The 72,089-nt window shown below is 34.6% G+C and overlaps 1 protein-coding gene across 2 annotated transcripts; it reads right to left on the bottom strand.

The window, feature by feature from the left end:
* Positions 1 to 12,468: 12,468 nt before the first annotated feature.
* On the bottom strand, positions 12,469 to 56,167 carry LOC149551667 (uncharacterized). Of its 2 annotated transcripts, XR_016353323.1 has the most exons (5): positions 55,720 to 56,167; positions 53,971 to 54,252; positions 53,761 to 53,851; positions 13,590 to 13,674; positions 12,469 to 13,036 (listed from the first exon to the last, which is right to left on the bottom strand). XR_016353323.1 is itself a non-coding variant. In XM_089789722.1 (4 exons), exons 1-4 carry the CDS (start codon positions 56,088 to 56,090, stop codon positions 12,905 to 12,907), a joined length of 870 nt encoding a protein of 289 aa, XP_089645848.1. In that variant the 5' UTR covers positions 56,091 to 56,167; the 3' UTR covers positions 12,469 to 12,904. The 2 variants fall into 2 exon arrangements, 1 of the variants encoding a protein (XP_089645848.1); XM_089789722.1 differs by lacking the exon at positions 53,761 to 53,851.
* Positions 56,168 to 72,089: the final 15,922 nt, after the last annotated feature.

The following is a 72,089-nucleotide window of genomic DNA, read 5'->3' as shown; positions in this document are numbered from 1 at the left end:
AAAGTATGGTCTAGCCAAAAGAAGCTAAGTATATTGCGAAGTGAGTTTGAGCTTTAGTGAATCTAATTAGGCAAAGGTAGTGTTGTATTGTAGTTAATAATTTCTTTTGTTTCCTAAGAGTTATGTCAGTAAAAATCCCTTAACCACTTGGATCCTAAGATGTCCTTTGTTGTAAATCCTTTAACATGGTGGCACTTTAATTAGCATTCATTTTTCTTCTAACAAGGCTACCCCTAATAGGACAAATCCTCTAACATGGCTAGAGCTAAATCATCTAACAATGTATTTGTAACTCCTAAGAAGGTTAAGCTCCTCACAAGATGTACTTCAAACTAGTACACAATTTTTGGGCAGTAATCCCCACCGTGGTTTTGATCCAAGTTGGGTTTCCACAATACCAAAATCTGTGTCAACTTTTTGAATGTTTTCTTGTGTTGAACTCTTTTATGTACTTCAATAAAAAAATCATGAGATAAAAGCTTAAATTGAAAAGTTGATTATTTGGTTGATTATTGATTCAACCCTCGTCCCCCAGTAATACGATCCCTTAGAACTAACAATTTCCCCTTCAATTCAACCATGTCATATTATTCCATTTGTTGTCAAAAAGGGACAAAGGTCTTTCTCTAAAGAAATCTTTAAGAACCTAGGCATCATATTCTTTTAAATCCAAATCTATTATATATTTTTAGCATCATTGACCCTCCCTCATCCCCTCTATGCGTATGAAAAAATAACTTACCTTCAAACACCATTTACTCTTCATTATATTCTTAAGTATTTACTTGTTTACTTTGTTTTCAATTACCTCCATGTTATCCCATGAGTTTGTCTATAACTTGGCACTCTTTCCATCACCTAACTACTATGATATATGATCTTTGATAGCTAGGTTATAGCTAACAAAAAAAATCCAAAGGGAAGAACCTCTTGGAGGATCTAAAATTTTCAATGTCCTTAACAATCATAGTTATCCAAATAATTAGCCTTAAAAAATTTACCCAATTATGATATTGATGCTTATACATATGCTAAATTAGCTTAGCTCTTAATGCTTCATTTAATATATTCCAATTCCTCGATCAAAAACTTGTGGTCTTTCTCAATTAACATATTTGATCCCAAGCTAGAAGAGTAATTTTATCCTCATTTTGATTTCCATTCCAAAAAGTCTCCTCATTCTTTGTTCCACTAAATATATAACTTTTTTTCAAAATTCTTAGACATGTCATAGAGAATAAAGGTCTTGCATAAATAATTGTGCTCAACATGAAAATTCTCCCTTTAAGAATTCCCCGCCAACTTGTCCAACCTTCCATTTTATTATGCAACCATCAACCAAACCTTTCCAAAGAGAAGATTTATAGAACCCAGAAAAGAGTGGGATGCAAAGAAACTTACCTGGTGACTTTCCTTGTCACACATTAAAAAAATTCAATATCTCTCTTTGAACATTTGCTTCGCTATTGAAGAAAAAAATTCTATAACTTCCGCTAGTTAATCAATTACCCCCAATACCTTACAATAGCATTTCAATACCCTCTTCATAATTCTAGCCTCTCTCAAGTTGGCTTCCTCCATCAATGGAGTGCTAGTTGAAAATTGAAGATGAGACATAGGATCCACTCCTCTTGCTATGGGGACTCCCATCCATTGACATTGACTCCTTTGCTTTGAGATTGACCTCCCTAAAACTTCAGCCATCTAGATAGACAAGAAAGAAAATATAGGATCTCCCTATCAAAATCCATGAGAATAGAAAAAAAATCTTGAGGACTTCCATTCACCTAAATTGAAGCTCTATATTTTTTTTACACCCCCTTAACCCACTCAAACCAACTCTTATTGAAGCCAAATTTCATAAAAATTTGAACACGAATTCTATATCTAGTATATCATATACTTTTTGGTGTCCAACTTAGCAAATATTTTCTTATACTTACTTAATATAGTCAAATGTATAGCCTCCTGCACAATGACAATTCCTTCCACTATTGATCTATCTAGGGTGAACTCTCTTTGATCTTCATTTATTAGTTTTACCAATAATTTCTTCAATCTAATTGTTGCCACTGTTGAAAAGATTTTGTATACTACATTACAAAGAGAAATAGGACAGAAATGCTCAAATGATCTAGCCTCCATTTTAGGGAATAAGAGCTACCATAGTATAGTTAAAATCCTTAAGTATGAAGCCTTTCTACCAGAACTCCTTAACAATGCCTCGAAGGTCCATCTTGACCACTTCCCAATATTTTTAGTAGAGGAATGCTTAAAATCCATATGACCCTAGAGCCTTGTTTCCTAAGTTAAAAAACTACCTTTTGAACTTCCTTAAGTTGGATTGGGTGCATTAACAATTTATTATCAAAGTTGTTTTCATAGAGGGAATCAAATCTAGGATCTCTCTATACTCTTCATCATTGACATCATTATACTCGTCATCCATAATAAGGGAAGAAAAGATACCACCTCTCTATTGATATCCTCGGCATTAAAATAAAAAATTTCATCACCTCAAATAATTAATGATATAATATTGAGAGACCTTATAGTCTTGACTGAGTATTAGTTTCCCCATCCTTCAACCAATTTTCTCAAGATTTATAGCATCATAAATCTCTTAGCGCACTAAAATCTCCTCCTACTAGGACTTCGACGCTTTCTAAATAATAAAATCAACTCAATATAATCCTTATGAAATACTTTATTATTTACTGCCTCTAATTTCCCTCCTAAGTTCTTTCTAAACAAAGATATCTCTAAACTTAGTTTTACTCCAGAGCTTTAAGTTCATTTTAATGAACTGAAGTTTCTTAAAAAACTAAAAGCTCTTGTTACTTTCACAAGCAGGAGTATTATTCCACTAGTTTGATACCATCCCTATGAAACCATCTTCTTTTAGCCACCTCTGTTTAAACCTAAAAGAGCACCTTAATAACACTGCATGTCTCTACAACAACAATGCTACTAGGAAGTGATGTAACCCAATGACTGGAAGAATTGAAGCCTCAAATATTAAGGGCAAGGAGTCTTGATGACCTTCCAAGAAGAATCTATCCAACATTTTAGACCAACCTTCAGTTCATTTCATGTAAACACTCTATTACTAGTCTCTACCTGTCACATCTTATTCCCTTTTACAAAATTTTTGATATCAGATTGAACATTACTTACCACCCCCTTCCCACCTCTCTTCTATGTCAGTTCTAATGTGATGTTGTAGTATCCCCCTTAGATAAATAGTTCCTTTTCCATATTGTTCATAATGTTTGAAATGGCTTTCCATACATCCTTTTCCTCCCCTATCTCAGTCAGCCCATAGATGTTGAATAAGAAGAGAGAACTGTGTAACTGCAACATGTTAGTTTTGACTAATTGCTAATTTTTTTGACTAAGATATACATCCTACCTTCATTGTTCTTGGGTTCGATAAAATTCCCAAGTCTCTCCATGCACCCTTAGAGTCAAAAATGGTTCCAGAATAAACTTCCTAATCCTCAAAAAAATTTCCACCTCCTCCTGCTTAGTTGTGTTTCATGTAAGATAATAACATTCAATTTTTCATGATCAAAGCCGCTTTTGATCCTACATAAGGACCTTTCTTGTTTCCCAAGAGAGGATAAGTCTCTCTCGAATCTCAACTTTTTTTCATCTATCATGTTTCCTATCATTACCAAAAGCTCCTGATTACAATTAAGCACCACCATGTGAGCCAATTAGAAAATTACATTTTATTTGTGGACCAACAAGAAAAATACATTAGACTCAACCACTAGATAAGATGTAACTACCTAGTTACAAATACTAAATGCATTCCACAAACTTCTAAAATGTCACCTATGCATCTTGATAAATGAAATGGCCCCTTTTTATATTTTTTCTTTTTATTTGCAACATATGCACCTTAATAAAGGAAATAACCTTTTTCTCCTTTTCTTTTCTTTTTATCTTGCATTTTCGTCACTTTCTCTCCCCTCAAAATTTTTTTAATAATGTTCTTTTTCTTTTTATGCAAGATCTTCCTACATCAAGCACCCAAGGTAGGAAAATCTTTGTGAATATGTATTCACAAAATTGAAGTATCTTCTATTGATATATTTATTTATTTTGTTCTCTTCGAATACCTATCTAGAACAAGTATCTATTGGTGACAATACTGCGTCTCTGTAATTAACTTTGTCCAAGTGTAACTTTCATTCTCCTCCAATCTTGTGGTATATAATGTTCTTATAATAAAGTTTGCAAGAACATATAAATCTTTCTTTGCATAACACACTCCTCTCGTAGCACTCAGCCTCACCACAGGGCCTCTGGTAGTTGCCAACCTTATTAGTCATTGTTTGACTTTTTCCCTTTAAGGATGGATACCTAATCTTTTATGTGATGTCTCCCACTTTCTTCTTCATTGATTGTACTTATTCTTTTGTGGACATTGTCTGGTGCTCTGTTTGTCAACTATCTTCTTGGTGTAAGCTTCCAGTCTCATAGACGCAAGTTGTGGTCATTTGTTGGACATTAATAAAATTATCTTATCTTATCTATAAGATCCTCATATAAATTTTCATTATTATATTTCAAGTCCATCCCAAATTTAGCACCCCATGATTCATATAAATTTACCTAATCCACACCTTCATCTTTGTTTGCTTATTTTATGACTTTGCTTCACTTCTTTGATCTCCAACCAAGGTATTTCACTTTGCCTCTATTGTTGCAATCTTCATTAATAAATCATCTTCGTCAACTTCAAGTTCATAAATCTCTTCATATCCATCATCTTCCTCTTCTTTTGTACTACATGTGTGACACTCCATTGCATCTTCTTTCTTTCCTACATACAAAGAATTACCATCTCTTTGTAGATGAAGGGTTCTTCTCTTTTGCACCTTTTCTTCTATTTCATTCACTTTCTTCTTTAAATCTTGTACTCCAACTCTTATTTCTTCTTTCTTGCACTCTTTGATTTTCTCAAGTCTAAAAATCCCAAGAAGCCATCCAATCACAAAAAAATGTATTCTTTCTCTTCTCCATACTCAATTTCTCATAAGAAAAGTTCACCCAACCCAAGGTCCTAGTGAAAATTGACTCACAGTCGGTGATGTGTCTACACACTATGGAACTCCTGCTATAATACCACTAATGAAGGGCCAAACCACCCTTACCAACTCATAACCAAAGCTATAACAACATAGAGATGAAGAGAAGACAAAATACTTCATAAAGCATACATTCATAATACTTGTAAGTCCCTCCAACATCAATAAGATGATATAATTGCTATAACTTCCTCAAGAAGCGAGCTTACAAACTAAGATCTTGTACCTAAGAGCTTTCCAAATAAGAGATTGCACATTGAGAGCTTTGACACCAAGAGCTTGCTTACAAATGCTCATATGTCTTGCTTATATAGGGACTCACCACCCAAGATATTACAAACACAACCAATGTGGGATACAGGGTGGATTGTCATGTCCCCTTTTCAAATAATTAAAAAATAATAAACTTTGCTAAGGCAAGCAGGCTCCAAAAAGGTGAAGTTTCGGAAAAAGGGGCTAATCTTTGGAAACCAATGGACTAATAAATAAAAATTATTATTAAATTATATTTTATTAACCCCTCTTGGACGTGAGTTAGGGTTATGCCCTCTTTTAAGGGGTTTGGAGGCATTTTGGGCTCATTCTACAACTTGATTCTTGCTAATTTTTTTGTTGTTCTTCAGAGGCTGCCAAACCTGTGGAGAAGGAGACCCAAGAACGGGAGTTTACAGGTTTCCAAGAAGGCTAAGGACGGGAGTTTGAAGCCATTCCATGTGCATGCTCATACAGAGTTTGCCTTTGTGCTGAATAGTGCCGATTTGGGTGTTTTCAGGGTTGTTTTTTGTTTGAGTTTGGGTTTTCAAGGCTGCCAAACCTATGGAGAAGGAGACTCAAGAACGGGAGTTTGCAGGTTTCCAAGAAGGCTAAGGACGGGAATTTGAAGCCATTCCATGTGCATGCTCATACAGAGTTTGCCTTTGTGCTGAATAGTGCCGATTTGGGTGTTTTCGGGGTTGTTTTTGGTTTGAGTTTGGGTTTTCAGTTGAGTGTTTCATATCAGTTTGGTTTGCTGCTGTATTTCAGACTTTATGATGTTAAAATAGAGCTGAATATATGTATTGGGTCGTGATTAAACTTTTGAGATAGTTTATGAGTGTTTTTGTGGTGTTTTCGGGCATTTTTGTGTTAATTTCGGGAGCCCGATTGAGCATAGTTTTGCCCTACATTTGTGAGCTGTTGTGTAAAGGCTATACAAATCTGGAAATGTCATTTTGTAGGCTGTTATGCTGCTGAAATTTCTATAAAAATGTCCATTCTCAGATTTATAAAAAAATCGTAAAGTTGTGAAGTTTTTGGCACTAATTTGGACATACCCAATTTGGGTTTTATTGGGAAATTGGCAGATCTTTGTAATATTGGTTGTTTGATTTTAAAGTTCTGATTTGAGGCTGGAAATATCATACAAAATCAGTAAAGGGACATTTCATGGATGCAACTACCTTACTACAAATATTAAATGCCCATCCAATTACAATTAATTGCCACCATGTGAGCCAATTAGAAAATTACATTGTCCTTGTGAGCCATTAAGAAAAATTAATTAGATTCAACCACTAGATAAGGTGTAATTATCTAGCTACAAATATTAAATGCATTCCACAAACTTCTAAAATGTCACCTATGCATCTCGATAAATGAAATGACCATTTTTTATATTTTTTCGTTTTATGCCACCTATTTGTCTTGATAAAGGAAATGACTTTTTTCTCCTTTTTTAGTTTTCTTTTCTTTTTCTTTTTCTTTTTCTTCTTGCATTTTCCTCACTTTCTCTCTTCTTGATACTTTATTTATCTCAATTGCACTCCTTTTTCTTCTCCTTGTAAACATTATTTAAAGGATCATCTTTGGGGGGAACAATTTCACCTGGTGATTTGTTAAGATAGTGCAAACCACTTCCTCTTCCTCCACTCTACACATTCCTAAATCCTCATTATTAATGTGGTTTTCTTCTAGGTTCAACCTTATAGCCACTTCCCCTTCACTGCATTCATCTAGATGGATTTGTTTTGGCTCTAAATTCTTCTCTTCAATATCTCCCTATATCACATCGAAATCAAGAATCAAAAAATGTGTCTTTGTTTCCCCTTCTAGATCAAGATTTGGACAAACCTCATTGTGGTTCTCTTCTCTACTCCTAGGGTAGTTGTTGGATTGTGTCTGTGTTTGTTGTCAAGATTCCTTGTTTTGCTGGGCTCCACGACACATCCTATACTCTCTCTCTCTCTCTCCATCCATTTCATTTATGCCATGTCTTTTGAACATTGTTGCTAATTTTGACTCCAAATAATCTTGTTATAATCCATTTCCTTTATTTTCTATTGTACACTTCTCTAATTAAATGGCATGTATGGCATTTCTTTAATTTCTCTATTATTTCTTCCACCTCTCTTCTGACACTAAATCCCTTCACTTATTCATATTTCTAGAGCATGGGGCAATAAAGGGTGAGGCCTCTAGGGGACACATATTCAAGCATGCATACTAAAGTCCTTCTCAATAGCTTCATTTGGCTTATAAAAAAACCCAAACTTGTTACCTATAATTTTAGGATTTCTTCATTTCAATATTTATAAGGCAAATTATATTTAACATTAGCCAAATGAAGCTATTGAGAAGGACTTTAGTATGCATGTTTGAATATGTGTCACACAGAAGCCTCACCCTTTGTTGCCCCATGCTCTAGAAATATGAATAAGTGAGGGGATTTGGTGTAAGAAGAGAGGTGGAAGAAATCATAGAGAAATTAAAGAAATACCATGCATGTCATTTTATCAGAGAGTGTACAATAGAAAACAAAGGAAATGGAATATAACAAGATTATTTGGAGTCAAAATTAGCATTTGAATAACATATTTGAAGAAACAACATTCTAGCTCTAGAATCTAATAACATTATGGCTCTAGAATCCTAATGTCGCCCATGCCCACATCTCCATATGCGACTCTGTATGTTGTGCCTGCTCTCGCATTTGTTGTTTTCATCATTGCGTCGGCATATGTGCAGGTCTCTTCCTTGGGCATGGGGGTGGTTGGGTTTGGCTCGACACCTTCAATTTTTGCTTCCACTACTATAGATTCTATCTTTTGCGATGCCCTAGATGGGGTTCAACTCTCGTCTTCTCCCGCCATTGCTTCTAGATTAGGTTTTGGCGGCCCCTCTGCATTTGTTCTTGCTGGGAAGGCTTCTCTGCCTCATGGTGTTGTGGGCAAATTAGCTATCTCTTATGTTGATGTTGCAACTTATGAGACCAGCATTGGCGGTAGCTTTGGCTACCAGGTTTTGTGTTTGAGGCTTCATGATGTTGTGTCTGTCGCGATTATGATTGATTTAGAGTATGATATTGTTGATGAGATCTCCACTTATGTAGATAACTTCTCTTCCACCACTGCTATATTATGTTTTAAGGGTTTCTGGCCCTCTCTATTGAATCTGCACGCTTGGATGACTTGAGCCCCTTGATGGCCAAACCTTGGTCTAAGGATTTTGACCTGTTGACAGAATCCTTCAATAAAATCTTGCTATGGGTTAGGTTGTCGAATATCCCCCTTCACCTATGGTTGGATTCAGTCCTAGAGGCGATGGGGGAGGCCCTCGAGGATTTCTTACTGGTTTATACGACGTTGTCCAATGTGTTTTGGATGATGTATGCTTGCAGTCTTATGGAGATTGACGTCTCCAAGGGACTCCCTTAAAAGATTAAGTTGGTTTCCCCTCTTGGCTCTTGGATTCAGATGCTTGATTATGAGGGTATCCCCTTTCATTGCAGGAAATGCCACAAGACTAGCCACCTTGTTGCCCACTACTCTTCTGAAAAATCTAGACCAAAGAAGTCTCCCTCTTGGTGGAAGGGGGTTCAGACGATCACTACACGGTTCAGAAAGCCCCCCTGTTGGGGATTGTGGCTCGTCTCAGGACACTTTGGTGGCAGATTCAATTATCAATGATGGTTCAAATGTTGCCCCAATGGTGGTGACCTCTCTTGTTCTCCCTCCTTCAAATTCTGTGGTGGTGACCTCTCCTATACTCCCTCCTTTAGATTCTATCACTGGTGATTCGATTGTTGCCCCTCTTGTGGCTCTGTCTCTACATGTTGTTGTTGTTTCTGCTGTAGTCCAAAGTCCTTCCCAAGTCGCGGGGGTTTTGGGGGTTGGTTGTGGTGTTGCTAACTTTGCATGGCAGAAGGCTACTAGTTTGGTGGAGGATGGATGGACAACTGTAAAAGGAAAAAAGGTCAAGCCCTCCACTCCAACTTTTGATATGGCATTAAGTTCTCAAAAGATGGGACTAAAAGGGAAGTCTTGAGTCCCTATCTCGTTTGGGTTCTCATGGCTTTTTTGGCTACTTGTCTGTTGCAATTTTACATAGTTAGGGACTTATTGTATATCTTTTTTTAACCATGGGGTTTAAGGCGCCCGGTCAAAACCTATTTTTGTGGCTGAGTTGTACTGTGTTATCTGTGTTGCCACCCTGGTCACCTTGTTCTAGTTGGTGACCTGTTTCACCTTTGGTCTGTAGTTTAGTTTGAGTTGGAATTCATTGAAAATTATTCGATTTGTATAAGGGTTTCAGGCTCCCTTCAAAACTTGTTTTCCTTAATCAAAAACATTACCTATATCGGGATTTCCTCAACAGTAGTTGGCTTAGGGTTAAATTTTGGAGTCTAGTCCTTAATATAAAACCCTATACCCCCATCATGAATAACCCATTGTACATAATGCTTTAATTTTTCCCTAGTATTACTAGTTATCACAAAGAAAAAACCTTTTGGAAGGGTTTTCAAAGGGAGATACCCCACCCCAATTTCATCACACCATTTAGAGATTGTCCAATTCTAGTTTTTCCTTCATTACTTAAGATTGTCCAACTATTTAAACCCATCATCGTTTCCCTTTAAAATCCTTGAGAATCATTTGAGAATCCCCAAACAATTGCAGTCATCCTTCCTTTGAAAATCCTTCACCACTAGCTTCACCCGCACTCTTTGCCAACAAATCTTTATGAATCCTCCCAAACACTATGAGGATTCCATGTTGGAGGCCCTCTCTCATTCTTGTTATCCTCTACACATCTTAATTGACAACCATTGAAGACCACATCTCCATGAAACCCTACTTTTTGTCACTTCACTGTTTTTTCTTTAGAGAATAGAGCGTATTTGTATTTGAAGTATTAAAAATATTATTTTTTCAATTAAAGATTTTATTACAATAGAAAAAATATTACAACAATAGTAATTATATACTAATACAATATTTTAACCTTGATATTATTTTAAATAATAATAAATAGTCGTACTTTATTGTATATAGTCTAATTAGACCCAAACCATAAATAAATATTATCCTTAAGTTTTATTTTAATTAGACAAACATTTTATAAACCCTAACAAAAGTCATCCTAAACCTAAATAAGAGTAAAACAACTATTACCCCTAGACAAATTTTGATTATAAACTATATCCTTGGAAAAACAAAAAAAATTGCAATGAATAGTGTCACTGATGATGTTGGATGTTATGGCTATAAGGACACAAATAGAGTTGTTCAAAATGCAAAAGCATAAAGAGACACTCTGTAGTATATGATAAAGTAATACAACTAGAAAATATTAATTGCTATCAAAGAAAATACAAAACAAAATCTTAATCATACCAATTGATTCCTGATTATCGTGATGTATTAAGGAAGATTCACCACTAGTTTTTTCTCCACACCACTCCAATGTTAAATTTAAATGCCATATAATAAATAATTAAATCAAAAGTGAGGTAATTATGTTTTTGTTTGCTCCTCAACCTATTAATTTTTCTAGTGACAAATGCAAAATATGCTAAGGTTTGGAAGGTCATATTTTATAAATCAATTATGACTTGCTATTTCCTTATCTCTTATTGGCTTAGACTGAATTTGTTGGGTTATTGCTTATTTTCACAAATAGAAAAACTAGAACAATATTTATTATTATAGCATGCCTTATCTTGGCCAACAGTGCTATCTTATATGTCATGTCGTCACATAATATTACTATCACATCATTTTTCATTAGACCAGACATGACTTCAACAATGGAAGTAAAGCTCTGGATTGGATGTTGCTCTTCACCAGTGCGGCAATATCCGTCCATCTTCTCCCTTGCAATATTCAAAGCCACCTTATTATTATTTTTACTATTTTCCACTACTCCAACATAACTACACTTGAGTGTTCATAGATTTTATTAATGCTGCAATATATTTTTGATAATTTTAGTTTTTATTAATATAACAACTTTTATTGTAAACTTTATATATATATATATATATATATAGAGAGAGAGAGAGAGAGAGAGAGAGAGAGAGAGAGAGAGAGAGAGAGAGAGATTTATATAGTTAAATAATATATATTAGATATTTACATGAGATTTTTTTTTTTAATTCAAAATATTTTTATTGTACTTAAGTTTTATATTTTCATTATAAAATAATAAATTTATATACTAAAATGTACATACTTAATTTCATAACACAATACTATAATGCATTATATGATAAAAATATTATTCAAATTCTAACTTCTAATTATAATTATTATATAATGATATATATTCAATATCTAAATATATCTTTTTCTTCATATATAATTGGAACATATACAATAAGAAATAAAATTCATAAATAATTTAGTATAGATTGAAAGAAGTATTGAGTGAGTTAGAAAACATAATTAGCAATGTAAATTACATTTTATTACTTTTTAAAATAATTTTCACTTTGTTGTCCTCTTTTCTTATAAAAGATATCAATGATCTTCTCATTTTTTTAATATTTTTCTTTTGTTGAAAATTTAGATTTAAACTTGAATTTTTTCAAAATTTTAATATAAATTTTATTATAGTTTATTTATGCATTTCATATTTCTTTTAAGTTTAGTAACTATTTGTGATTGAAATGTTGGATAAAATATCTTTCCCTTTTTACTACAATATCTATCAGAATGCCTTCAATTTTATGTTTCCAACTTCAAATACAAATGCTATTGGATCTCATGCTATTGGATCCCTCTCTTGCATACAATATATTATGCCTGACTCATTATTCACAATCCTTCATAACACAGGGACTCCAGCTCTACAAGAGCTCTTGTTAATTAATGATATTGTAATGTGAAATATTATGTTTACCAAACGATTACTGCTTTCTTAATTAAAGATGACCGGTGAGGGCTATGGAATCTGAGATGCATTTACTTTTTCTCCAGCCTCTCAACTTGCCCAGTCCTATTTCAATTATGCAATTCAATTCTCTAAAATATTGGCATCTAAGCTCACACAGCCAGCAAGAATGAATATTGCAAGCAAACCATTTGTATAACCAATGCCATGGTAGTACAAGTTGAGTCCACCAATCTAAGACAATGACATTATAACTAAATTAGTATACAGCACCTCTTGCATAAAGCTGGCATATTACATGTGTTATGCATACAGTTCGGCGTATCAAACCCATTGATTGATACAATCAATTACAACCATATTGGAGGGAGTGAGACACATTCATAACCCAACTGCATTTACATACAAGCAAAATACAAGGGTATAGACAGAAAATACATTCATACTAAGTATTTATCAGGGAACAGCTGAATGACAACTCATTGTAAGCTACAACACCGGATGATAAGTTTTGTATATGCAACCCCGGAAATCATAGACATAAATAATGTCTGCAAAATATACAAGCTACAAAAAGGAGGATCGTGGTGGATAAGCTGCAAAAGTTTCTATTGGTAATATGCAGTAAGTCATGTTCCAGATTAATCAGCATCCGACTAGTCCTCTTCTTGAAGAACAAAAGCATCAACCTCTGCAAAGTGAGCTCTCTGTACCCGGACAAAAGTTTCAGGGAGAGAATACTTCCCCTTGTATACAGGTACTGAATTTCGCCATTTTTGTGCCCTCATCTGACAAGGTAGTTCAAACAATTCTAAATGAGTTCCAAATACTAAAGGACACCAAACACCAAATTTGATTAGCATAAATATGCAGAATTGTGCCTTCTTTGTGCTCTCATAAGATTATTAAAGTCAGCTTAGATGAGTCATAATTACTTAAAGAAACAAACCATCAAATTTGTTAAGCATGATGTCCATCACTGTTTCTGGGGTAAGAAAAATTAGTAATTCCCAGAGCTCTCTGGAACAGTTTGGTTTCAAAACCCCTTGAGTTACTTGAACTATTGTTGTTCTTGCGCTTCCTAGGTTGTGATACGAGACTGGATTGTTTAAGTCCCTGGTCTATATGCTGATCATTTTGTATTTTTGCAGTGGTAGTATTCATTTATATATTTCATATTGGCTTTGTATAAAAAGTTGGGATCCTTTCAAAAGCCGCCATCTACACTCTTCTAATAATAATGCATAAAAATTTAACAAATTCTTGAACAAAGATTATAAAAAAATAATGGTTATGAAAGAATGCACCCAACAAAGAAGGATCCATCGCTTCAAAACAGACCTTTGGAGTTCTGGCCCCAGGCAAATCATCCATAGCGCCTAATGGTGAGACCGTACGCACATTGGTACATCTCTCACCTGTAGACCTGCCCAAAACAGAAAAATGAATTAAGCCACATATACATACCATGAAACCATTAAAACAGAAGTCTATTATTTTCTTGATTAATAAAATCTGTGCCACAAGGGAGACTGCAAAAATATTTTTTTGCAGATAAGCTAGGGATAGAAGGAACCTTTGCCTAACTTTAATGGCAATAACAATCTTTATTATCGTTTTACTTATTAAATATTGTTCTTTGGATCATGTTGCAACCAATAAAAAGCAATGACAGCTTAGAAGGGATAATCATAAAATACAAGGAAGTCAAGTGTCTGAGAAGCATGCTGTGGGTGCTTCCCTTGCTCCCATAACAAGGTCTCATAAGGCTAGTGCTCATACTGGTTGGGCTGGGATTCAAATGCTACTTTACCTTAATATTTATGCTTCTTCATCTTCCAATTCTTAGTTTTCAAATGTAAAGTTCCTTGTGTTCCACGGGGATTAGTCTCCCTATCTAGATTTTCCTGTTGTGTATTGCAACCTTGTCAGTGCATGAATTACTTCCATTTTTCGTTCTTATCAAAAAAATACATTGCAGACTATCATTACCAAACAATTATTACTGTACCTGTCTGTTTTCTAATGCATTAATAACTTATGCTGTTCTACGTGGCATAAATTTATTCATATAGTTTCCCTCTGACAATCAACAACATTTTTCATTATTTTTATTGTACTTTCAACTTGAAAGCAGCTCTATCACTGTTATGCGCACATATATCCCTACAAGTTTGTCCTGACAAACAGGGATGTGGATAATTCCAGTACATCTAGATCGGAAAGTACAGCTGCCTGAAATTATTGTAAGAATAAATCATCCATAGATTATTGGATTACAAGTATATGTATGTCTTCCAAATTTTGATCCTGGATCAAATGATCTGACCATTGACCATTCCTTCAGTATTGTTTACCATAAAAGCAAGCCTTCAATTTGTTCTGATGAACAGAAATATGGACATTTGTAGCATGTATATATCAAAAAGTGCTACGAGATTAAATTATTTATAGATTCTTGGATTAGAAATATGGTTATACCTTAAAAAATTTGATCTAGGGTGAAATGATCCAAGCATTGACCATGCCTTGAACATTGTTTACTATAAAAACAGCCTTCAAGATATATGCAATAAAGGCGGTGTAGCCAATGCCCAACCATTCAATAATAAAGTTGAGGAAATGTTTTGAGAGTAATCACAAAAATCCCAAGATTTCTCAATGTATTGTTTAAAGCATAGTTTTGAGAACTGAATTCAGCGAAAACTCGGCAAGCCAGTTTTTGACTTGGACACAGATTCTGTGCCAAAACTTAATAAATTTTAGTAACAGTTGAAAAGTGGCAAAATTGGAGGGGAGGGAAATTTATTAGGTTGCGTCTCATATAAAAATAAATCAAAGATCATAGTAGTAATAGTCAGTATCGAGATCAACTGGGTAAATCAAAAGTAAAACTGGACTTCAAACTTCAATGACAAAAAATATTCCCCTTCTCCATTTGGTGTAGCACAAAACAACTTTTAGTTAAACAAAGAGGCAATATACTAAAAACCAGAAGATGTGTAAAAATAGATATGTTTGAAGTTATGTCCCACATCCTTATATGTATAAATATCAAATAATTGGATATAAAGCACATAGTTTATGACTGCCAAAACTACCTGTATCTGTATCAGGGTATCATGAAAATTTGACGTATCTGTATCAAGGGATCTCAAAATGTTGCCATATCTGTTTCCATGCAACCCTGGTGAAAACAGCTATAAAGAAAAATGGGCAAATGAAAAATAAGTTCAAAATGGGTAAGTGAATGTTAAACTTGGTGCTTTTTAGGGGTTGACAATGATGTTTTTTAACATAAGAAATATATGTTAGAGTAAATGGTTCTTTTCCATTTCACTTTTATATTAAGTTTATTTAGGTGAGCTCATAAATTAAGAGGAATTATATATTCTTAAATATTATTATTAGGAGGATATTGGAAGTCATTCTTTTGACTCCAACTACTCCTAAGATATCACATGTGATTAATTTCAATTTGGACACCACCCTTCTAGATTGTAGGTAGATCTTGTCTCAGTATCCTCCAAGCTCTTGCCTATATAAACAGGCTAGCTCTTGTGTATTACATATTAAGAAACATTTATGCTATTATGCCTTTGAGCATTTACATCAGAGATTGTTCTTGTATTGTTATTCTCACAATTGTATTTCCTCTTGATTAATCTATGTCTTTTATTAAATTCTGGTTTTTATTTGTTTTATACAAATTCTAACAATATGTACATATTTATAATTTTATGTATTTTTTTAATAAATTCAAATCTATATATCAATGTCAAACTATTTTGATCAGTTTGTGAAAATATTATTTATATCTTTAATACTTCAAATCTATATAAAGGAAAATTTATTCACGAAATTTTTCCAAGTTCTTTCCTCTTGTTGAATTCCATAAGAACTTCATTGTTGCCAAAAACAAACACACCTTGTTATATAACTGCAAAGTAACAAAACCTATGTTCCATGGGGAAGTGTCTTCTGAGTCTACATGTCCCCATAATAGGCATATTTCAGGGATGGAGGGACAGGTAAGAAACATCCCTACCAATGTCCCCTACCAAACAAAAAGGGAATATTTACAGTACTCTAAAGAAAACATCAGGGGACACTTAGCCATTCCAATGTTGAGACATCCCCTGACCACCCCAAGGAAGGCTACCTGTCCCCTACAGCCCAAGCTACAAAAGTTTCAACTAAAAAAACACGTTAAATTAAAGCATTCCCTCATTTTACCATTTTTGCTTTATGAGAAGACGACAAGAGCATCAAAACTACATTAGGTAGCTGACTAGAGGCAAACACATCTCAAGTAAAAGTGTGAAGCAAAAAATATTTGATGATAATTGCCAGTTCACAGTGAGGTAAGATATTTTGATTTCATTGTTAACTAATTATATTTTTCTTATTTGTTACTTTTTTTTAATGCAGCAACTGCAGATTTAGTGAACAACACTTGAAAGGTTCTTGCACGGTAACTAATGTCCTGTACCACAACAACTAAAGATTTTAGGCACCAATGCTTTGTTATTTGAGTCTTTTGTTTTTTGAATTTTTATTTGCAAATACATTAGTTGTATATCACATGTCATGTGGATCATTAGATATGTTGATACAAATTCACCTAGTCTTCGAGATATATATATATATGGCATTTGACAACATGCTTGGGCAAATGAAGCAAATAATTCATGGAAGGGATACTAATTTGTGATTATATTAAAAGTATGCCAAGCCCATTTTGTGATTACATATTAAGCACTTCAAGCTCATTGTGACATATCAGTGAAACATCGTGAATACTCCACCTCATAGAGTAGCCTATAATCTAAATAGACTAAATCCTAAACGATATGCACTAAGGCCTCATATAGTATCTCCAAAATAGGTGAGAAAACTAAAAAGGGCTCATGCAATTCATTCGAAAGATGCTTACCCTTTTGAAAAGGGCCTCCTGTCCCAATCGTCCTAGAAAATCATGCCCACCACCTCCCTTCCTCATCCCTGAATCTTGGTGGAATGTAGATAAAATGAATTTATTAATGTCCAACAAGAGATTGGAAAATGTACAACAAGGCAACAACCAATAGAGGGAGCACCAAACAATGTCTACAGAAAGAACTAGCAAGAAAGTAAAAGAACATAACCAAAAAAGACTAAATACTCCTCACAAGTGAGAAGTAGTTTAGAGCCAAAGCATACAGTCTGGGGCTAGGCAGTGCCTTCGACCATCTTAAGCAATTGCTAGAGAAAGGGGGTGCTGCCCAAGTGTGCCCTATGTGAGGCCTCACAAACCTGGTGTGACATGAAGAGGATTTGAGTAACCGCTTCTTCCCGTAGGCAAAAGACCCTGGAGAGGAGGTAATGAGCTGGTTTGGATGTTGCGTCAACAAGAGCAAAAGTTGTGAAGTGTGATCACAAAACTGCATGGCCTCTTGGAGGTAGAGGGCAAGACATTGTTGATTAGTGTACCTCAAAAATGAAGAAAGGGACTTGAACTCTCTGAACAAGCAATAGAACCTCCCCCAAATCTCATAGTTGATGGGCAGCAGAACACAAAATTGGTCTCCGACTCTACCTCCCCATAGGGCAGAGGTGACAAACTTGATCATCTCTGTCAATCTGGTGGTTAGTTTGTGTACGAAGCCGATGGGAGCCCACCCTAAAAGACCCCGTAGAGATAAGAAGGGCATGAGTCCAAGGGCGAGTGAGGTACCAAGGGCGCACAATAACCCCATCCTAGATACCTGTGTAGTGCCCAACATAGGAAGCCATCCTCGGGCAGAGCCCCTCTTTAGGGTTACTCCATGTCGTGATAATATATTGCCTATGGATGTCAAGATTGATGTGCTCATTCAACTCTGGCTGAAATGAAAGGAGGTGAGCGAGGGCATCCAAAGAGAACTAAAAAGGAGGAAGGTGATCCATTGCAATCCCAATCGAACCAAGAAGAGAAGAGGTTTGGGTGAAACAACAACATACTTTGCCAGTGGGATCAGAACTCACTACCCCCTTTGAAGAGCAATAGGCCAGATAAGGATATTTTTGACGACATGAGTCCAATAGCGAGGTACCAAGGGCCAAAAATAACCAAAAGAGAACTAAAAGGGGAGAAGGTGGTCCATCATAATCCCAAACTAACAAAACAAAAGAGGTCTAGCAAACCAAAAACAAGCTCTGCTAATAGGATCATAACCTACTACCCTCTTTGAAGAGCAATAAGCTAGGTAAGTATGTCTGTGATGACCCTTAGTGGAATCCACAACTCTTCGAAGCCGATGGAAAAACCAAACCAAATCAAAATGGTCCCCAACCTAAAAAGATGAGCCCCAAACTTGGCTAAGATGAGATTATGGGGAGTGGACTAGTAACATCTGATAATGCACTGAAAGAGGGTCTAGACTCTCTCGATCTAAGCCCAATCAGACTCCAAGAGAGAGAGCCTACAAACAATCAACTTGTAGAGGACAGTCAGCTTGATCAAGGAGTCTAAAAGGGACATCTTGGTTTGTATCTTAGAAGTGATGTTTGAAGCATTGTCTCTCAAGCACAGCTAGGGAACTGAGACCCTTAATAACTCGGGTTGCATGGCAAGTCTCATGTTGAAAATGGGGACCGAAGAACTTAACCCCCAAGTATGAGAAGATGCAATATTAATCTCATCGCCTTGAAAGTAGAAGTGGAGATGTGAGCTCTACAAGCAATTGAAGACCATAACCATGGTTTTGCCCAAGTTCACAAGTAACTATCGCGAGTCACAAAAGGAGGCCAACCACATCATCGACAAACAATAAAATGGAGATCAAAACCTAGTGTAAGTAACAACCATCATTACAGAGCAAGAAGTCTTGGAAGAAAGCCTCAAGCTCCTCAATGTAGATACCAAAGAGAATAGGGGAGAGACAACCCTGGTTCACCCCGATGGTGCTTTGACTAAGAGTTGAAAATCTCAGCAAAGTCCTTATCTTTCCCACAATACTCTTATATAACCTCATGATAGCCATTAGTAAGGGCTCAAAAACCCCAATGTCCCTAAGCTTTTGGAAGAGAGTCATCTAAGAATAGAATCAAAGGTTTTGCAAAAGTCTACAAAACAGCGGTAGACTTTTGTCAAGCGGTGTCGATCCTCCCCAATGATAGTTTGCAAAGTCAGAATAAGGTTCATGTCTAAAAGTTTGTAGAAAACCAACTTGCCCCCTAGCCCGACAGTACCACCGATCAAGCTCCCTGGATACAATAGTGTCCAACACAGTGCCATAGAGTTTGGCAAATGTATGCCTGATCATGATGGTTTTGTAATTGTCAGGGTCTGAGATCGACCCGATCTTATAGATAAGATAGACAATATGTCACGAACAAGAGTCAAGAAAGTCGATGCAAACCACCCTATTAAAGAGCACTGTGAGAACAGAACCCAAAACAAAAATACCAAAGCTCCTATTGGAACCCTTCCTCTTCCGTTATCCAACTACTGCTCATATGCATCTAATGTCGCACTAATGTTGGAGAATGTGAAAAAGTTGTAATGAGGAGGGGTGAGGTGGGGAGGGGATTGGTTGAGGATCTCATTTAGAGTGAAGTTGTAAGAGACAAGGGAGTTATGGTCCAGGGTGGAGGGAGGAAGATGGTGACAAGGGAACAAGGTGTGCTAGAAGACCTTTGGAGATTGCAAGAGAGAGGCAAAAAAGGATCTACACTACATCATGTAACATAACCACTTCTTGTGGCAAAGAAAGCAATGGTAGGTGAGCCTCAAAGAGGGGGAAAGGGTGGAGAAGGTTGAGCAAATAGAGCGGTGAAAGGACTTGGAGGCCTCATCAAACCATTAATTCATGGGGCAAGTGCTCGTGCGCTTGGGGCTACAAGAAATGGAGGTGCAGTGAGGAATGGAGAAGAGTGCAAACTCCAACTCCGTGGTCGTTAGCAAATCAAACGTCATAGGAGCATCCCCTAAATCTGTGAAGGAATCTTGGGGAGGAGTGGCCTAAGGTGGTGGACGAAGAGGTCATGATCACTCGCAATGAAGCAAAAGGAGGTCACAGTCCACAACACTCATGTTGCCATAGTGAAGCTAGCAAGTGAAAAGACCATAACAAGGAAAGCAAGAAAGCTCATTCAAGATCACCAAGTCCAAGGAATTGTATAATTGTAGCAGATGGCGATCATATCTAGTGAGGGGTCCCTAACTATCCTCCGAGGTGCGTTGCAAACCCTAGGTGTGGAGATCCAATTCAATTGTGCAAATTGAATTTGACCCATGGTCATGGAGTGGAGTTTGTAAGTCTCTAGTCCATGCATTAAAGCCTCCTAGAGTGATGATGTCACCCATGGCTGAAAACCTAGTGATGTACTCATTAAGGTCCACATAAGGGTTTCAATCTTTGTACAGTGCATTGCATGGGATGAGGTCAATGGAAAGTAGCACATTGCAATGAAGATATCTCTATGGTAAGGTGTTGTACGATTAATACAAATCTACAAAAATCTGGCTGAGTTGTCAACATTAACCATTGAAGTCGTGCTAAAAAGGCAGTCTCTAACTAAGCAAGCAATGCCTTGAAACCTCTGACCCCATTAGAAGATTTGACCTCATCCCTAAAGAATGACAACTATTGATAATCAGAAAAGGTAGGAAGAGGGCGGGCAAGGCTCTCATGCATCTCAATGACAACAAGAATATCAACATAACTAATAGCATCCTAGAAAAGACATGGCAAGGACCATAAAGTGTCATTGACTAATGTAGGAGCATCTTGGGTTGCATTGCTATCTTGTATGTTGGTCAAGTTTCTTAGTTGTTGTCAAGTTGCAATGCCTTGCATTGTCGAGTTCTCTTTGTTTGTCGAGCTCACAGTTGTTGTCGAGTTGCTTTGGGTCTCGAGTTCCTTTGGTTTCCGAGTTCCTTTGGTTGCCGAGCTCGTCAAGTTGCAGTATTTTGTTTGGTCCTTCACATGCTGAGATGTTTGTGTGCGGCTTCTTGTTGGAGCTGACCTTTTCATTTAATTTTGTGTTAGGTATTTGCTAAGAGTTGACTTGTAGCTTGTCTGGCGTTTAGTGTAAGGGTTTAATTAGTTGGTATTTGCAACAGGCCGACTTGTGGCCGTGCATGTATTTAAGGGGGTCTTGGGGAGTTTTAAGAGAGAAGGTAGAGGAAAGTAGAGTAAGAAGAGAAAAAGCAATGTTGGAATGCGAAGTTTATCATTGTGGATCCACTTTGAATTGCAATCCTAGCCATAAACCAGAAGGCCTTACAGTTGAGCATGTATATCATTATTTTGATGAATCTATAAGGCATTTTGGTTGTTATTTGTGTTGTTTTCCGTTGTGTTTACTCTTGCAGGCAATTTGGATAGCTAGGTGTGCCTTTGGCCCTAGTTATCTCATCCCTCCTTGCGTCAGGTAGTATCAGAGCAAGTTCGTCCTTGTGGAGATGGGATCGTGTAGAACCCTAATTTGATTTGGTTATAGGGTTATAGATATGCAGATTTGACCTATAACTTGCACAAGATTACAATCTTGCAAGAACCTGATTGTAAAGATGATTTGAGGTAGAGGAAATGCTGACAATGTCGTATTGGATACATTGAGACAAACTGTAGCCAAATTAGATGGTGTGGAGACAACCCAAAGGAGAGGAGCGCATCTTGATGATGTGAGTGATGATGAAGCAGCAACACCAAACCCTAATCCAGAACCTAAAGAAGATCAAGATGAGGCAAGGTTGTTGAGAGTATTGTCTAGGGCAAATTCAAAACATGATGTAGAAGTTGTTCCTTATGATGGAAAATTGGATACCAATGTTGTATTGGATTGGATCTTTGAAATGGAGAAGTTCTTTGAGTATGAAAACACTCCTAATAATAGGAAGGTGAAGATTGTGATTACTAGGTTGAAAGGACATGCCTCACTGTGGTGGGAGTATTTGCAAACTAATAGACAAAGGAGAGGAAAGGAGAAGATCAAGACTTGGGTGAAAATGGTGAATAAGTTAAAGAACAAATTCCTTCCTCCTGATTACCAAGTTAGCTTGTTGAGAAAGATGCAAAATTTGAGACAAAGAGACATGATTGTGAAGGAATATACTAAGGAATTTTATAAATTGGGCATCAAATCTGGAAATGTGGATGATGATGTTGAAAAAATTGCAAGGTACATAAATGGATTGAGATCTGAGATTCAAGATGAGATAAGTTTTGTGAAATTGGAAAATGTGGAGAAATGTTAAAGGAGAATTGAATTTTTTATCGTTATAACTTGTAATAGAACTTGTGAATATTTTATGTGTTTTTCAAATTACTATACGAATGAATATATATGTGATATAAAGAGGCATGTCTCTTGAAAAGACATGTCTCTTTAATATATTCACTTACATTAGTTATAGTTATAACACAAAAAAAAATACCCTCGATATATTATAATAGTTATATAACTATATATACACTCTAACATAAGTTAATTATTCCATATATAATATTTGTCATATGTTATTTATATATCTCATATATATAATATGATTTATCCGACAAAATTATAACATTAACACTCCCTCTTAATGAAGAAGGATAACATACATAGATATTACACCATAGGTAATATTTCAAGAATAATACATATAGGAAATCTTTGATCAGAAGATTTCCAATATATGATATAAGTATTGGCCTATCATAATATCAAAACATGATATTCACCAATTACTATTTGATATCATATTAGGTAGTTCACGAGCATTCACCTATCAAAACATCAATCAAATGATATTCACCAAGTACTCAGAGTAATGGCCTATCTTAACATCAACTAAATGATATTCACCAAGTACTCAATGCGATAATGGCCTATCAGAATATCAAGGCAAGATATTTACTAAGTACCAAAAATATATTTATACAAATAATTTGTAGAAGTCAAATTAATGGCATCTAACACCTAATTGTTGATTTATAAGATAAAGCCTTTCATGATTTATTTCAACATTTACACAAAATGTATATCATAATACTAGTTATTGTAAGGTCGTCACCTTTCAATAACTTCTCCAAATACAAGTGACATCGTTTGAAAGTCGTCACTTCCTCATGATGTACATAAAGGGCAAGCTCGTACAGATGACAAGAAAAGTTCACATGAAGTTACATTGGATACTGTCATGTTGTGTTGTCATAACATCCACCGTGAAACATATCAAAGAATGAGGTTTTCACCTCAAACTTCTCTCATAGATAAGAATGCATTACAAGGGATTGCACTTGGAACTTCTTCTTTATGAAGAAATATTAACCTTATGACTTCGGATATCAACTTTTCAGATTCTTTTTGAATATGTTATCATCCTTCTAATCGCCTCACAGCAAGTCATGTCATGCTTCCCTAGTTCAAGAAGCATCCCAGAAGCATAAGGTCTTCTGACCTATCTGCTCCCTCTCTTTGTCCAAGATTGCCTCTAATGAACTACAAAAACTCCCTCTTGATATAGAAGGTTACTCATAATCTCAATAATCAAATATATTCACTTCAAGAAGCCTCACTTTATCTAGCATGATCATCAAATGACTAATGAATTATGGATGAGAAACTTCTTTAGAGCTACTGTCATAAAATTGAGTCCTGCACAACATTCAATAGCATGCCTAATGTACCAATCTTCTTTTCCTACAAGAACATCCCCGAAGACAAAGGAAAAGATCAAGGCAAATAGCTCTTTATAGTAATTATAGAAATACAAAAGAAGAGAGAGACTACAATGAGTAAATACATGCAATACCTAAGAATAATAAATACTTATCTGCACATCAACAAGTTGCTCCAATGAAGGTCCATATGCATCAAATCGAGAAATGCCTCCATGTAAGAATTTGTCAAACAATTTGAGTACATCTTTTGTGCTCCCATATAAGGACGGTTCAAATGGGAATAGAACATTGGTTATCATTCCCCTACAATGTTAGATTCCCACTCTTATATTATTGAACATAGAGGTACGCCAATAAAGTTGCATATATCCAAACACGCAGCCTATCTCCTTGTAGTTCAAGCCTCATTGGTATGGCTTTCGCAATGTGTCCCATGCCCATGTATCAAATAATGCTTGTTTACCATCATTTCTACAAATAGTTACAATGCATCTTTGAGAAATGTATTAGTTAGTAGAATATCCAACAAGACCAATATTGTCGTGAATTACGACCATGGTTTGAACTGTAGTTTGCTAATCATATAGTCCTTACAAATGAAGTCTCTCCTCTTGGAGGGTACCTTTCTCCATTTCTTAGAAAGAAAGTCATTATCAATACTGCACACCATCTAGACTTCAATGTCATTCCACCAAATACATCAAATCCTACTTATTCGGATCTGCAATAGCCATGAAGAGCAGAAACCCCAAGTTCTCCTCTAAGTCATGTGATTCCAATGAAGCTAGCCAATCAAATGATACAATTGCTTGATATTAAGGGGTCGATGCAGGTTTTAAAAAACCAAACAAAAAAACTACACAATCACAACGAATATGAATTCCAATGAAAAAACACCCTTGAAGAGATCATAGCATGAACACAATGGAATTTCCAAAGCAAACACTACATTAATAAACCAATGAATACTGATGGAGATGCTACGACCATGAACATATATAACAAGTCACTTTATTCACAAAATCATTTTCTTCATTTTTTTGTTCTTAGACTTCATCTTCTTTACTTCTTCACCATGACTTCATTCAAATTTGCATATAAGATGACCCAACTATTATTTTCAGTCACTTGTTGCAACGTAGAAGAGGATAGTTGGAATGTTGCACTTAATTATATAAGCTATATATTGTAAATGTTAAAGCTTGATGATTAATATTCCCAACACTTTCATAGTATGTAGTTGGAATTTTAACCAGATTTGTATATAAACATCTTCAAACCTTTCGCAACATACCATTTTACAGTAACACTCCGCAATGGGTAAGTATGAATCACTTTGCATGCATAAAATGTTCCCAACCATAATCTCTACTTCAGATCCATCACATTGATGGATCCTATGCCCTTCTTAGTAATCCCTCTTTGGCATGGGCAAAATGAGTCAAAGGTTGTGGATTTTGAATCAACACCTGCCAATAACATCTTGCTTTCAGACTGATATGTAAATTTTCATGCCACTCAATAGTAACGCTACGCTCATTGATATTATTGTCCAATTGTTTGCTCAGACTCTCAATGTCTGATCCACAGAAGTAAATCACACCATCAATGCTTCATTTTGATTTGACGGCGACATTACTATGTTGATCTCATTCAAAAACATGATAATTTCTCTACAAAATAGTTACAATGGACAGATATTGACACTTCAACAATATTATGGCTTAGAAACAAATTATTTTACTCCATCCAAGTTCTATAATAAAATATGCTTGATTTAAATATTGTGTGCCTAATATCTTCGCTAACCATATAATAATATAGATCTTCTTGCCTATGCAGTTTATCATGTGCTCGAAGGTGTGACAATAATGATCTCATCCATATATTAGTCAACAAAATTTGTATGTAAGAGGTGTGTACTATCCCGTGGTTAGCGACTCATAAATCAAACAATAAAAAAACGTTATATTGGTGATTCATATTGATTTGAAGTTAGTTTCATCCTTAGATGGTTACTAGTTGTTGTCGATTTTATATTCATTTCCAATATCCCCATATGATTGATTATTGATGGATTCTTTTAACTAGATTTAGGAGTTATCATCTGCAATAACATCTACTTAGTTTGTTATCGATATAGCTTTATGTCGAACATCCATGATATCAATTTGTCATTCCTCAAGAACAACCACGAGCCTCTTCAATAGTGTAGTGATAGCTTGCTTACTGGTCTGTTATTAACTAAAGATGGATCCCTTATTTGGAAGTTGTGATTACTTTATAAGTTTAAGTCTCTGATAATATGTATCTGGTCTTGTTATCAGCTTCAAAACTTCACTTCCTCCATTGATAAGGCTTTAACAATGTGTTGGAAGCTTCAATTGTAATGATTCTATATTAAACAACATGCAACTATTAGATTTAGAATTTTGACGGGTGTAAAGGCAAAGAAATTGCAAAAGTGCAGAAATTGTGAAGTCTCATGATAGTTAATCAGTTTTGATCAGGGTTATGACAATGTGATACAATATTAAACTAGAATCTCAAGCACTTTTTGCCTCATAGATCACCTCCCCAATCTACAGAATAGAGACTCTGCACCGTCCAGTGCTCCAGATTTGCATCCTCCAAAGCCATTCTAACAATCAGATCACCGCACATGCAAGTCACCCACATTCGGATCTACCCAATTTGCTCCTTTATTGATCATGTGATTCCTTTCCATGATTGCACTCCAATCAGACCTGTAAAAACTAACATAGAGGCTTCCTCATCATTGCTGCAACCCATCATCAGCCCTTTTTGCAAGCGGTGATCTTTCAGCAGGTCTCGCAACAATCATACACCACTAGCAGTCTAAGTCCCAACATAGCCCTAGCAAAAGTTCTTAATTTCAAATCTCCTATAATGACTATGTTTTCTTGCAACCTTGTCTATGGGCTCCATTTCCTCCTTTAATGCTCTGATATCATGTTAAAGAAGGAGAATTGAATTTTTTATCATTGTAACTTATAATAGAACTTGTGGATATTTTATATGTTTTCCCAATTACTATACAAATGAATATATATGTGATATAAAGAGGCAATATATTAACTTACATTAATTATAGTTATAACACAAGAAAAATATACCCTCAATATTTTATAATATATATATATATATACTCTTAACATAAGTTAATTACTCCATATATAATATTTGTCATATATTATTTATATAACTCATATACATAATATAATTTATAACATTAACAAGAAACCATATCAATATGCCTTGAAAGCTGAGGAAATTTTGACAAAAAAGCATGAGCAAAGACAAAGAGGTAGAGGTGGTAGATTCTAGAGAGGCAGAGGTAGATCTTATGGAGAAGGTGGCAGATCTGACAATTCTGTGCAAGATGAAGGCAAATCTGAATGGAAAAATGATGATAAAGGAAAGACCGAGTGGAAAGGTGGTGATTCTTACCAAGGAGGTACTCGTTCTTACCAAGGAAGGTGTAATTCTTATCCTAGAGGTGGTTTTCATGGTAATTGTTTTAGATGCAGTAAAGAGGGACATAGATCCTTTGAGTGTAGATCCTTTGAAAGTGGATAAAGTAACAAAAATGTTGTGGTTCAAAGAGACATTGAAGGTTCACCAAGTGGACTTGAGGCTGGAGAGAATCTAATGGTGAGAAGAACCTTATGTAATAAGGGAAGTGATGAGGAACCTGTCTTAAAGAGAAGTCTTTTCAAGACCAAATGTAAGATGGTTGGAAAATTTTGCGAGTTGATCATTGATAGTGGAAGGTCTACAAATTTGGCATCAGAAGAATTGGTTACTAAGTTGCAGTTGCCGAGGTTGGAGCATCCTAAACCTTATCATGTTTCATGGATCAAAGATGAGCATAAGATATTAGTAAGTGAACAATGTATTGTGAAGTTCAAGATTGGACATTATTTTAGTGAAGTTTTGTGAGATATTATGCCTATGGATTGTTGTCATATTTTGTCAAGTAGACTTTAGCAATATGATAGGTGTGACATACATGATGGAAGATTGAATCAATATACTCTTTGGGTGAATGGCAAAAAGAAAATATTGTTGCCTTTGATTGAAAGTCCAGATGAGATTAATTGTACTACTGTGAAAATTTGTATGGTTAATGGAAAGCAGTTTGAAAAGGAAGTGAAGAATCAAGTTTGTTTTGCCATAATTCCTAAAAGACCGAGTTGTGCTAGTAGCAACCGAGTATCAAAGACTAGTGTTAACCGAGTGCCAACCAGTAGTGACCAAGTGACAAAAGCTAGTGGTAACCAAGTGATAGCAAAAACTGGTAGTATTGACTAAGTGCCATTGGAAATTACAAATTTGCTGAAGGAGTATAAAGATATTGTTGCAGAGGATATACCTGATGGTTTACCTCCAATGAAAAGTATAAGTCATTGCATGGATCCAATTCCTAGAGCAAGTTTCCCGAATAAAGCACCATATAGATTGACACCTACTGAAAATGAAGAACTTAACAGAGAAGTGCATGAGTTGTTGCAGAAAGGTTTGATTAAAGAAAGTTTGAGTCCATGTGTTGTACATGTTGTATTAGCACCTAAAAAGAAAGGAGAATGGAGAATGTGTACTGATTCTAGAGCTATTAACAAGATCACAATAAAATATAGGTTTCTTGTGCCAAGGATGGATGGCATAATGAATTGTTTGAGTGGAGCAAAGTATTTTACCAAGAGTGATTTTAAGAGTGGTTATCATCAAATCAGAATCAAAAAAGGTGATGAATGGAAGACTGCTTTCAAGACAAAAGATGGTTTATATGAATGGTTGGTAATGCCTTTTGGTTTGACTAATGCACCTAGTACTTTTATGAGGTTGATAAACGAGGTTCTCAAAAGATTCTTGGGTAAGTTTGTGATTGTTTATTTGGATGATATTTTGATATTTAGTAAGATTGAGGAAGAACATCTTGAGCATGTTAGACGAGTATTGCAGAGATTGAAAGAGGAAAAGTTGATGATTAATCTAAAGAAATGTTCTTTTATGCAAGAGGAAATTGTGTATTTGGGATTTGTGATTTCAGTTGATGGTTTGAAGGTGGACCCTGAGAAGGTTAAGGCAATTTTGAAATGGCCTACACCTGAGAATGTGGGTGAGGTAAGATCATTTCATGGTTTGGCTAGGTTTTACAAGAAATTTATAAGAAAAGTTATATTTGTAATGCTATGACTAAGACAATGAAAGGAGACGAGAATTTAAGTGAACACAAGGAGTTGATAACAATTTTGAGACTTTGAAACAAAAGGTTGTTGAGTTGTCTGTATTAACTTTGACTTATTTGAATAAGGTATTTCAAGTTGAATGTGATGCAGGTGGCAGTGCAATAGGATTTGTATTGAGTCAAGAAGGTAAACCTATTGCTTTCTTGAGTGAGAAGTTGAATAATGCTAAAAGGAACTATTCTGTGTATGATCAAGAATTTTATGCTATTGTTAAAGCATTGAAGAAGTGGAGACATTATTTGATTCCTAAGGAGTTTTGTTATATATTGATCATAAACCCTTACAGTACTTGGGAAGTCAACATAAGTTGAATCAAAGACATATAAAGTGAGTTTAGTACTTGCAGAGTTTACCATTTGTGATTAAGCATAAAAGTGCTTTGTACATGCATTAAGTAGAAGACATTCTTTGTTGACTGAGATGGAGGTTGAAGTTCTTGGTTTTGATGTGATGAAGGAGTTGTATGATAATAATCCTGATTTTTCTGAGAGGTGGAGAGAGTGTAGAGCACCTAGTTTGACAAAACAACCAAGTAAGTTTGATGAATATCATGAGTCAAATGATGAAGTTTTTGTATCAAATGATTATCCTAAGAAGCAGATTGAAGAGGTTGAACAAATATTAGATCAGAGAGTTGGTAAGAGCACAAGAGGAAAAGATTACTACGAGTATTTGGTAAAGTTGAAGAACAGACAAGTTGAAGATGCTACATGAATTTCCCAATCTAAGTTGCATTCAGCTCAAGTTGTGGCATCTCAATGATTCAGGAGAATGATTTCTTTCAACCCTGGTTGTCTGATGCAAGAGTATGCTTGGTTGCATTGTTATTCTGTATGTTGGTCAAGTTTCTTAGTTGTTGTCGAGTTGCAATACCTTGTATTGTCAAGTTCTCTTTGTTTGTCGAGCTCGCAATTGTTACCGAGTTCCTTTGGATGTCGAGTTCCTTTGGTTGTCGAGTGTTGTCGAGTTCCTTTGGTTGTCGAGTGTTGTCGAGTTCCTTTGGTTGTCGAGTGTTGTCAAGTTCCTTTGGTTGCTGAGCTCGCCAAGTTGCAGCATTTCGTTTGGTCCTTCATGTGCTGAGGTGTTTGTGTGCAATTTCTTGTTGGAGCTAACCTTTTCATTTAATTTTGTATTAGGCATTTGTTGAGAACCGACTTGTGGCTTGTTTGGCATTTAGTGTAAGGGTTCAATTAGTTGGTGTTTGCAACAAGCCGACTTGTGGTCGTGCATGTATTTAAGGGGGTCTTGGGTCGAGTTTTAAAAGAGAAGGTAGAGGGAAGTACAGTAAGAAGAGCAGAAGCAAAGTTGGAATGTGAAGTTTATCATTATGGATCGACTTTGAATTGAAATGTTGGTTGTAACCCATAAGGCCTTACAACTGGGCATGTATATCATTATTTTGATGAATCTATAAAGCATTTTGGCTCTTCTATCTCCTCTGGTTGTTATTTGTGTTGTTTTTTGCTATGTTTACTCTTGCAAGTGGTTTGGATAGGTGGGTGTGTCTTTGGCCCTAGTTATCTCATCCCTCCCAACATCATTGCCATTCCAATAATTGATAAGCAAGGAACTGCTGAGAGACTCTCCCTTGGCCAATTGTCGTTGACATGGTCATTTGGCCTTTTTAATGTTCCCTTTGTTCTGATTCTAAGATAGTACTTGAATTCTTCTCAATTCAACGAATATAGAAATAATTTCTTGTACTACTTTTTGCATCTGATAAAATTAAGAATGTGCAAAATATGCAAGCCCTCTCTGATATGACATTATATGTATGCTCTGAATATTGCTAGAAGTTGTGTCTAGTATTACAATAATAATATGCTTAAATGATGATGCTATCTCTAGCTATAGACTTTATTATAGAGCGATCCTTACAGGATGCCATATATAATAAGTTCTCCAAATCATGCCTTGATTGAATGATACGGTCAATATAATATATGTGCCAAATGAGATGTAGGGATATGTACAAAGAGAAGCCTCTCTGATCTAAATGGTTACCATAATTATGGTAATAGGTACTTAACTGATTACCGCACTAATCATGCCACAATATGTTTAGTTATGTTGTGTAAAGATAATTGTCAGTATATTGTGATTAATGAAGAATACCATTGTGATGCGATAATAATATGATGCAATTATATACAAGGGTGAAGCTAAATAATCTACAGTGCTATGAGCTAGCATGATTATATGAAAGATAATGTGTTATTAGTTGAATATGGCCAAATATGAATGTAGATACAATCATCGGTTTGTATGTATGTATGATGGTATGATGCTACTTGAAATGTCTCCTTTCTGGACAACTATTTATTTTTGTTTTTTATTCGTATGATTCTTATAATATTTCTAACTCCCCCCTTTTTCATTATTTGACATCCTATATATATGTGTGTGTGTGTGTATCTCCAAGAGTCATGCCCTTTTCATTATTAATATTAATTATATTAATAAGATAATTATATTAAATATGATTATATTATATTTAATTATATAAATCATATTGTTTGTAACTAATAATACTATTTTAATAAGTTATTAAAATGTAATTGTCAATAGTTGATTTATGTGTATATATATTGATTATTTATATTCAATAATATATATATTGTATGCATGTATAGTTATATGATAATATTTATGATATAATAATTTGTATTTTCAATTTATATACATTATTAATTCTTTTAATAATATATAATACTTATTTATTATTAAATTATATATCAAAATGGGGATATCACAATCCTCCTCTCTCGAATTTTGCTTGTCCTCAAGCAATTGATTTGATCCTCATTAATTCATAGTTTGGATTCAATCTCTTTCCTGCATATGTGTTAGATACTTGCAAAGTAAACATGTTAGTATATAATAGCATGTACAAGAACATAAAATGTAGACACAAAGTAGACACATTAATGCATGAAGACGTGATGCAAACACAAGGTAGACACATGAATGCATGAAGACACGAAGTAAACACATTGATGCATGAAGACACGATGTAGTCACATAGTATACATGTTAGAATCTTGCTTACAAATTGAAATAAGAAAAGGTAACAAAATGTTTTACCACTTTGATCGTGAATGTCGAGCTCCTTTCCCCTGTCTCGAAGTCAAAATTTCTTGAAGATGCATATTGTTAACAATTTTTCTATACCTAGTACTATAATAGGGTGTATAATTCCATAAGGATGGTAGATTTACTGTCGCTCGAGTTTGGACACACTCAACTTGGGGATCCCTCAAATTTTTAATCCATATTGGGATTTTCTCACCTCAACGCAATCGATTTACTCCCCCCCCTTTGCACACTCCCTACCCACTAAGAACATGTTTAATTTTGACATGGATGGTAGATTTACTACTTCTTGAGGTTGGACACGCTCAACTTGGGGCTCCCTCAAATATTTAATCCATATTGAGATTTTCTTGCCCCAACACGACCAATTTACTCCTCCCCCTGTGCACACTCCCTACCCACTAAATACATGTTTTAGTTTCATTATGAATGGAAGGTTTATTGCTGCTCGAGTTTGGACACGCTCAGCTTGGGGCTCCCTCAGATCTTAAAATCCATATTGGGATTCCTTTGCGCCAACGCGACCGATTTACTCCTCACCATGTGCACACTCCCTATCCATCATGAATTTAAGCACAAATATTTTGAATAATGTATCCTTTTGAGACCCTAAAAAAGGATTTTCATCCAATTTACTTATCCTTTAATCTTTCAATTTAGACAAAACATTAGTTTATATATGTTACACAAAACATTATTACTCATATAATCATTAATATGGTAATCTCTTTTTTTTTTAAATCATGTTAATCATTTATATATATTCCATGCATACATTTATCATCGTGAATAAAATGTCTATTAACCTCATCTTACTTAAATTTTTTAACATATTATAATTATATTAAAATTTCAAAAATAAATAAACATTTACAAGATCAATCATGACTCCACGTCAATGTCCATGTATGGTTTCCCCAATTTCGTGATTTCATAGGAAATATGTAAATGGGAAGCACAATTGCCTTGTTATAATGGCATCACCTTATAATGTTACACCCTATAATTGATCAACTCTTTTTCATTTCATAATTTCACACTCCTATATTCATTGGTGTCATTAATCCGTAAATTCTCTAAAAACATGCTCACAACTTTATATTATTTATCACCTGTCTTGACTGTAAGCCCTGGTGATAATCGTTTATATGGAACCATCTGATATTAATGGCAAGTGGAAATAATTTCTTCCTTTCATTTCATTTCAATTTCCACGGTAGTGGGTTCAACTATTTGCATCTTCACATGAAAGTATAGTTTATTGATTTCCATATGTGATGCTCAAGTATTGTGTAACCCTCTCTATATGTGTATTTTGTAATCCTCTCTTGATACAAACAGGAAATTTCTTTCTACAACTCAATTAATTTATTGAAATCACTTTGTGGTTACAATAATTGTGCACTTTTAGCGAGCTCATTTTTGCATTTAGACATTGGTTTTCCATTTATTTCAAGCAAGTCGAGCATACGTAGTGTCCTTGTTTTTCATATATTCCTTATTTGTGTCTTCCATAACACCTTTGAATTCTTCAAGTTCTTTCATTATATTAAACTAACTTAGTCTGTTTAAAAGAGAATCTCGTGGGGGAATGCTATCCATTCCCTTATGCGGTTGGATTGGTAACGCATCTCCCATGCTGCATTGTGTATGATGCAGCTCCACGCTAATGTGGTCATATCTTTTTGCTAAAGCACAATAAGCTCTGTAGAATCCTTCAACTAGGCTGGTAAGTTCTGGTCACTTCTTGTAGTACATCTCTTCCTTAGCAATCTTCCCACTTCACATCCCATGCTCACAGAATGGACCAACATAACTTTGCAATATAAAATAGAATTCAATATGTCTTTTGATGCCTAATTTGGGTTGTAATGTCCCATTTTTTATTTATTGTTTTTGGGAGGAATTAATTATAAAGTTATCAATTAAAAAATATATATATTATAAGGTAACTTTAAAAATTAAATAAAGAAAAGCTTCTAGAGGTTGCTGGAAGAAGCAGAGAAAAAATTAAAAAGGGAAGCCGACCTATCAAGGAAAAAAGAATAAATAGGCATTGAGGGTTCGTTGTCTATCATCGAGATTTATTATTGATTTTGCTTATGTGCATTGTGGAGCCTAGGGTTTCTGCAAATAGTCACAATTGGCCATTGAGAACGAAAACTCTCAATCGGTACACAATTTTGAGGGTGTGAGAGATCACCTGAATTATTGCAGCTGTGGGAAGGATATTTCAGTCCTTTCATTTGTGCTTAATTGCTGATTTGGAGTTTCCAGTGGAGTTGCACTTTCACCATATCATCTACAACATTCAATCTCCACCATTTGATCAATCTAGGTTCTTTATTTCAATCTGTAATTGCAACAAGTTCTCAATTGTATACAACTAGTTAAGGTTTCTCTGTAGTGTGCTATGTCATAATGTTTTGGTGCTGAAATTTGGCATATCATTTGTAAAAACATTTGGTTTTTCATTGAATGAATATATTGGCACTGCTATTTATTCTATTTCAGCAATATATTTTAGTAGTGTATTAAATTTAGGGTTTGTTTAGTGGCCTATTGGTACGGGTCATTACATGGGTGCACACGAGAATCTCTAACATGATCCCAAACTATAACAGAATATGTTTTTAAAAGGTTGTTGATTAGTCTGCACAACTGCCTTACGCCAATGATGGTCAATGTTTGATATGGTCTGATTTGAATGGCTAAAGATGTAGAAATTATTTGCTCATTTGAATATACATTTTATCCACATTCTTCTTTCATAATTTTGCTTGAAATCTTGTTCACGGGATGGCAAGATCATGCTCTGATAACACTTGTATGTTCCTTTTGTTCTGATTATAAGATAGTACTTGAATTCTTCTCAATTCAACGAATATAGAAATAATTTCTTGTACTGCTTTCTACATCTGATAAAATTAAGAATGTGCAAAATATGCAGGCCCTCTCTGAAATGACTTTATATGTATGCTCTGAATATTGCTGGAAGTTGTGTCTGGTATTACAATAATAATATGCTTAAATGATGATGCTATCTCTGCCTATAGGCTTTATTACAGAGCGATCCTTACAGGATACCATTTATAATAAGTTCTCCAAATCATGCCTTGATTGAATGATACGGTCAATAGAATATATGTGCAAAATGAGATGTAGGGATATGTACAAAGAGATGCCTCTCTAATCTGAATGGTTACCATAATTATGGTAATAGGTACTCAACCGATTACCGTACTAATCATGCCATAATATGTTTAGTTATGCTGTGTAAAGATAATTGCAAGTATAATGTGATTAATGAGGAATACCATTGTGATGCGATAATAATATGATGCAATTATATACAAGGGTGAAGCTAAATAATCTGCAGTGTTATGAGCTGGCATGATTATATGAAAGATAATGTATTATTAGTTGAATATGGCCAAATATGAATGTAGATACAATCATCGGTTTGTATGTATGTATGATGCTACTTGTAATAACTCCTTTCTGGACAACAATTTTTTTTGCTTTGTATTCGTATGATTCTTATAATATTTCTAACTCCCCCTTTTTCATTATTTGATATCCTATATGTGTGTGTATCTCCAAGAGTCATACCCTTTTCATTATTAATATTAATTATATTAATAAGATAATTATATTAAATATGATTATATATTATATTAATTATATAAATCATGTTCCTTGTAATTAATAATACTATTTCAATAAGTAATTAAGATGTAATTGTCAATAGTTGATTTATGTGTATATCTATTAATTATTTATATTCAATAATATAGTATTTTAATACCTAAGCATATATATATTGTATGCACAAATAGTTATATGATAATATTTATGATATAATAATTTATATTTTCAATTTATATACATTATTAATTCTTTTAATAATATATAATACTTATTTAGTATTAAATTATATATCAAAATGGGGATATCACAGCCTTGGTGGCTGACCTCGATTCTCAACTAGGAGGAGAAGAAACCCGAATAACTGCTCTGAGGTTACTGATTACAATCCACTCCCTGTTGCATCTAGCCTCTGCAACCCGTCCTCGGGAGTGTTTCAACTCTGCCACCTATGATTTAGTGAGATTCTCATTAAGATAAATCTTAAAAGGAAGAGGAAAAAGCTTCACCTCGCCTTAAGAGCCTGAGGTCGATCGGTCAATGAAAGGAACCTACAAAACAGGGTGTCATCAAGGCCAACCAAAGCCCTGTCAAGTGTGATATCCAATATTTCTAGTTAGTCAATGAGGAAGGAATGTCCAATTAAAAAGGGGTCAATGGAAGAGAGAGAAAGGCCACAAACTCTCAAGTTGAGCTCCTTAGCCCATCTAACACACTCGTCTACCAACCTATCCTGAATAAACTTATCCACACTGGCCAAGGGTGTTTGAGTCAACTTTCCTCTTTAAGTTTGTAGTTTTGGTGGTCAATGTAGCAGCAAAATCATTAATCTTGAAAGAGTTTGAGGCTCCATGTTGCTTAAGTTCAATCGACAACTCTGAAAGGATGTTAACCAAATCCCACAGAGTTTGGTTCTCAACTTCAAGCTTTGCCATTCTATCAATGAGCCTCTGATAGGTGATAGGTGGAGGTTGAGATTGGGCATGTAGAATTTCCATAGAGGCAACAATGATGAGCAAGGAGAAGGCTATGAGAGACCCTGCCATTACAGGGGAAGCAACCTGACAAGCACAATCAGGCAAAGAAGCAAGCACGAACAAAGACCCAACACACAGGGCTCAAACACAACAGCAACAAAGGCACTACAATTTAAGAAAGACACCAACAGCCAAAGGGAAATATACTCAAGGAAACAATGACCACACACCTTGGATGAATACCCACGGGAAGAGGAAACATGCGCTAGAAAAATAGGATCAAAGACAATTGAAAGGAGCACACAACACGTTGTTAAGAAAACCCGAGCACCCAGAACAAGAACACAAGAAAAACAGCAACACCCACAAAGCTGCTAGAAGACAAAAAAGATGCCTGATGACAGCACCAATGAACGCTACACAAAAACGAAACAAGCCAACAAACACTTGAAAAGCCACGTAAGAAAGTAGCTACAAAACACACCAACGTGAAAACCACGCAAAAAAGAAACGACCAAGCACACAAATGCGAGTAAGGAACACCCTGTATGGGAGCAACAAAGGGTATGGACGCCACATAAAAACCACACAAGCATGACGACACCAGCGTGATGCCACACAAACAAGCACTGCACCACCATGTTGTGAGGCTTTCACACCATCGTCCCAAAACTTCACGGACCCCCTTTTTCAGGCAAGCCTTGGCAATTTTTGTGGATTGTTAGGAATTTTTTTGGGTCACCTTAGCAATTTGGAGTTGTCCAGAGATTTTGAATATGAAAAATTTACACCGTGGACTCCTCTGGGCTTGGAGGGGGTTTAGTTTGTTGTTTTTTTTTCACCCTATGTGAAACTTGATTTTCCAAAACATGTAATTTATCCTTACACCAAACAAAATTCAACAACATTTTTTCGATGGTTAAAACAATATTTGGTAGGATAAATTGCAAATTTGGACTTAGATTTTTAAAAAATTGAAAATTTGCACTAACTATATAAGCTCGAGCATTTTCAAAATGAAATTTTTAGATTTAGTCATTTTGAAAAATCTCAAAATTTTTCGGTGACAAGGAATTTTTGATAGTGAAATTAGAATTGGAGTTTGAATTTTGACTGCTAGCAAAAGGATTTATTTTGTTAAAAAAAAAAATTTGAAATTGCATTGCAAAATTGAAATTGGATTAAATTGCAAAATCTCATTAATTTGGTTGAAATTTTACCTAGAGGATTTTACAAATCTTAAAGGAAATTGGTAATTTGGAATTGTTTTGACTTGCTAGATTTGGTTTTAATGATATTTTAATTGCCAAAAGCATTGTTAAAAATTTTGGCATCTCCTAGGCTTACCTTGTTTCTATTTTTCAATTTCTGATCAAAACTGACAATTAAATGGGCCACTTTCACTATAAGGCTAAGAAATTTTAATATTGCATTTAAATTTGGGCCATTAATTGAAGGGCTAACTTAATTTTTGTTTCCCTTTAGAAAATTTGGCCCACTTTGGAGGTAAAAGGTTTGGTATAAGAGAGGCTTCCCCCCTCTTATTTCCTCATTCCTTTTTCCTCCTCCTTAGATGTGCAATTTTCTTCTAAGGGAAGAGAATTTCAGCTTGGGCAATTTTTGGGACAGATTCTTCATTTCTTGGTGGCATTTTTTATCCTTCTTGCTTGGGCAAATTTCTTCCCTAGGATGATTTTTTGGAGCAGATCCGATTTTTCCAGCTTGGGCGATTTATTTTTTTAAGTCTGATTTCTCCATCTTTGGCAGCAATTTCTCTTTCAGAATTTGGCGATTTTTATTTGGTGAATTGGTAAGGCAATTTGAGGTCTGAATTTTGGCAAATTGGAGAACCAAAATTTTGATTTAGAGCAGATTTTTCTACCCTAGGGCAGCGATTTCCTTCAAATTGGGCAATTTTGGCAAGGAGGTCAAAAATTAAGTGGCATGAGCAAATTTTTACAAGCATTTCATTTGCTAGGGCATCATATTTTGGAAAAGAATTGAAATTTCCAAGATCTGATCCGAACTTGAAGAGGGCCCAATTATTGGTGAAGGTAAATTTAAGGTAAAATTCTCATTCATTTTTAGAGGTGAAGATTGCTTTTAAAAGTGAATTCTATTCCTTGTTCTTGCTTGATTTGTTTCTCTTATCTTCTTCTTGCACTACTCATCCACCACTTCATTCCATTGATAGGTTGAAGTTGGGAGATATAAGTGTAGATTTCATGATGGGACACGTGGAGAGGCAGAAATAAGCTAGACTACCCTAGGATTGAGATTTGGAGATTGATAAGTGTAGTCCATCTTAAGATAACGAAGAAGCAAAATTAAGTGGTAGTCCCACCCCTAGGATTGATGTTTGGAGATTGATAAGTGTAGAGATAGAACTTGAAGAGGAAGAAATAAGCTAGATTTCATCGATAGAAAGAAAGTTGGAAATTGATAAGTGTAGTCCATATCATTTAGAACGAAGGGGCAAAAATAAGTGTTTAGGATGGTAGATGTTAGTGCAAGCAAGAAACCAAAGGGAACGAATACCAAAAAAGACAAGAAAAACATGATACCTAAGACCACCTTCTTCTCAAAAGTGAGGCGAATAAGTGATACCAATATCGGCACGATGAACATGGTACAATTAAAGGATTGATTGAAGGAAGGACAATCCTCCATGGCAAAGAAGACCTACAAGAGCGGAATTGTACACGCGATGGATTTCCCTCCTACCTTGCCTTGTCTGGAATTGGTAATGGAGTGTGCATCCTAGTTTGATATTGTTACCAAGTCCATCATTTTTGAAAAAGGGAAGAGAGTGTTGGCTAACATCAGCAAACAAGTGGTCAAAGAAGTATTTAATATTCCCCAGCATAGAGGCATGACGTTACTAACAATGGATCAAACATACAAGTTCTTTCAAGATAATCAAGAGGCCTATTTCATTCATCTAGAGAAAAATTGGTTACACAAAGGCAAGAAGGGAGTTACCAAGTCGTCAAAGCTCACCAGGTCAGATTTCAAATCAAAGTATGGTGATCTTATTGTGCTTCTAAGCCGAATCATGGGCATGGCTCAAGGTATACAATTCGAGAACTAGATGTACTATTTTATTGGTGAAATTGAAAGTGGAAAGAGAAAGTTTGACTAGGCTAGAATTATAAGTGAAAATTTAGAGATGCAACTTAAGACAATGCAAAATCAAAAGCAATTCTACATGGGGTACTATCTTTTCTATCTAATTGCGAGACTATATGAAATCCTAAACTTAAGGCCTTAGGAGTGATTGGCAATGGGTCGAGGCAACGTTTGGTCAATGAGTGCTATCCACAACTTCATTTGCACAACACCAAAGATTATAAGATGTTTTATGATGCTTTTGCCATGAAGACGGTAAGGACATTACAAGCGACACCTACTAGAAGGCTCTCAACGGAAGCAAAAGTAAAAGTTAAGAAGTATGGGAGTCGGTTCATCCAATTTCCGCAATTCACATATAGCAGAGTAGCAAAAAATACAATTTGTCCCAAGAGACTTCCAAGGTACCCACCCAACAAGATAATTCTGATGGAGTTGGCTAGGCAACTTGAGCATTATGACAACATGATGAAACTTAAAGGTGAGACAGGGATTACCTTCTCATTTGGAATAGGCAATGATACTTGCCCCAATCTTGTCGCCTTTGCAGCTGCAAAGAAGGAATTAGAGCGATATCATCTAGGATGTTATAGAGCAAGATAGGGATTCAATTCTAATGGTTTTATCAAGGCATCTCACAAAAACACATTCAAACCTATTACTACTATAGAAGATTTTTGGGCCAATGCACAGGATGACTTTTATGTGAGGAAGCTAGCTTTCTCAAGATTGTCAATGGACATGATGAGGGCAATCAAATAGAGAGGCCTTGATATTCCTAATCAGCTAGAAGACGATGAAAATGTGCTAAGAGAAGATTATGATACAGTGGATGGAACAGAATTAGGTCCAGTGGATGGGGATGATCATCAAGATCCTTCCTTAGAGGTAGTTACAAGGACAACTGATCTACACACCGAGTCATGGTACGATGAGAAGTTAAGGTAATTACAAGCTCAGAAGGTACGCCTTACTTATGAAAGGATGAAACCGAAGGAAAGAGGTCCAACGAAATCGATCAAACAGAAAGGTGAAGGCAGTAGCCAGCAACAAAGAGTAGTTAAGGGCAAGAAGAGAAATTTGGAGGTTGAGAAAAGTAAAGAACATCAGGAGCCTCCAACAAAGAGACAGAATGCAGCACCGTAAAGGGGGAGCATAATTGAGGCTAAGAGCCGAGAGCTTAATACAAGTGGACAAAGGGTCTCGGTAGAGGTGAGTTTTGATTCAGAATCAAGTGGTTACAGTGACAGTACCGAATACTCTCCTCTCTCGAAGAACCAACATGTAGATGATATGATAGTTATTAGTGAAGAAGAGGATAGGCCAATTGATATTAAGGAAGTAAGCCAGGCGCCTGAGGCCGTTGGTGATGCTTTGCCAGTCGAACCGAATCCAAATTTGGCGAGATGCATTGCACCACTATGGTCAAGACAAAGGCTTATGCCAAGAGGCAAGGTGGTGACTATCCAAACAGTTGAAGATAGTCAAGGATTAGTGGAAAAGGAAGATAGCGAGAAACAAAAACAAATTGCAAATACAGTGGCAAAGGTAATCAGAAGCGATGATGAGGGTCACCAAAAAGTTCAGATTGCTATATCAAAGGTTAGCAAGGCAATGGATGAGATTGTAGCCCAGGAGTATGAGATAGTTGAACATAACTTGGGAAGAATCAGAGATGACATGGAATGTGAGGAGATCCAAGAAGGCATGGTTTCAATTAGAGAAAGATTGAAGAAGGCAAACGAGAGGATTGTAAAGTTGGAAGCCGAAAACAAGTATTGGAGAGATTGCCAACCTATCCAACAGTTGCATCAAGCAACCCTTCCTCAAGATAGCGGGAGCAATATAGAAGAGATATCGGCTTAGCTACACGAAGTCAAGGATTGGATCAGTGATATAATTCAAGATGGGCGAAATTTCTTGCCTTCCTTTATCTTGACATTCAAGTCATTAGTTGCTATTAGAGACAAATTCAGAACATTTGAAGGGGAGTGGAAGTATTTCCTTCCAGTCAAGGACTTAGCCATTCCCAGGCTATAGGCATTTATTGAGCTACCAAAGAGATATTTGGAGAGAGCCAAGTTGGTAAATAAAGGAGGAATGAGTACGATGGAGTCTTGATTTGTTACCTTGACCATCAAATTTAGGATACTTGAAGATATACTAAATGAGATTGCACAGCACAATCTAGGCACTAACATTTCCATTTCAACCATGATGAGCGATGTTGAGACTACACTTGATTTTGAAGATATCAAAGAAAAGAACATCAATGAGACAGAATTTGGATCGAGATTGGATGAGTTGGGGAAGGTTGTCATCAAGAAGAAACATTTGGGCACCCTTGCCTCCCTCCATGCCTATTATGTATGTGAAAGAGTATGAGAAGGATCATGAGAAGATACTGCGAACAACAAGCAACATGATGAATTCAGCTGAGCTCAAGATGAAGCACACGCCTTGCCCTCCCATGAAGGAAGTCAACAATAGGCTAGCCAAGTTCATTGTTTTGGCTAAGAAGATGAAAGAAAGGAGTAGAATTATATTAGAAAATCATTTGATGTAAGCCCAAATGGCAAATTATCCTTCTTCTTGGGTAGGATAGGTGTCTGATTCTGATTGGCTACCATTCTGATGCCTTCTCATTGGTTGCCAATTTTCCTTTTTTTTCATTGGTCCATTGATGAGGTGGCATCTTCTCATTGGTCGATGGGGTGGCAACCCTAATTAGGGTTTCTAGGTTTTGATATGGATAGTTGATTTTGCCTCTTAATCTCTACTATTGGTTGTAATTTTGGCCCCTATATAAGGCCATTTGCTCTCATTTGTAAAAGGTTGAAGAAAATTGTTGCTTAAGATAATACCAAAATTGCTTTTGTTATCATTGTTGTGACTTGAATGGTGATAAGAACACTTGGTGTTATTGCATGGTTTCTACTTCCAATAGTTAGAGTTGAATTTCATTGAAGTTGTTGAAATATATTTTATTTCAAGAAAGTTGTTAAGAGTAAGAGTAGATGGATAGTTGTATGGTGATATTAGTGGATGTTTGATAGGGATCTATAAACTAAGCCACTAGCATCCTAGCAACTAGTTAGAAAGCCTTGCATGGTAATCTAGTCTTTTTCTTTGAATCATTGCATCTATGGAAGTAGAGCCATTGGTAAGTTTTCATCAAATTTGATCCCCGTCCATTTGCTAATCTTTCCATTCATAGGAGTAGAAGTAAAACCGCAAGTAGTGTAGTAGTTGAAGTTCAATTGAGAATAAAGTTAGGAAGGCATAAGTCATTTGAACATGCACCCTCCATCATCACCATCAACATTATTTGGAGCTCATATACTTTACAAAGTCAGACATCATCACCATCGCAACAAGAGTTCAACAATCCTTGAATGAACAACGTAAGGCCGCCTACGTGATTAACCAAGAAAATCACATTAATATAACTGAGTTAGTATCCACAAGTGTAAGGAACATTGGAGTTTTTCTCATGTCTTCATGAGTATTTACTTTTCAAGAGAGAGTTGAGTGTTCGATATTCCGTATCAAGTATTCAATTCCTATATGTTATGTAGTGGTACAAAACTGACATCAACACACCACAATCAAAAAAAAAACACTATCACTCAGCTCGCACGTGAGCAAAGTTGATTGATAGTGTCACGCTAGAACAAAACTGAAGAGATCATAGATGTTGCTGAACAGCTGACATATTCCTACATAATAGAAACCATTTGTATAAACTGATTATTTCCAAAAACCATATAGGGGCCTTAGTGTTTCAAACAAGGGTATATTGTTTAAACTTTACAACTATTTGGATTTGTACTTTCAGGAAGTCATTTAGGCTATTCAGATATCAGAAATAGTGAGATACCTTTAACAAGCATTTGCTGGATAAGATATCTACAATACTGTAATGTCCTATTCTGGTTGTTGACTAACAGAATGGATGTATCTAGCCTTTTCGTCCCTTGAAGCAAGAAACATCAATGAATTATTCAGGGGGTGAATGAATAATTAAGATGCAGCCGAAAATGCTAAAGACTTATTTATTAAACATCTAATTATTCATTGTGTTCACTTTAGTTGTTTTCTCATCATTAACTTGATGTGGGTCCACCAAAAGTCTCTTGACCTGAGATTTTAGAAGGAAGAGGAAAGAGTGGATTGATGAGTCTGTTGTTTACCAAGTTTAGAAGTTGCTGGTCTTTTCCTAGTTGGCATCTCTGGGGTATAAAGCTGAGACAAGCTGAGAGAAGGAATGCAATCACTATGAGTGTTTTATTATTTTCTTCTTTGCAGATCGCAACTCTGTTTCAGGATGAAAACACCGTGGCAGTAATTGTTCTGGAGGAAACCCCAGCACAATCAGTAACCAGTGTTTCTAGTACAGCAGGTCTTGGTGCTATGGATGCAAAATTGGAGTGCTAGAACAAAAAGAAATTTTAACAGCCTGAACACAAATACAGGAAGCAACAAGTTTAAAGACCACCCAAAAATCTGAGAGTTTCTTGCAGTTCATAATTGGTTTGGAGTACTGGTATGTACTAGTTAGAAATAAATACCTGCACATTCTGATTATGTAATGAGCTCTCTATGCAATTCCATAGACTAATACTCATTGTTGTGTGGGTTATCTGTAAATGTGGAAGTTGTAAGTTCTTGGGTTATTGCTGTACACTTGTGGTTTAATTTGCAAATACCCAAGGAAATATCATTTGAGTGGTAACAGAGCCACAAACCCTGCCAGCCGATGACAGTTTCAATTGCAAGTTAGCTTTTGAGTGCATCCTTTAGATTTTCCATTGCATGTCAGAATTGAAGTTGCTTTTTGGCACCTAACCCACTGTGTGCCACTTTAAAGTGGTTCTATATATCCTAGAGGGTTTGAACTGCAAAGATATAACACAAGAAGTAGGTTGGGGCAACAAGAAGACGTTGAAATTAACCTAGCTGAAGCCACGATGGGAGAAAGAAGAGATGAGAGCCCACAAAGGGAATTACATAATCAACTTAATGATTTCCTAACAATTTTTACCCAACAGCAGCAGCAACAGGAGCTACAGATGCAACAACAATAGACGTTGCAACAACTCTAGGATTGTATGATCACATCAATGGGACAATTGAGAGTTAAACACTCGGATTTTGGAATTTCCAGTAGTCAACACAACAGAAGTGAAGTCACACATTAGAACTAAGATAGAGCAGCCTCTAATGTAGTGAGAACAACAGAGACAAGATCTGATCGACTATTGTGTCTCAACTTTTTACCTTGTCCAGTTGAAAGAGAACCAACTCCTGAGGTTGAGGTAGAAGAGACACATCACAAATGATATTATGGAGGCTCAAAATGAATACGTACAAATTCGAGCTGATGTAAGGCAGCTGATATATTTAAATCAGTTCACAAATCTTGAAGGTGGTTCCCTTTTTATTATTGAGGTTATCATTGCAAGTATAATGCCTGCTAGTTTGCTATCTAGGAGCTATACTTCTTTAAGGGGTTTAAGGTGACGCACACTTGCCGACAAGAGAATGAGGTAGTTGATATGTTATCCAAGTGGGCGCTGACGTTTGCTAATGAGGGGGAGGTATGAATCAAAGATCTTTGTAATATTTCATCTCAACAGTGATATCATTTTTCATTTGTGGCAACTGACAAAACATTTTTACAAAATGAATTTGTGATGGGTCTTTGTAATATTTCATCTCGAGAGTGATATCATTTTCATTTGTGGCAACTAACAAAATATTTTGACGGAATGAATTTGTGATGGGACAGGAGTATGTGTGAGTCAATTTAAATGTGGTAAGTGTCATTGTTGAAGGTGTAATGTGGAGATTTTGTGGGTGGCATGGTAAAGATGGAGGGGACATTTACCGTAGCCACCATGACAATGACAAGGTTACTGTGGTCCTATGACTAAGCAACAACTAAAGAAATTCCTCAATTACAAGAGGGAGGACATGGTGAAGGTGGTTATGAAATTTATTGGGGAAGGAGTATATGGAGGCCAAGCATTGGTATCGATTGATCAAGGACATCATCTCCTAAGTGCTTGTTGGGGGATTAAAGGTGGTGAAAGATGTGGACATCATCAAATGGTTTATGCGCTTGCTAGTGGAGTGCGACTAACTTTATGGGCTTGAATCTATTTTTTAGTGGATTGCCTTAGGTATGGGAATTGATGTTCTAGAGGTAATTGACAACTTGTGGGTGATGAGGAAGTGAGGAATTATCTATCATGTGCACTGGTCAAGCAGAGTGGGCAAGGACAACTATAGAAGGAAGTGCTCACAAGGAGGCGTTGAAGTTGCCTTTGCATAGGCAAGAATTGAGGCTAATCCAGTCATGGTGATTGTTAAAGCTTAGCCTAGTGCACTAAGGAAGTGAAGGTAGAAGAAGGCAGTTCGTGATACCTCATTTTTTACTAAGGTATGGGTGGATAAGAATGGGGTCAAGTAGGGGTTTGTTGATTGTGGGTGGATAAATTTTGTATTCCATTTTGTGACAAGCACTAATTCCTTGGTCTTTGTCTTGAGGACTTACTGTGGTCTGAATTTGATTGGTGCCTTGGTATACTAGGTGTTGTAGTGGGTTTTTCCCCTTTCATTTTGTTCATCGATTGGGAATGAGGGAGAGGGTGATGATTTGGGAGGACAATGGTCTATGTCTTGGGGATAGGGTTTGTGATTTTGGGCAAGAATCACCACTGTGGGTGGTTGATGGTTGAGTGCTAGATTGGTGGTTTTTTTGCTGAATATTCTCACATCAAAATTGTAAAGTACATTGTAATCTATTTCAAATATTAATAAAATCTATACTATTACCAACCAAGAAAAGACTAATAAATAAGATTAATGTTAAGATAACAAGCAATGCCCTGGTAAAACAGAAATTAGAATCCATATCCTTTATTGATTGGGTTATATCTTGTAGAGGCATGTTAGACAACAATTATTATAATTCTAAAGCATCCCTAACAAATGATTAAATGATTGGTGTCATACGATGATTTAAGTTATAAAGAGGTGTGGTAAAAATCAGCAATTACAAGTAAGCAAAGCAATTCTAATAAAGAGTATCAAACCAATCTGGTTATGCAGCAATTAGTATGAAGAAAAGGAGAGAGATACTAAGGAAAGGGAGATACTAAGTAGGCATGTGTTTTGTCATCATGACTTATCATTCTTAACACAAGATATAAGAAGACAATAATCACGAATCAATCAAGGAGGGAAAAATCAAAGATTATTAAATATTTTGGTATTCATCCTACGGAAGGGATCAAAAGTAGTGTTACACTAGTACTAGGGTACTTCGGGACGACAGGACACCGGAACGAATTTCTAGGACGTGGGGAAAATGGGCCTCATTTTTGGGACAGCTAGGCGACAGCCAGGGGATGACAACAAGGGGAGGACGGGCCAAAGAGGGGTGTTGTATAGTATACATATAGAACTTGAAATGCTAGTTATGAAATGATGTTTCAGTAGTTCACTAGAACATACCAAATTAAAATATTTGAACATAGCAAAATTGCAACAAGAATTAGAACCATCGACATTCAACATAGTAACATATTACATACCCAATAGTAACATTCAAAAATCAAAATTCAAATAGAAATACAAGTACACATCCCAGTGGCAGCATGGTTGCCGAATGGCAGAGGTGGGGGTGCTTGGGTACTCAAGTACTTGCTGCGGGGACGTCTCAAGGATGAGTACTTCAAGGTTTGGGAGGGGATGTGAGTCTCCGAGTTACACTAATCGGAAGGGAAATGTATCATATTTAACTGTTGGCAAGCATCCTCTAACACCAAGTTGGCATGTTGTAACTTCTCTATGAATCAATATTGATTCACAAAGAATTATATTTGAATGCTATTAAGAACAAGTGATTAGTATATGGTTGAGTATATAATTTGTAGCATTAATATCAGTTTATAATATTGAAATCAGCATATCATCTATATATATATATATATATATATATATATATATATATATATATATATATATATATATATATATATATATATATATATATATATATATATATATATATATATATATATATATATTCATTTAAAGCTAGTACACTTCTAGCCATTCCATAATCACTCGTCATTGCCCCTTAAGAGGATAAGTTGGTTTTATTAGGGAGAGGCACACTAATTCCTCATAAGATGAGTAAGTCCCAAGGTGGGGTAGGTGTTAGCAATACGCCAACATCCCTCACAAGATTCACGACATGGTTTAACCATCTCCCATGGATTCTATAAGTTTAGTGGTTGTATTGGGAATTGATAGGTTGATCTTTTCGTGCAACAACGACCACACTTGTAACAAGTGCTATCAAAGCTTGGTCACGGGCTGGAATCTCTTTTGTAAGTGAGGCAGAATTGCAGCATGTGACACTGGGGGGGGGATTGTTGGCAGTGCACCAACATCCCTCGCAAGATTCACGACATGGTTTAACTGCCTCCATGAATTCATACCTTGTTTGACTCATCTTTACTCTAATGATGACAGGATCACTCTGATACCAATTGTAATGTCGCTTTTGATTTACAATAAAATTTCCAATAAGGGATTGGATTGCACTTGGAAATGGCAATTCACTTAGTCTCTCTAATATTTCCTACTAGGAGGTAGTCAATTCCTAATGATTAACACACATTAGTAGCACTTAAATCAAATCAAATTAAGAAGCAATAAATGACTCTTAATATATTTGATATTTAACATACTCAAGCCCCATTTCCTCACTTCTCTCCTAATTATCAACCCTAAGGAGCATGGGGGAGTTACTTGTCACAAGGTGTTTGGAAACCATCTACAACCATACTCCCTCAAGGTTTCATGACTCATGTTCATACCCATCTCGAGACATCTCCCTCAAAGCTTAAGAGATACATGTTCAAACTATTACAAGTTTGGTTATCGTTGTGCCAAACGATTGACCTGTTAATGTCGAATACAACCACTAGACTTATAGAATTCATAGGAGGCAATTAAACCATGTTGCAAATCTTGCAAGGGACATTGGCGCATTGCCTACAATTCCCCCCAGTGTCACATGTTGCAATCCCGCCTCATTTACGAAGGAGATTTCAATCTATGACCAAGCTCTGATACCACTTGTTACAAGTGTGGTTGTTGTTGCACCAAAAGATCGACCTATCAATGCCCGATACAACCATTAAACTTATAGAATCCATAGGAGATTGTTAAACCAAAATGTTAGTCCCGCAAGGGACATTGACACACTGCTAATACTTATCCCAACTTGGGACTTACTCGTCTTATGAGGAATTACTATCTGAATTGTTACAAGTGTGGTTGTCATTGCACCAAACGATTTACCTATTAATGCCCAATACAACCACTAGACTTATAGAATCCATCAAACAAGAACATTACATTTAAGGCCATGGATATGTGTCCTGCAATCACCATCTTATCCCTCTTATTAGACTTAAAAAATAAATCTTCTAAATCACAATCATTTATGGCAAGTTATAAAAGTTTAATGGCATTGACATTGTAATCTTTGGTATAAATGGTTCAATACCCATAATCCACAAGGGTGAGAATAAGTCAAAAGATTTACCTATAAATCTATTCACCAACTATCTAGCACAATCACTAAGACATAGAGAGAGTGGAAAAAGTGCAGGCATTTTAACCACCAACCACATCGCACAACAGACCCTCTTACACATTGATCATGCCAATACGACTCTACCCTCCTTGGACAACATTAGAATGAGATACCTAGTAACCAAAATAATTTGAAGATGCCTCGATCGAGGTCTTAGGAAACGATTGCAATGCATTTGCAGCATGGTTATAATTAGTATGAGGGCACCTACACCACATTACATATACTGGTGTAGTACAATTGCAACTCAAATAAAGCTTGAGGCTATAATGCATTTATAAAGTTGTAGAGGTACAAAACACCCACAGTATCAACTTCAAGGTAAACACAGAAAGCAATGGTTTAGCAAGAAGAGAAATATTCCCCTTTTCGTACATTCATGTATGTTCAATTTTAATGCTCCATCTGTGGTTCTTATTTTTGTTGATCTAAAACAAGAAAGTAACTAGAGTGGACCCAAAAAATCTAAATTTATTGGCAAATGTTGGTAAATCCAAATGAGTTTTAATACCATTATGAGATGGCCTAGATCCTTTTCTATGGAAGATGGGAGAAAATTTGTCTTCAGTTAAGCTTTACTATATTTCTACTATCAAATCATGATTCAAATTAAAAATAAAGGAGAATTTCAAAGTAGTGCAGCAGAAGGTGGTTACAAATAGATCTCCACAATCATTCAATCTTTGCTTCAATTTTTGGGAGGGGACAATTGTTATGTCTCCCATTTGGCACTCTACTTGTGATATTCCCATCCTTTTCACATCAATTTTGTGAAGTCTCTGATAGAGCTAAAATCACAAAAAGGACAAACAATTCCAATATGATGATTCTTAAAGAAGTTTGTGATAAGCAACAGTATACGATGAGTAATAATGATTAAGGATAAAAATCGATTGCGAAGAATCAAAACGATGAGAGTGTCATCTCTATCACCGAAGCTCATAAGCCTTGGTCAACAATGCCAAGGGACTAAGAGTTGACTCAATGGTAAAAAGCCTACGTCTCTAAGTAATGTGTAGTGTGGAAACAAGCATTAAATCAAATAAAATCTATCCTTATCATTGATAATCATGATTACTTAATCATTAATCACCAAAGATAGGCTCTATCACTAAAACATCAACTATCAAACAACAACCTTCATCACTATAATATATCAAACATATTGTTGATACTACATTAAGGAAGGGTGAGCCATAGTATGAAAAATTAATAATGGATATTATTAATACAGAATGACACTGCAGAATAAGATATTACTCTTCAGCAATATGAAGTCTAAAATTATTGAGTGAAGGATGAAATAGTATATATATGCTATTAGAGATAAAGCTTCAATAATTGGGTTTATACAAAAGGGTGACTTAAAGAGATAACCATCAAGGATTGCACATCATAGTATGAAGAAAATAGTCCAATGGATATATTTGCCTTAACACGAAAGTAGAAAATCAACAATAGTTATTATGTCAAAAATTGAATATGATACAAACCAATATTTGATTAGGAGACAACAAATGGCCACATCAAAATCAAGGATAGTCCATTACGAAAAGATTTACTATCAACTCATTAATAAACTTTAGCGTAACACGAGGATGTGTCCCCCCACCAAAACTGGGCCGCACCCGAGACGGGGGGATGGCGTCTCAACGTCTCAAGCAGCGCCACCTCCACCAGAGACAATGAGACATCTACGTGTCCCTTGTGGGTGCGAGGGGATGCGTAGGGGGACATCAGGACATCTCCCATAGTAACAAGATGGGGGACATTAAAAAAAATTTAAAATAAGGTATTATTTTAATATTTTTTTGGTTCTATTTTTGTTATAATGGGGTGGGGCCCATTCCTTCCTCCTCCTTTGTTTAAAAGTCTTATATTCTTCATTTTTATTCATATTTGTAATTCTATACCTGAAGACTGATATATATTATAAATTTAAAATTGTATAATTTGACACTCTTTCATTTGCTAATGTTCAATGTTCATTGTTTGTCATTTAATCATGAATCATGATGTTCCAGTTCAAAACTTCAATGCAATGTTCAATGTTGAAGTTTTTTATATCTTTATATCTTATATTGTATAATTGTAGTATATCTTTTCATAACTAGCATTTTAAGTACCATATGTATAGTTTATTCACCCCTACTCCCCCTGCCACCCCTCGCTGCCATCCCCAAATCAAGGCCCCTTTGTCCCCCCATCTCGGAAACTTGTCCACCCGTCCCGCAAGGTAGCATAACTATGATAAACTATGACATAAAATATTGGATGAACAATAATCCTCAATCAACCAAGATGTTCATAGACCTTGGAAGATAGTAATTCAAAACGTTTAAAGAAGCCATCATGAGTATCGATAACAATTAATAAAAAAGATTAATGTTAAGATAACAAGTTGTGGGTTGGTGAAATGGTGATTAAATATCCTTTGTTAATTGTGTTATATCCTATAGACACATGTTAGACAACAATTCTAAATAAGAGTGCCAAACTAATCTGGGTTACGCAGCAATTAGTAATGAAGAGGTGCAATTAGCACTAAGGAAAGCCAAATACTAAGGAGACATGCCGTTTGGCATCACGCCTCATCATTCTTAACATGAGATATAAGAAGATAATTATCACCACCCAATCGAGAAGGGGAGAATCATGGATTATTATATTTGGTACTCATCCCGAGGAAGGGATCAAAAGGGAAATGTATCGTATTTAATTACAAGCAAGCATCATATAACAGGAAGTTGGTATGTTGTAACTTATCTATGAATCAATATTGATTTACATAATATTATATTTGAATGCTATTGCAAATATGGGGCTAATATAAAGTCTAGTATATATGTTGTAACATTAATATCAATTTATATAATGAAATTAGAATCTCTCTCTCTCTCTCTCTCTCTCTCTCTCTCTCTCTCTCTCTCTATATATATATATATATATATATATAAAACTTCTAGTCAATACTTGAATCACCTGCTATTGTCCCTTAAGAGGATAGGTTGGTTTTGTTAGGGAGAAGCAAAGTAATTCCCAACATGATGGGTGAGGACAAGTATTTTTGAACCCTTCAAGGAAAATTCTTGTGATACGTTCATTAAACCTTGAAGGAGCCTGCTTGTAAATGGTGTCCAAGTACCCTATGACAAGTTATTGCCAATCGTCTTTAGGGTTGGTGATCAAGAGAGAAGTAAGGAATTGGGGCTTAAGCATGTTAACTATCATATATATTATGAGTCATTTATTGATTCTTAATTTGATATAATTTAAATGCATATGATGTATGTTAATCATTGGGAGTTGGCAACCTCCTTGTAGGGAACATTATAGAGACTAGGTAATTGCCATCATAGTTGAAAAACTCACTAAGGCTTGAGAAAAAAATCTAGAAAAACTCATCCAGCTTTTGGCAAAAAACTTGGGAACTTAAACATTTGTTTGAATTTGATTAGAAATACATATTTCTTGCAAAATTCAATGAGAAGATGCATCCAACAAAACAATAAATGAGAACACAAAAGAAACAAGCTTAGTCTAGTTATTGTTAAACACAAAGTGGGTACAAATTTGCATCACGAGGAATGTTGATCGCTAGAAGCAAAGTAGTAAATAATGTATCTAAAACTAAAAGTAAATACATCATTACAATTACATCTTCCTCTTCCCAACTCTAGTAAAAACTAAGGGAGAGCTAGAACTAAAGATTCGTCTTCCTCTATAATGTAGTTATACCTCTACCTTCTCCTAGCACTAGCAATGGCTATTCATTCAACTCAATGTCATCCAATGTGAAACCACACCCACCCCCTCCTCCTAGTTTGCTTCTCCAAATTATTGATGTCATCCTCTTCAAAAACAACCTCAAATCTACTTCAAATCAATGGAAATCCATTTGCAAGTGTTTGTCAGACTATTTTCCCCCTCTCAACAAAATACAAGTGAAGAAATGAGATCAATTTGAGTCTTTTTTCTGCCTTTAAGTGTTGTTATAAAATTACAACCAAGTTATGGGCAAAAACTCGGCAAGTACTCAACAAATTTTTGGTGCCAGCAAGAGTCATAAAAACTTACCAGGCCAGAAAACTCAGAGAGTTTTTGCATCTCGGTGAATACTCTACCAGTAGTACATCTATGATTGCCATTTCCAAGCTCAATTCCAAACCTAGTTGGAATTTTTAGGGTAAATCAAGTAAAGACCAAATAGAGGACATCACATAGAATCTAATTCTCCATAGCATATAATATAAAATTGATTTACTATATTTATAGTGACAAAAATACCTTTTACACACAGCCATTCCCAGTGGAGGGCAGCTCGAGGAAGCCTTCTTGACACTCCTAGAGTCCGATCTTTGCTGCATGCTCTGAACCCGAGTATTCTGCAAATTGGCATCCTCATTATCAACTGGAAACTGAAAAGGAGTCTTGAGGTTTTCCCTGCAGATATCATTGCCACTCAAGGATATTTCATTCTGATCATGGCCACTACTTTCTGGTGTAAGGGAATCTTCAAAATTCTTTGACGGGTTTTTGGCTTCAGAGGATCCACCAGTTTTATGCTGGCTATTTACAACAGGCAACCAAACTCTCAATTTCAGACAACCGCTATCATCCACACTAATTAGATATACTAGTTTAAATGTCTTAAATATATCTATCTAAAAGATGCAAAGAGATGTATCATAACATTTGATATTTTTCACTTTCAGATATATATATATATATATATATATATATATATCTTTAAAACCAATTTCAACAGATTATTTATTCCATATCTTCATATCATAAGTACATATGAAATATCAGTATGCCCAATTTTTATTGAAAAAAAATTATTTTACTAGTTATATCAAAACCTCTGCGGTTATGCATGTTCAACCTTAAATCAGATAGGACATTTGCCCTTCTTTAAAGCAGCAAACTTTGTTCAGAAACACATACATGCTGGATAAAAGGCTAAAAAGGTAAGACAACAAACTTTTGATCTGGTTTGGCTCAAAAACCCCTCAAATATTGTGTAAACAATGTTGCAGCTGTTGTATGCCTCCATTGTCCACATTTTTCATATCTCGATGATAAATTTTATCGAATTTTTCAGGTTTCTCCATCGTGATCTAGCTATTCAAAAATGTCTATGCAACTACAGTTTGAAAGTTCTCTCTGCAGTTTATCATTCACAATTATTAGACTTTGTGCTTGCTTTATGACTTGTTCCAGTGAATTCAAGTTTTTAATCCACTGAACAAATTACTTGCAGCGGCATAATTTTTCACAAGCCCATAACATACGTTTCTTCAAGTATCTCACCTTGTGTGGCCCTTTGAAAGCGTGAAATGTTTTAGCTTGAGTCTTACATCTACTTCGACATATATATCTTTTTCTGTACGTTTGTACCGTTAATAAGAAAATTATAGCGTTTTTATTGCAAGAAAACTATAGCATTACTAATTGGAACGTCAACAAGTCTGAGCAGGGGTAAATGAATGAGATAGTGACAAAATTCTTAGCTAACGTAGTCACCTGGGTGGGAGGGTGTCTTCCGGATTGTTATCAATGACAAAATAACGAGAAGATACTTGTTATTCAAAAACCTAGTATCTACACCATAGTATTTGGCGGCCGAGTCTGTAAATTTTAAAAAGGCATATCCAGAATCAAACCAATTCAACAATACCTCATTCAAAACATGTGGGCATATCAATACTTTATAAAAGTTCAACGGCTAATCTTCTTACGTGAACAAAAGAAGGGTCGCAAAGAAAGAACCTACGAATGCACGCAAACGATCAAGATAGATCAAGGCCATCGCAGGCAAGGGTAAATTTTGATGTTTGAAAACCATTTGTAACACAATCTCGAAGCTTGTTGAGAATGAATGTTGCAAATTGTTTTTTAACTAAAAGACAAGGCTCCCAAAACAGAGGCCCTAGGGCAAGAAATGAGTATCCAAAACTTCATATTAAAGTCCTAAACTGCACAAAATGTAAAAGATCAAAAATACTTTATTCGTTTCAGCCAACTGAATACCTTTTAACGGAGCCCCTTCCCAGCGGAGGGCAACTGGAGGTCACCTTCAAATTTGTTCGTTCTTTTTCCCGGCATTTTCTGTAAACCCTAGTACTCTGACCACCATCATCAGCACACTGAGGAGTCTGGTGATTTCTTGTAGCAGGTAAAACAGGGGTTGGAATACCAAAGTTACTCTTAACTCTAAGTCGGCCTTCATTTTGATTTTGGGGGTCAATCAATAAATTATTTTGATGCGGGGATTGGACGTCAAGATTTTGTTTTCTAGTAGATGACGAAACGTAGGAGCAGCAAGATCTTCGAGGCCTGGAAATGTGCGGAGTTTTTGCAGAGTCTGCAAATGAGGTTTTTATTCTTTTCTTGGAAGCCATTGTTATCGTTGTCCGTGTCGAAAATCATAATTCAAACACCCCTCGTATGAGCGGCAAATTTGTGAGCTGATGTTAACGAAATTTACGCGGGCGTTAGGCAGTTGATGACTGTTAAAGCTGAATTTTGAAATATTAAAATAAATTTTGAAAGAGTAGGTGTTGTATCTAGGAGTACTTCAAGATTATTAGGTGGTTTGAAATGAAATCTTGTGAGAAGAAATTAGTTCTATGGAGGATTGTTGATGGTAACATATTTTTTTTAATATATAATCTATAAGGAAAAGATCTAGTAGTCATTCAGGTTAATTTCACATATGTAGAACTCTTAAACCATAAGCTAGATTTTGTCGATTTTTTGGGTGTACCTTTGTAGATGAGTGAAGAGCTTAAAGCTAAGGTTTTGGCTTTTGTATATTCATGGATCTCTCTCCAGGGATCGTGGAGCACAAAGTGTCATTTGAAAATGCTTATCCAATAATCACTATGTTCATGCACTTATACTCACTCACTCAAAAAACACCAGTACTTGTGGTTAAATATCCCAGTAGTCTTTAAGAAATGTCCTAATAGTGGTGCACAAATTGGTCAATCACCAATTAAAAACGCTTAAAATGATCAATTATTAATACATGTGTTTTTATTTTGGGGGTTCTTTTTAGAGCAGTAATTGGAGGGTATCTATGACAAAACTACCATAGTTATTAGTCCACCTATTGGTTATTGGGTCTCTTCCCATATAAGATACATCTAAATTTATCTATAAGTTTTATTATTAAAGATTACTATATATATATATATATATATATATATATAACTTTTATCTATTTATTTATTTTTGGGCGGTGAGGGGTAAAAGTATCCCAACATTGCACAAAGAACTACATCAATAATAGCCACCCCCACTAAACATCACTAGCAACAACACCCAATTAATCAACTATAATAACAAGAGTATTACTCAAGTTGGACAAAATCCTCATTTACACGATCCAATGTTATATCTTGCTCCCGATAAAAAATAAATCCACAATTCAATATTGTTCAAGGAATGTGTCATCCAGCGAATGGCTATACTCCAAAAAAATTTAGCAAAACTCATATTTACTCTCTAGCCATAAGGTTCAATTTGATTTATATTATTATTAAGGTTTAGTTTGATTTAAGGTTGGTATTAGAGTTCAATTTAGTTTACCATTAAGTCAAAATTAGATATAGAACTAAGAGATAAAGTTGAGATTTTATTTAAAATAACATTAATAATATTATAATATAAATATGATAAAAATATAGTGTAAATAATACTAAAAAATTGTAAATAATTATATTTAAAATATTAAAGAAAATGGAGTTTGTATGCTTCATATTTCTAAAAAAATGAGCATGAACCATATCTTTGAGAATGTTTGTTATGCAAAGGGAGCCTTCTGTGTGGACCAGGGTAGACCATCCATAGCCTCACATCCTATCTATTTCTTCTTAGTTGTATGGTTATTGCTTCTTAGTTGTATGGTTATTGCATCTTGCTTCTATCTATTTCTTATTATGTCGAGGGTGGGGATTCATGCCAATGCATGGGTGTGTTGATTTGTCAAGGTTTTGGGCCAATTTCTATTCCTTGTACCATTTTTGGGTGCTTGATACAAAGTCTTTGTTGTTGGGTGTATAGCTTCTTTTCTCAAGCCCAATTTTGTTGTGGGTGGTTTTGATGGGAGATCTTGGTGGCTTTTCAAAAGTAGTCATCAATGAGAGTATAGGAAGATATTTTCTTCTCCATACATGCATGCATAGGTTGTGAGTCACTTGAAGAAGTTATTAAATTGTGAGGTATCTTCTTGACATGGTATGACAAAACTCAGGAAAATGTACAATTATTTTGAGAGGAGTCTAGAACATCCAATCTTAGTGATTAAATTGGATTTATTAGTGAGGATATGAGTTATCTTTGTGACCATGCTTTGATTGGCAAATACATGGGGTTTCAGGCCTTTCTACAATTTCTTATTTCCTAGGTATAGAGAACTTGAAACCTCAAAGAAGATATAGAGAAAATGTCAACGACCAACAATACTTCTTTGGTTCTTTTCTTCAATACGGTAGATATAAATGGGGCTTTTGAAGGGGGGCTTTTTTTTTACAACCATGTGGAGCTTTTCATCAAATCTTAGCATGTGGGCTTTAATTTTGGAGAAGAGCTTCCTTTATAGGTTTCCATGTGGGTTTGCCTCATGAAACTCTCTTTTGAGTTCAGGTAACTAAACATATTGCACTTGATTGGTCTTTGTTGGGAAAGTTAGGTGTCCCTTCAAAACAAATGTTGGATTAAAAGGAATTTCATGTAATTGAATTTGCACCATGTTGAAATTGATTTAATTAACGCTTTTTTGAATTCTTTGGAATTTTTTCTTGGGCTCTCATCCTGGAATGAACAACTTAACTATGAATTCACACCCGTCCAATATTGTATATTTTATGAACATAATCATCTATAAAGGAATTTCTTATGGATTCACTCGTATTCCTACCTTAATTGTTGCCCCTGGTTATCTTGTTTTAAGGTGGATACAAAAAAATCGTGTTGTCATAGGGGATAAAAATTATGTGAAAAATTATAATGGAACGGTCTCATGATAAGGGGAGGTCAAAAATGAATAGGAGATCGACAGAGTGGTGAAGTCTGAAATCATTTTGATGCCTTGAAAGCTGTCAAGATAAGAGGGGATTCATGTTGATTTTCTTTCTAGTGTTGATTCCTTGGAGGTAGTTCATTTAGAGCTAAAGGAAAATGACAACCTTATTATGTATTGTATGGGTTTATGAGTTGCTTAGATGGACACAAATTAATATCCATTAGGCCTTTCTGACTCAATTTCAAATGAAGCTATACTTGTAGATGGTGGTTTAGTTGTGGGTACCTCTACTCCCAATGTAGAGAAGTAATTATGAAATTTGATAAGGGTAGGGGGTCTCTCTTGCTTTAGGCTTAGAAAAAAGGTCTCTTAAAATAGTGATCTAGTAAAGGTCCCTAAAGTGGGTCGCAGTAAGGATCAAGACAATAAAATTGGTTGGTAAGACTTTGGTGGAATTGGTCAATACAAATTATTAAACTCGTATTCTTCTCAATCCCAAAGATGATAATGGTCTTATGTAATGTAAGGGATCTTAATAGTATCTTGAGAGAAGAGGTTATTCAAAAATTGAGTGGTTACTACACCCTTGATATAGTTTTTGTTCAATAAAGTAAGTTGTCAGTTAATGGTGCACCTAATAAAACATCAAAAATTTGTTCTTGAGTTCATTATTAGTACATTGGAGCTTGAGAAATATTTTGAGGTATGGTGTGCCTCTAGGACCTACATAAGCTTGTCCCTATAGGTTTGTTGTCTCTATGGTTGCTTCAAGTCTTGATTATAGTGGGAGTATATTCTTTTCTAATTTTTGTGCTCCTATTGATCTTCTTGGAAATTCCATTCTTCATAATCATATTATGTGTGTTTGTTTTCTTGTCCCTTATCTCCCTTAGATCCTTATAGGGGATTTTAATGTAGGCTCTACTTTGGTTGAGAAAATGGGATGCTTTATTGAGGTTGAACCTTCTTCAAAACATGTTCAAGTGGCAATGTTGAGTTCATGTGGTTGGTAGATATAAAGCCCAACAATGGTATGTTTACTTGGAATAATAGAAGATACAAAGAGGAGCCTATAACAAAAAGGATGGATAGATTTATGGTTTATTATTATTGTATGGGTGATGTTTGCTTTACTAGCTCTAAGATTTAAGATTGAAAGTGTTTTTTAACCATTCGTCAATTAAGTTGACAACTTCTTCCTTCAAAGTCTCACCCTCTTTCAAATTCCAACTCCTTCAACTCTAGGAGCCATCTCTTCGTGACATTATGTTGGTTTCATGAACAAAGATACCCATGTTTGGGATTACAATGAATTCATCCATAAAAATAATTATGAAGTGTCAAGTATATGATTAAAAGGTAGAACAAGTAATGTTTTGGCAATCTCTCCTCGACTAAGATGAAAGCACAATTTTAGATTGATGTTATTATTAGCCTAATCCAGGACCAGGGTTTATCCAAGGAATTATTTAGGAATAAATTTGTAGCTACGAAGGAGTTGGAGGAATGGGAGTTATGTAAGGATATATATTGGAAGCCAAAAAGTTTAATTGGTTGACTTCACTAAAGTGATAGGAACACTTAGATTTTTCATAGCTACGTCAAATATCAAAGACATGGGAATTTAATCACTTATGCCTATAGAGGGAATTCAACTTTTGTCTTTTAGGTAGTTTTCAAAGGAGGCCTATGAATTCTTTACAACCCTTCTTATTAAGGATTATCCCCTTACTATAGTGGAAGAGAGTTTGGTTCTTAAACATATTCCTTTTATTGTTTATAATGAGATGAATGAAGATCTCAACAAACCCATCTTTTTATTTGAGTTGGAAGAGGTTTTATTTCACATGAAGGAAAAGCTCTAGGTCTTGATGGCTCGCCTGTAGAGTTTTATCAAGTGTTTTGGAAATGACAAGATGGATCTCTTGGAGGTTGTGGAACAGTCTTGTAGAAAAAAGAGATGGATGCCAAAAAGAAGTTAAGCCCACATTTTGGCCAAAAAGTGGAATTGTTTTTCTTATTTTTCAAATGCATTGTATTTGACTTTAATATTAGAAGGACTTAGAGATTGAATCTTAAAAAATATAGTACAAGAATTTGTAGTGCTAAAATAAAAAACATGTAATTTATTTTAACACAAAGATGATGCAATTTCATTTTCAATGGGCATTACTAAGAATCATATTTCAAAAGTCAAATTTTCATGACCATACTTTGCCCATGTACGACAAGCATAATTTGATCTAAATAAATCTATTCTCGAAATCATTTTTGGAAATGGTATGTGACACTGTCAAGTTTGATGATTTTTTTTCTTAAAGTAGTTTTTATTTATTTTTTATTAGGCATAATTATTGTTTTTTAAATATCTCATGTGTGACAATTATATTTTGACCTAGAGTAATATGATGTGAGGGAATGCTTTGAAGGCAAGGACGAAGCAAGATGCTATGGTTTGGTTCCTTTTATAAGGTGGTGGGGGGGTGGGAGGGTTGGCAATTAGCATGATAGAGGCTAAAGGCAGGACTGGCATTATAGCCTTACATGAAATAGCTTATTGTTTTGATCCCTAAGTTCAGGCTCGATAGGCAACTTTTTGGTGCCAAATAAGGATGACCTTTGGTCCCTTGCAGTATGAAATCAAAGATATGGCGAGAGTTTAGTAGGAACATCTGGTAGTATTAGCAGGGGATAGGTGTTTTTTATGATTGCAAATTTCATGAGCGAGCAGAATGAAGACAAAAGAATGCAGTCTCAGTGGTGTTTGGATAGTTTGGGGTGGTTTCTCATTTATGTAATCTGTGTGTGTGTGTGTGTGTGTGTGTGTGTGTGTGTGTGTGTGTGTGTGTGTGTGTGTGTGTGTGTGTGTGTGTGTGTGTGTGTGCGCGTGCGTGCGTGCGTGCGTGTGCGTGTGTGTGTGTGTGTGTAATGGTTAAAGCTTAATGGCTTTTGGGGGGATCCAGTTGATGGATAATTTTATGTAATCTAGGAACATATGTAATGAGAAGGAAGTCATAAAGTTATGATGTATATGATTTTAAGGTGGATGTACCCTCTTTTCATTTATTAATAAAATGTATATTACTAGTCAAAAATAGAAATTATTAAAAAGCAAAATTGTCTACCATCTCTAGTTTTTGTACGTGGTTCAATAGGACTTGATTGAAAATAGAAAAATATATTCAAATTAAAAATAAATTACATATTTGGAATCCACATAGTTTGATCTGTAATAGGTTTTTTTTGTCTCTGAATATTGTACACAAAATGCATTCCACTTTTTTGCCAAAGTGTGTATTGTATCTATAGATTGAGATGGTCTCCAAGGTTAAAGTCAAACCAGATCCAAAGCTAGGGGATCATTTAACCATGCGTTGTCCAAAAAGCTAAACTTGAAGCAATTTAGGGGTAAATTTTCAAAATTTAAGGAAGGAACATGGCCTCGCTTAATAAATGTGACCCCATGTTCCTTTTTGGTTATTTTGGGAATTTTAAAATAAGAAAATGGGATTGCATTGAGAAACATGACAATGTTTCCCAAATAGAATGGGACCTCCTTTTTAAATTGGGCGATATTTTGTAAAAGGAACAAGGCATCATTTTACAAATGATAGCAATTTCCCTTTTTAGCGTTTTTTAACTACAACAACATTTATACCTTCTAGTATGGCTAAAAATGACAAATTCTATATATTATTTACACTTTGTTGTACCTTTTATGCAATATTCTATTCACTATTAGAAGGAATCAACAATTAAGAGTATCTTGGAGCATTTTGGAAGGACACAACCATTAAATACATTGTCATTGTTCATTTCAACTGTTAATCATGGGATCTAAATGTCTAAAGAGGAATGATATAACCCTTATAGAAATCCAAGTAGAGAAAGAAAAATAAGCCAAACAGAAAAGAGATAAAAGAATGAGGATACATCAAATGAATAATAATCAATCATTTGGATCCATAACAATTAAGATACAAATATTATAGATATCATAGAGAATCAATGGATATATAAGATGCAAATGTCAAAGAGGTGAATGCAGAAGACAATGCAATTGTCGATATTAATGCAAGTATGTCATCAAATCCACCTCTTAATGATGTAGAAAATGTGACAATAAACACAATTATAGGCACATCTTCAAATCCACTTTTGAATGATACAAAAACTATGATTGTAGGTTATATCCTTTATGGAGGTTTATTACAAGCATGTACTAGTGTTAAAATTGATTGAATTCTTGACATAGTTATTTAAAGAGATCATAAAAATGGAAATCTCCCTCATGTTGTTGAATATTAAAATCCTTTTTTTGGTGCAAATGAAAATCCTTTTGAAGAAGTTGTAATTGAACATTATAATGGTGTAGTTAATGAAAAGTGCTTTTTCTAAAATTGAAAGTAAAGCTTGGACGGTCTTCTTAGTAAGATATCTTTGGAGAGGGATAAGAAAGTATGCCAAAAAAATATGTGACTTTTTAATTATTAATTTTTTTTAGCAATTTTAATTAACTTGTGATTCAATTGATGGGAATATGGAAAATGAGAAAAGTAATAAACAATTAGGCAATTATGTGAAACAAAATAAAAAAATATGCATTGATTTTATGGAGGGGAAACTCAAGTTTGTAATGGCAATGGACTCATCTACCAAAAAATTGTAGTATGTCGAGTGTGTGATTAAAAGTTAGAATATGTGGTGTTTTGGAAATGTCTCCTCAGGAAGAGGAAAGCTCAATTTTAGGTGGATGTTATCATTGTTCAAATATAGGATCCAAGGAGATTTTTAGGAAGAAATATATTTATAGAGGAGTTGGGAAAATGTGAGTGGCATGAGGATATATGTTTGAAGAAAAATTATTTAATTGATTGGCTTTAAGAAAGTGATAGGAATACTCGTACTTTTCATAACTACATCAAAGATCAAATACATTGGAGTTTAATCACTTATGAGTGTAGATGGAATTAAACTTTTTTCTTGTAAGGATTTTTCAAAGGAGGTATCCAAATTATTTGCATACCTTCTTATTAAGGATTGTCCCCTGCTAGTGTGGAAGAGAGTTTGGTCCTTGATTATATTGCCTACATTGTTTGTAATGAGATGAATGAAGATCTCAACAATCTCAATTTTTATATTTGAGTTAGAAGAGGTTGTACTTCATAGGTAGGAAATAAGTTCCAGGTCTTGATGGCTTTCCTATAGAGTTTTATCAGGAGTTTTTGGAAATAACTAAGATGGATCTCTTGGAGGTTGTATAGGAGTATCATAAAAATAAACAAATCGATGTCAACAAGAAGTTGAGTCCACTTTTAGGCCAAAAGTGGAACTATTTTTGGTTCAAATTTGTCCTCTTCGACCTAAATATTTTAAGTACTTAGAGATTGAAATATTAGAAAAATTTATTAATGAAAATTGTAGTACTCAAAGTCTACATTCCAAATATGTAATTGATTTGAATACCCAAATGATAATGAGTGCTAATTTTTCCATTTATTCTTGTGATAGATGGATTCGTGCATGAATCACTACTCGTGATATATGGATCAATAAGTTGACTCAAAAACTAAACAGTTAAATCCTGATAGCAATATCACGACCTCCCGAGAAGCCTCTGTGCTTCACCTCTATAAGCATCACCTAGATCCAATGAGTGCTAAGTGTTCCATTTATTCTCATAAGAGATGGATTCATGTGGGAATCACTAGTCATGATAAATGGGTCAATGATCTTGACTCAAAAAATACACAGTTAAATCCTAATAACAATATCACAATTTGACTTGTTGTGGAAAACTTCTTCTACTTTTCAATTGATGAGCTTAAGGGGCTTTCTAACGAATGCTTCACAAGGAACAACACTTGCTAAAGGTTTTGCAAATGGGGTTGCAAGCAGAGTGAGTTTAACCACGGAGGAAACTTTGTAAAGCACACTCGAGTTGGAGTAGTACTAGGATGGATGACCTCCCAAGAAGCCTTAGTGCTTCACCTCTATGAGCATCACCTATATCCAATGAGTCTTAAGTGTTCCATTTATTCTCATGGGAGATGAATTCATGCATGAATCACTACCCATGTTAAATGGGTCAATGAGTTTGACTAAAAAATACACACTTAAATCTTAATAGCAATACCACAATATTTTATTATTAAAGTTTTTATTGGGCATAAAATAGTTGTTTTTAAAGCCTCTCATCAATAACAAGCAAAATTTGACCTAAACTTATCATTTTTAAATATTTTTTCTTTAAGTGTATATAATTGTTTGTAGTTGCATGTCATATGATGTCAAATAATTTGTTTTATAAAAATATAAGACAAATCGGCATCTCTAGTTTTTGCCCCTATTTAAGTAGAATCATATTAAAAAATAGAAATGTTAATCAAATTTAGAAATAAATTATATATTTGGAATCTACATAATTTTATCTATAATGGATTTTTATTGTCAAAGTATTATACATAAAATGTATTCCATTTTTTGGCCAAAGTATGTATGTCATTTGCAAATTGAGATGACTTCCAAGGTTCAAGTCAAACCAAATCCAAAGTTAGGAGTCAGTTGACAAAGGCTTTAAAAATAAGTGAACGAAGTTGCATTATGAAATGGGTTAATGTCCCTCAAATGGAACACAACCTTGTTTTAAATGGGGCAACATTTTGTAAAAGGAACATAACCTTATTTTATGACCTTTGTAATAAAAACATAACCTTTTTTAAAATTTTACTACAACAAAATTCTAATATCACTGACACTAATGAATTTTATAGATCTTTTATGTTTTTTGTCTTGTTTAAGTAATATTTTATTCACTATTGGAAGGAATCAATGGTTGGGAGCATCTTGGACCATTTTGGGAGGACTCAACTATTGAAGACATTATTATGATTGATTTCAATTGTTGATCATTAGATCTAATGACACCAAAAGAGGAAGAAAAGGATGGTTGTGACCCCCAAGGAAATCCAAGCAAAAAAAGATAAATAGGTCAAACATCAAAGAGATTGAAGAATGAGGATGCACAAATGAATAAGAATGAAGCATTTAGATCCACAACAATTAAAGAGACAAACATTATAAATACCATAGACAATATGATGGATCTATAATATATAAATTTTAAAACGATGAATACAATAGATAATATGATTATAGATAGTGTTGGTAGTGGGCCAATGTCTCTCTTGGGGATTCACAACATGGTCTAAAACAACATTTTGTGTGTTTTATAAGTCTAGTGGTTTTATTGAGCATTAACAGGTCAATCTTTTGGTGCAATTGAAACCACACTTGTAACTAGTGGTATCAGAGCTTAGTCACGGTTTGAATCCACACAAGCCGTGATGAGTAATTTTGGGAGGGGGATTATTGGCACAAGGCCAAAGCCTCTTATAGGGATTCATGACATGGTTTAACATTGTCCTGTGTATTCTATAAGTCTAGTAATATTTTCAAGAATTGGCAGGTTGATATTTTGATGCAACAACCACATTTATAACATATAGCAATACAAGTATTTCTTTGAATCTACCTTTCAATGATGATAACCATGATTCCAAACACAACTTACAAATCACCCTTGAATGATACAAAAAGTACGATTATAGATGATACTATAGATATTTATTAAAAGCATATACTAGTGTTGAAATTGATTTAATTTGTAAGAAATTTCTTCAAAAAAAGAACTAGTGAAGGAAACGTCCATTTTTTTGTCTACAATACAAAATTGATATGAACAAAATTTCCCATCTCTAGAAATTTGTACTTCTTAACAAGATTATCATTCTTGTCTAAGAAGAACCCTTTAAACATGGAAAATCAATTCCAAATGTAACATCACTAAAAAAGGCATAAACCAACAAATGTACCCATACAGTATGACAATTTCCATCTCCAAATACATAATATAACCTAATGAGAGCCATTTACAACCTATTTGATGTCATATTTTAATCAATTTCATCCACTTTCCTACTTACTTCCCTATTCCATTTCCATCCCATTTCATCCCATTTTACTATTTTACATTGCATATGATTTAACATTTGTAAGTAGTATTTAATATTATCTTGGGATTAAAATATGGAAAATACATTAATTTATTTCTTTTACTAATCTTTATTATTGCAACATGTGGATTTGTGGGTATCGATCTTCCTATCACTTAACAAACTTCCTGCCGCCTTTTGGACAAGAATTGATATTACTTACTACTCAATTCAAATAAATGTTGATTGAATATTGTTTCTTATCAACATAGATATACAATTTTTTTACTAATATTTGTTGCCAATATTTTCCAAAACGTGCATATGTGTGGGGAAGACATCATGGTGAGTTACATGCCAACAAATGACATAAATGTGGCCTAACATCAACCTATTTTTCTAGTGCTAGAGATGTATTTGTAAGTCTTATGTGGACCAAATTTTGTTATGCATCTACTATTTCAAACCATGAATCAAAAATTATGGATGAAGGCAAAATTGTTTGTTGGAACGATAACAATAAGTTGGCTATTCTTGGCAAAACCAATTTCTGGTGTATTTTTCTATTAGTTATTATTAGTATGGTCTACATTATCGAAATAGTTGTATAGTTGTTATAGCTGTGTATATATAAGCAACATAATGTAAAATAAAATGTATTATTATTCTCCATTTTTTAGTTGATCAATAAAATATTCAATCTGCTGACAAAACCAACATAGAAAGACATAGTTTCTTCACTTACCTTGCAAACTAGAGAAAGGGCTCGCTCTTGGAATGTTTGGTAGGTTGTTAATATTGTGAATTATTTTAAACTCTATGTTGGTGATTTTCATAATTAAGTTTGTTGTGTTTATTTTATGTATTATTTAGGAATTTGATTTTGTTAATATAGATGTTCATGTTTGTATCTATTTAGTAATGTTCAGGTTGGTTGATTTAGAGTTCAGTTTAGTATTCCTATGATTATTTATGTTATTGTTATCTATTTACATAAATTATTGTTTTTTTATTTTTAAATATAGATTAATGTTTATTTATGTTTTTGATGTTCCTATCACTAGGAAGTGACAATTACTATCGCTGGGAATTTATTTGGTTTTTTCATAGATTTGCTTTCGCGTGTTGTAGTTGCATTCATAATCCCTCATCTCAAAATTATCTTCCCTTGATGGCATACTGCTCGGACACATTTCACAAGCTTGCGCTCTTAGATTGACATGAATAGACTAGCTAAACTTCATTATAAATTGTTAAATATTCCATATTATTTGTCCTAGTGTTGGCCTATCATAACCCAACATAAAAAAACCAAATCCTAAATATCCAAATTGAGATTACACAACAAAATGCATGGGGCACCATTTTAATTTAATTACTAATTTGAATTTATTTTGGTAATTTTATTTTCTACAAGTTTATTTCACATGTCAATTAATCATTTTATTTCTATTTGTAGAACATGTGTATGTTTTTGTTGCATTTGAGCACAATGAAGAGGAAACAAAGTATTGGTTGGATAGATGTGTTGAGACCAAACATGAGTTAATAGAACTAAGAGAATTTGATTATGGATACAATTATCTAATAGACCCTTATTTGGCAGTGGTTGTCGGTATATGGCTACAAAAAATCTACAAGGAAAAATGGGTTTTCTTGCATTTGAAGACTATGAAAAACATAAGAAGATAATACACTACTCATATTTGGTTGTGGAAAAAAATATAAAGCTATAAAAATATTGTGGTGTACCTGCTAATAAAGAGTTGTGGTCAATTTCTAAGGAAGAACATGAGACAATTATAGATGCATCATGTAAAAGAGAAGATGTGGATGGTACAATGGAATAAGTAAATATAGGTAAGTATATATGTGTACTTTTAGAAATTGTGTTAACTTTGTATATAATTTAACATATCCTAATCCTAAATCCCCTCGAGACATCCTAATTTGACATCCTAGAATTGCATCCCCTTAATACATCATAGAATTACATCTTCAAATTACATTTCCTAATCCTACTTCCCCTTGAGACATCCTAACATTAAATTCCCTTAATCCATCATAGAATTACATATCCCAATCCTACATCCTCTTAAGATACCCTAATTTTATATTCTCTTAAGACATCCAAGAATTTCATCCCCTTAAGCCATTGTAGAATTACATCCTTATAATAAATCCACTCAAGACACTCTAATTTTAGATCCCCTCATGCCAATATGATTATAGATCCCCTTAGGATATTTTATTTTTATTTTTCTGAAGGCATCCCCTTAAGTTCACCTAGAATTTTAATGTAGCTAATTTTGAATTGTTGTACAAGTCTCTTAATTTTTGTTGTAGGTCTCTAATGACACCGTTGTGTTGAAGAACTTAATAAATACTCATTTTTAATATGATAAGCATGATGGTCTTACATATTAATTTGTATATGTTTTTAGCTACATACTTTATTTATATGAGTTTTTAATTACTTATTAAAGATCCATGTATAGTTGTAAGGTGCTAGCTATGGTTCACTTATCATTGCAGGTCTACAAAGTAGAAGATCAAGTATCTTCTCAAATTGTAACCAATTTATTATTTTATGTGCTATTGAACTTATTAAATGTTATTAAACTACTGAAAAAGTGTCTTTTTTTTAACTTTCAAGGAACTATTAAACAATTTCTATTTTTTTATTTTGTAATTTTATTTTATAGTTTATATGTAACCATATTTTGTTATTTTATATTGATTGAAATATGCAACACATTCTATTTAATCTTATTTTTCTATGTTGTTATATTATTTTATATGTATCATTTGTATATGATTTCTATTTGGATGTTTGATTTTCTTTGTAGATTGTAAAGTTCAGGCAATATGATAATTTAATAGAAAATAAATATAAGACATTCAGTTTATATGTCATTTAGCCTTCATAATACTTATACATTTCTTGTGTTCTTAAAGTAAAACTAGTAATATGTCAAACACTTAGAAAACTTGTAAATATATACATGTAATCTATAAAATCTAGTAAATATGTAAAGCATGTCAATGTACATTGTTAAGATGATCAATCCCCATGTAAGGCATCTAGTGAAGCATACGTAATTACATATAGTCCATGTAGCAAGGGATGTAAGTAAAGCTTGTAAATATGTCAGTTTAGATGATCAATACAACAAATATAGATAGTAAAGCATGTAAATTCATAATTTGGATCTCTATAAAATCAACAATCCCTACAATAAAGAGTTTGTGTGCCAAATTCCTATAAAATCAAGTCCTCTTCAACCCATATGAACCAATATTATTTCAACGACTCATATCATACTTGAAATCATACTTTAATACATGAAACCATATTTAAAACTATTCAAAATGATCTATAACATTTTAATAGACATTATATAAATTAAAGAGGAAAAATTCCTCATCTCATTCAACATATCTCCTCCAATGTCTTGGTGCTCATTAGGACCTGTATGACATAGTCATCCCTCTTGGGACTCTACTTACATGCAATAATCAACACCAAAATTATTCAAAATGATCTATAAAACATTTTAATAAGATATATAAAAATTAAAGATGAACAAATAAATTGCCATGTCATTCTAGACATTACTGTTGTTGTTTTCCTTCTTGGGAATCTGTCTCTATGGAATGATCAAGACCGAAAGTATCAACAAGGTGGTCTTGTATAGGGTCAAACAAAATTATATAGGAACATGCATTGAGATATTCTAAGGGGTAAAATATAATCTAAAACTAAAGACATGTGTACAAAAAAATTAAACACATTGATATAGGAATAAAACTCGAAAGGATGTGTCTTGTCATAGTACACTTTGATCACAAATATGTGCACAAAAAACCAATCCTAATGGCCATGTCAACCTACAAAACAATTAATATGTGAACTCATTGAGAATTTTGAATCTACAAATTATTTTTTAGTGAAAATAAATTACATCACATGGGTCATCTACTATAACTAACACTGGTGGAGAATTGACCATAGTATCCTTTATTGAATGATCTCCTTGTTTAACAACATAAGTTTTGTTAAAAACACAAATCAATTCAATTCCTCTATTTATGCCCCATAGTTTGTGTTAAGTTGTACAAACATCGAGAGAAACTAACAAATTGAAGCTCGAAGATCTTGTACTCATAGTTTTCACATATGTAAGTACATGTATTTTAAATTAAATAATATTTTTTAGCGTACATGAACTAAAATAATAATGTGCTTATGTTTTTATTGTATAGATATATGTACCTATAGAGCATGATGATCAAGAGGATGATCTTTAGCCCAAGGAAATCTACATATGATCCAAAATAATTATATTCTCCACATGCTGCAAATTTTCTCTGACCCTTTGTTGAACCATGACACATTTTATTATAAATAGTGCACAAATGTGGCTTTAATGTAGGTTTTGTTATTTGTGTGGCCTAGTTCATGAAACTAGTAGTGAACTTATTCAATGCTCATAGCATAGATACCATAGCTTGTTTGAGGCCTCACCCTGATCCATTATATCACATTTGATACATTTTATTTTGACACATTATGACTCGATATATTTGAGACATTATTTGTTGGACTGGACATTATCTATATATTTATTTCATTTGATGCTTTACTTTAAAAATGATTAATCATGTTATTTGATGTTTAATGTGTAGGCATGTAATATGATGGTATATTTCAGTAAATGATTCAAAATTGTGAATATGTTAATACCTTAATTAAGCAATTAGTGGTGTTAAATATGTGGGCAAAAATGAGAAAGTTTATTAAAATGAAAGTTTTAATGTTTTGATCAATGTGATTATGCAAATCTGGTTTAAATATAAGAATGTGATGTTATCGAACTACTGATATTTGAATTGAGTGTGCAAGATAATTAACTATGGAATTAATTGAAGATTTGATAATTGACCCTATGTGCAAACTGTAAGACTAAGGTTAAATCTAATAAAGTGAATCGAACCTCCTTGTCAAGTGTTCAATTTGTATCATAATCTGAATGTGTGTATATCATACTATATTTTGTGATATATTGAATGATATGTAAAATTAAATCTTACGGTGTCACTTGACACTCGTTATATGCATATTTGTACCGACATGTCAATTAGGGTTATCAAAGTAACCCATTAACCTAAAATAGATTTAGTAACCTAAATTAATCTTCCTTAATTAGAGTCTAGTATAAATGTTACATCCTTAAGGTTTTTGAAGATCAAATATTTCAAGCCATTTGTAAAGGTCATAAATTGACCCTATAAGCCAAATTTAATGTAATTCAAGTGTCCAAGTGGTATGTGTGTGGCTTAGGAACCATTTCCACCCTTCAAGAACTTCGTAGCAA

The sequence above is a fragment of the Cupressus sempervirens genome, chromosome 6 (genome assembly GCF_028749045.1).
Source record: "Cupressus sempervirens isolate cs-2001-9-10 chromosome 6, ASM2874904v1, whole genome shotgun sequence".
NCBI classification, from domain to species: domain Eukaryota; kingdom Viridiplantae; phylum Streptophyta; class Pinopsida; order Cupressales; family Cupressaceae; genus Cupressus; species Cupressus sempervirens.
This window is presented reverse-complemented; position numbering and strand designations above follow the sequence as displayed.

Coding starts and splice junctions, on each gene's coding strand:
- LOC149551667 (XM_089789722.1), bottom strand. CDS start 56,090: ATGGCTTCCAAGAAAAGAATAAAAACCTCATTTGCAGACTCTGCAAAA. Junction 13,675..53,970: donor GGAATGGCTGTGTGTAAAAG/GTATTTTTGTCA, acceptor TGTTTTGGGCAG/GTCTACAGGTGAGAGATGTA. Junction 13,037..13,589: donor CTGGGGCCAGAACTCCAAAG/GTCTGTTTTGAA, acceptor CTACCTTGTCAG/ATGAGGGCACAAAAATGGCG.